The sequence below is a fragment of the Jatropha curcas genome, chromosome 3, assembly GCF_041381405.1.
Source record: "Jatropha curcas cultivar XTBG-Jc1 chromosome 3, XTBG_Jcur_1.0, whole genome shotgun sequence".
Lineage (NCBI taxonomy): Eukaryota > Viridiplantae > Streptophyta > Magnoliopsida > Malpighiales > Euphorbiaceae > Jatropha > Jatropha curcas.
This window is the reverse complement of record NC_143153.1, coordinates 20027532-20099620: the sequence shown is the minus strand read 5'-3', so window position 1 is coordinate 20099620 and position 72089 is coordinate 20027532. Positions and strand designations below refer to the sequence as shown.

The 72089-nt window shown below is 36.3% G+C and overlaps 3 protein-coding genes and 1 non-coding gene across 4 annotated transcripts in view; 2 read left to right on the top strand and 2 right to left on the bottom strand.

Moving 5' to 3' along the window:
• Window positions 1–41516: 41516 nt before the first annotated feature.
• On the top strand, window positions 41517–41623 carry LOC119370045 (small nucleolar RNA R71). Its single transcript, XR_005177624.2, has one exon. It is a non-coding gene; the product is annotated as a small nucleolar RNA R71 (small nucleolar RNA).
• Window positions 41624–44006: 2383 nt separating this feature from the next.
• Window positions 44007–53346, top strand: RGLG3 (Copine (Calcium-dependent phospholipid-binding protein) family). The gene is made up of 12 exons (XM_012224419.4): window positions 44007–44146; window positions 45303–45526; window positions 48834–48918; window positions 49016–49156; window positions 49258–49371; window positions 50878–50975; window positions 51056–51135; window positions 51224–51329; window positions 51998–52125; window positions 52212–52371; window positions 52457–52513; window positions 52975–53346. Exons 2-12 carry the CDS (start codon window positions 45317–45319, stop codon window positions 53056–53058), a joined length of 1263 nt encoding a protein of 420 aa, XP_012079809.1. The 5' UTR covers window positions 44007–44146; window positions 45303–45316; the 3' UTR covers window positions 53059–53346.
• A 15212-nt stretch (window positions 53347–68558) lies between these two features.
• On the bottom strand, window positions 68559–71817 carry LOC149497676 (uncharacterized). Its single transcript, XM_089719570.1, has 3 exons — window positions 70511–71817; window positions 69450–69521; window positions 68559–68716 (listed from the first exon to the last, which is right to left on the bottom strand). The coding sequence occupies exon 1, from the start codon at window positions 71759–71761 to the stop codon at window positions 71135–71137; it is 627 nt and encodes a 208-aa protein (XP_089575696.1). The 5' UTR covers window positions 71762–71817; the 3' UTR covers window positions 68559–68716; window positions 69450–69521; window positions 70511–71134.
• Window positions 71787–72089, bottom strand: part of LOC149497675 (uncharacterized) — a 3368-nt gene continuing 3065 nt past the window's right edge. Inside the window, exons 3-4 of the mRNA XM_089719250.1 lie at window positions 71838–71957; window positions 71787–71799 (exon numbers count right to left, since the gene is read on the bottom strand). Coding sequence (XP_089575376.1) covers window positions 71787–71799; window positions 71838–71957 — 133 coding nt within the window. The remainder of the gene's footprint in view (window positions 71800–71837; window positions 71958–72089) is intronic.

Here is a 72089-nt window from a genome sequence, read left to right as displayed (position 1 = left end):
TACATTCCAATCGCTGTCAAATTAGATTTCGACTGTACCAACAATGAAGCCGAGTATGAAGCTTGCATCAAGGGGTTAGAAGTGGCCCTGGAGAAAGAAATACAAATCCTTAGGGTTTTTGGAGATTCCAATCTGATAGTCTCTCAAGCTCTAAGAAAATGGAAAATTAAAGAAGAGCGTTTGGTTCCTTACCTACGACGCTTGGATGAATTGGCTCAGCAATTTGAGGATTTATCCTTCCACTACTTGCCGCGAGCCAAAAATCAGTTCGCAGATGCTCTGGCTACTTTAGCCTCCATGGTCAATGTAGAAGGAGACCGAGTCGTTCGACCTCTGACAGTGCGGCTACAGAAACAGCCAGCACATATCATGAATTTGGTCGATGACAAGCCCTGGTATTGGGATATACAGAATTATCTTCAGAATGAAGCCTACCCGGAGGGATCTACCAAAACTGATCAACGGACATTGAGACAACTAGCATCCGGATATTTCCTTACTGGGGGAATTCTGTACAAAAGAAGTTGGAATGGCCTGCACCTAAGGTGCGTTGATGAGGGAGAAGCTCAAACCATCATGGATTCCTTACATAATGGGGAATCTGGTCCACACATGCACGGGATAGCCTTGGCTCGAAAAATTGTGAACCTGGGTTATTACTGGTCAACCATGAATGCAGATTGCGTGAGGCACGCGCAGAAGTGCCACGAATGTCAAATTTTCGCTAAGCTGCAAAAGCAGCCTCCAGTCAATTTGAATCCTATCACCTCACCATGGCCTTTCGCAACTTGGGGCATAGATGTGATCGGAAAAATCCACCCGAAGGCTTCTAACGGTCATCAATTCATCCTGGTTGCTGTAGATTATTTCACTAAATGGATCGAAGCAGCCTCTTATTCGGCTTTAAATGCCAAGAAGGCAGCATAGTTTGTTCGTACTAACATCCTTTGTCGGTACGGAACACCATTCGAGATCATTACGGATAACGGGTCTCACTTTCAGAGCGAATTTTCTAATTTGTTGAAAGAAACGGCACCATAAATCCTCGCCCTATCGTCCACAAACGAATGGGGCTGTAGAAGCTGCAAATAAGGCTATAAAAGTCATTTTGCAGAAGACAGTTAAAAAGCATAAAGCTTGGCATGAACAGCTATCAAATGCCTTATGGGGATATAGGACTTCGATTAGAATGCCCACCGGAGCAACTCCGTATTCGTTGGTATACGGTATGGAAGCAGTATTGCCTATTGAGCTGGAAGTTCAGTCGGCAAGGATTATCCAGGAGAGCCAGATCAGCGAAGCAGATTGGGCGAAGAATTATCATTTGCAACTTTTGGGTATGGATGAAAAGCGGTTGCAAGCAATCCACCAAACTCAAGTCTACCAGAGAAGAATGGCACGGCATTTTAACAAGAAGGTCAAAGACCGAAAACTCGAAGAAGGTTGTTTGGTTCTGAAGAAAATTAGACAGCCAATTCAAGATCCACGTGGGAAGTTTCGTCCTCATTGGGCTGGCCCCTATGTGTTGAAGAAAGCATTGTCCGGCGGAGCCGTCATCTTGACTGATTTGGATGGTTTAGAATTTGCAAATCCATGCAATTTAGATCAATTAAAGAGATATTTTGTATAAGCATTGCATAATGTAAAACGAACTACATTAGACCTGATTCTCTTCGAAAAAAAAAAAAAAAAGAAATTATATATCGGAGATGTGTAGGCAGCCCTGTTTGGGCACGGTCTAAACATTAATAAAAATCATCATTTCATCGTTCTTTCTTCTTTGCTAATAATAAAAAAAAAATAATAAAAAATAAAAATAAAAAATAAAATAAAAAAAATAAAAAAAATAAAAAAAACCCGCTAAGTTGAAAACCCGAAAGGGCGGCTTAGGCAAAAATCGAGGCCCGCTAAGTTGAAAACCCGAAAAGGGCGGCTTAGGCAAAAATGGGTAGCTCGCTAAGTTGAAAATCCGAAAGGGCGGCTTAGGCAAAAATCAGAGCTTGAATAAATAAAGTTGGAAAATGCTTGGAAAGCTTAAAAGTCAAATGACATGCCCAATTGAAAGCAATAAAGTCAAACAGTCCAAAGTCAAGCAGAAAACTAAAGAGACCAAGAAAAATAAATAATAAAGTCCAAATCCAAAGGAACATACATCCAAAAATCCAATGCCAAAACACCAAAATCCACACCCAAAGTCCCAAGTAAAAGACAAAAGAGTTCAAACAAAGCCAAAACACCAAAAGTCCAAAAGCCTATTAGAGTCTAGGTACCCCGTCGCCTCCGTGGGGCAACGTCCTCTGAGTCATCCCCAGTTGCTGATCTCCCTCCAGCCTCGCCTGTCCGAGGAGCCAACATGATCTCCTCATCAGTCCTAATCCCATCACCAGCGTCAGCCTGAGTCCAACCCTCGAGTGCACTCAGCAATGCGTTCCTCCTTGGCTTTTCCACTGGCCAGACAACGGTCATGAACCAGGTCCGATATTCAGGAGAAGTATGAATACCAGTAGGATTAGGTAAGGGCCTAACCATGTGATGGTCTCTAACCCATGCCCTAAGAACGGCTCGGGTAACTCCCGGAGTGATGGCTGAATCAGCTAAAGAATCACCCATAATCGGAACAGTTTGATCTATCCCCATCTGCCTCAAAACGCGCGAAGCGCAGTACCAGGTACAATGTGTAAGGCCTAAAAGGTAAACCTGAGTATGACGAAAGCTAACCTGGATAAAGCGGATGATGTCATACCAGGGTACAAACCACTGCACCTCATTTGGACCCAATTCCATTAGCCATGAAGTCCATGCATCAGCAGACGGGTATGTGATCAGAATCCTCCGCATACGATACTGAGAAGGGTTGTAAGGCAAACGGGTAGGAGCAGCAACCACTTGAAGGTGGTCCTTCAACCAAACCTGAGTAATGGATCCTTTCTATTACAAAGGGATGAACCAAAAAAAAAAAAAAAAAAAAAAAAAAGATGAGAGGAAAATACCTGGAGTATAATCGGGGAAACTGTCCAGTCCTCGAAGCCTAGAGCAGCTCTGTCAAGGCTCCTGATGGTTTCTGCCAGCACAATGCCACCAATGCAACCCATGTCCTCCATCTGCCGAACCATAGGACAGAGTCGCAAGTCCCCGAAGCCTGGGTCCTTGTTAAACAAGAAACCAGCTAATAAGCAAAAAACCAAGGCCCGCATCCTCAGCCTCATCCGGTCTGGGTCATCTGAACGGACCTCTGAAAATTCATCAATCAGAGGCAGCAGAATTGCTTTCTGATCACCAACAATCATAGCCCTAGCTTGACGTCGACTGAACTGAAACAGGTTTTCAAACGACCGAACATACCCAATCTTGACTTCGTGCCTGACCAACGGGGCATTGGGATCGCACCCTATGATAGCACAAAATTCCTCAAAAAGAGGACACCTCTCCTCCATCATGGCTCCGAACCGGAACACATGGGACTCAGGATCCCAAAGTCTGATGCAGGCCCATAAAAAATTCCAGTCGATTACTACCCCCCTGAGAGTAACGATAGGAGAGAGACCATACCTCCCCAAATTGATCTTTTCAACTTTGGAGAGACTCCTAGTCCAGCTGTGCATGCTGTGATTGAAAGAAGGATTCATTCTTTAAAAGCAACAAGAACAAAAGGAGAAGAGAGAAAAGAAGGAATGAGTGAAGAAGCAACCAACAAAACAAGTTTTTATAGAAAAATGCGCCGAATGAAGACGGCAGCAGCCGCCACCAAATTGCCACCAAATAACGGCGGCAGCAGCCGCCGAATAATGGCGGCAACGGCCCCTACAAAATTCACATTCAGGCCAAAGTGGCCCGAAAAATCACAATCAGGTCAAAGTGGCCCGAAAAATCACAATCAGGCCCCAGAGGCCCGAAAAATCACATTCAGGCCCCAGAGGCCCGAAAATCACATTCAGGCCAAAGAGGCCCGAAAAATCACAATTCAGGCCACAGAGGCACGAAAAATCACATTCAGGCCCCAGAGGCCCGAAAAATCACATTCAGGCCCCAGAGGCCCGAAAATCACATTCAGGCCCCAGAGGCCCGAAAAATCACATTCAGGCCACAGAGGCCCGAAAATCACATTCAGGCCAAAGAGGCCCGAAAAATCACAATTCAGGCCACAGAGGCCCGAAAAATCACATTCAGACCCCAGAGGCCCGAAAAATCACATTCAGGCCCTAGAGGCCCAAAAAATCACATTCAGGCCACAGAGGCCCGAAAAATCACATTCAGGCCCCAGAGGCCCGAAAATCACATTCAGGCCCCAGAGGCCCGAAAACTCACATTCAGGCCAAAGAGGCCCGAAAAATCACAATTCAGGCCACAGAGGCCCGAAAAATCACATTCAGGCCCCAGAGGCCCGAAAAATCACATTCAGGCCCCAGAGGACCGAAAAATCACATTCAGGCCCAGAGGCCCGAAAATCACATTCAGGCCACAGAGGCCCGAAAAATCACATTCAGGCCACAAAGGCCCGAAAAATCACATTCGGCCGCAGAGGCCTGAAAATTCACAATTCGGCCTAAGGCCCGAAATTCAAAACTAGGCCTAGGGTCCGAAAATTCACAACTCAGACCAAGGCCCCACAATCCCAATTTGGCCCAAGGTCCGAGTTTTCGCCTTCAAAATTTGCTCCTTCAGACGGCCACTGGCTCTCATAAATCATTTTTATGATAGCCAGTGGGGGGCAACTGTGAATACCCAAATTTTGAGGCTCAGAAAGCCTGTTTTCCCGGACTGCAAACAGCCCGGCCGGACCGGAGGCTATTTCGGAAGTTCACCGAAAATATGTCAATATGGTATTTAAAACGTCCGAAATATCGCGAGGATCGCGGAACAGGTCCCGGAATATTTTTCGGAGGTCCGGAACTCCCAAAAAGGCCCCCGGAGCGAGGCACGGTGTCCACACCGGCCACGGCGGCGCCGGCCGCCGGGCACGGCGGCGCCTGCCGCAGGCCGCGGCGACTCCGGCCGCCGGGCACGGCGGCAGCAGCCGCCCAGCCTGGGCGACACCTGCCGCCCCACTTCCTGGGCGAGGCCTGCCGCCCAGCGCGGGCGAGCGCTGCCGCCCAGCGCGCGCGGGGCCTATCGCCCCGCGCGGGCGGGACCTGCCGTGCGTGCGGGCGGCACCTGCCGCCCGGGACCCGAAAATGGCCTATAAATAGACCATTTTCAGCCATTTTCTGGTACCCCGGTCTGTGTTGACGGACGAATCCTTCTCCCTCTCACGCTCCTTGCGTTTTCTTTACCGCTTTTTGCATTTAATTTAATTTTTATTGCATTTTTATTGTGATATTTGGACATTAAAATTAAACAAATTAAAATTAATTAATATTTCCTAAGCGAGGAGCTTAATCCGGAGTTAAGAAGCGGTCGTCGATTAAATCAGGTATGTAAACAAAACTCTGCCTATTTAATTTTAGCACTTCATGCATATTTCTCTTCTACTCTTAATAATTCTACAATTGCATAAATGCATCCACGTCATTATTTTTGGTAAATAAACTGCCTTAATTAATTTGATTAAGCTTAAATGCCCGGTTAATCAATAATCGTGGTATTAAAGTTTAAATCCGACAATATTGGCTAAAAGAGCCTAGTTAATTAATAACTACGGTTCAATTGCCTTATTTCGAACAAATCCGGCTTAAGTCCAATTAATCAATAATTGTGGCTAAAAGCCTTAATCAATCACGTTTCGACAATAAATTGTGATTAAGCTCGAACGCCCGATTAATCGATAATCGCGGCATTAAAGCCTAAATCGCACATTTTGGCAAACTAATTGCCTAAAACAACACATTTCGGCCAAAGGCCCAAAATCAACCATTTTAGCGACAAATCGCTTAAAATCAATCTTTTGGCAAAATGCCTTTAAAATCAACCATTTTCGGCTCAAAGCCGTAAAATCGACATTTTTGGCAAAATGCCTTAAAATGAACCAATTTTTGGCTAAATGCCTTAAAACCAACTTTTTTGGCGACGAACGCCTAATCGAATCAATCGATCTTTTGGCAAAATGCCTAAACAAAATGCACAAAGCATACACACACTCATGCACAAAGCATACACACTCATGCACAAAGCATACACAAACATGCACAAAGCATACACACTCATGCACAAAGCATACACAAACATGCACAAAGCATACACAAACATGCACGGAGCATACACACACACACTCATGCATTAAGCATACACCTTCAAAGCCCTTGAAGCAAGGCCTATCGAACTACGTTGACTTTGATCTTCCATTCAAACGGAAGTACGTAGGCACGTTCGGGATTTCACCCCGGGTGGCAAGTCAAAATCACTCAAACATTTCATTAATCCATCATTTACCTTGCAAAGCATTCATTCATCGGTTAGTTTATCGGCATGACATAGTCTCGGGATCCATCTCGGGTTCGTAGATTGTGCCTTAATCATTAGGATAATTAATCTAGTAACTAGGTTAATTAAAAATGGAGTCACTTAGGGTTTTTTCCTAGTTTACCCTTAAATAATTAAACAAGGTGGCGACTCACACACATCACGTGTATTTCTTCTCATTCATCATATGCATCACATGCTTATGACATTTGGGGAAGGGGTTCACATATTTATTATAAATTATATTGTCAAATTCGGTTTGTGGCCCGCCTTTAATCATAAGGCAAGAGCGGGTCTTTTATTTTAGTTGATATACATTATGGATGAATGATGGATGTGATGATTTATTTGTGAATGGATGCAATAGATGAACCTAATTGGGACGGTTAATTAATTTTCCACATAGGAACCCGGTTCGATTTATTTTGGGATGGGTTTAAGTAATTCGGCTTTTTCTAAAATAAAATCAGTTAGAAATTGTAGGTTTAAAGAGGCCGGTTTTTCTGGGCGTCGGCTTCCAACGAGCCGGCGTACCCAATTCCCTTACCTAGAACCTCATTGGTTCGTTCGACCATTTTTCCAAAATAAAAGGCCTTGAATAAAATGGGTTAAAATGGAGTCACTTTTATAAAATTAAAAAATGGAAACGGTCTCATTGCCGAAATAATGGGTGGCGACTAAAAATCATTTTGTAAGACCGATTTGTCGGCATTCGCATCCAAAAAAAGGGGGTTTTGTCACCACTTTTCCAAAATAAATATTTAAATGCACATCAAAACAAGATACCATTTCCTTTTTGATTTTCTTCGGGGGGGAAAACAGTCGGCTTCCAACAAGCCGACGTACCCAATTCCCTTATCCAGAATCGCACTCGGTGCATCTGACCAGTTCTCTAAATTGGACTTAAATAAAATTGGGTTTTAAATGAAGTCTCTTTTAAAATTGGAAACGGTCCCATTGCCGTAAAAATGGGTGGCGACTCAAAATGTTTTATAAAACTGATTTATCGGCATCGTATCCTAAAAATGTTTTGTCACCACTTGTTCAAACAAGAAAAAGATCATTTTCCAAATCAAAACAAAAAGCGAACGTTTTTTGGGTCGCTCGGGGCGGTGCGAAAACAAAAGTGCAAGATATACCAACAGTGTGTAATTATCCAGACGTATTTCCAGAAGAGTTACCAGGGTTACCACCAAGAAGGGAAGTGGAGTTTACCATAGATGTCTATCCTGGAGCAGCACCAGTATCAATTGCACCTTACAGAATGGCACCAGCAGAGCTAAAAGAGTTAAAGATTCAGCTGCAGGAGTTATTGGACAAAGGCTTTATCAGACCCAGTGTATCACCTTGGGGAGCACCAGTATTATTTGTAAAGAAGAAAGATGGATCACTCAGACTGTGCATGGACTATAGACAACTGAACAAGCTGACAATCAAGAATAAGTATCTATTGCCTCGAATCGATGATTTGTTTGATCAGTTAAAGGGTGCAGGCATGTTTTCTAAGATCGACCTCAGGTCAGAATACCATCAGTTGCGGATAAAGGAAGAAGATATCTCTAAGACTGCATTCAGGACCCGATATGGTCACTATGAATTTTTAGTAATGTCATTCGGTCTCACAAATGCACCGGCGGTCTTCATGGATCTCATGAACCGCGTGTTTCATTCATATCTGGATCAGTTCGTGGTGGTGTTTATAGACGACATTTTGGTATACTCCAGAGACAAGGTTGAACATGATAAACATTTGCGGATTGTACTTCAGACACTAAGGGATAAACAGCTGTATGCCAAGCTCAGTAAGTGCGAGTTCTGGCTGGAAGAAGTTTCTTTCTTAGGACATGTAGTGTCATCGGAGGGTATCAGAGTGGACCCTAAGAAGATTGAAGCTATTGTTGATTGGAGACCACCTAGGAATGCACAGAAGTCCGAAGTTTTCTGGGTTTAGCCAGCTATTACAGAAGGTTCGTAAAGGGATTCTCCATCATTGCATCACCTTTAACAAGATTATTGAAGAAAGCGATTGTCTTCCAATGGGATGATAGGTGTCAGCAGAGTTTTGACACTTTGAAGAACAAGTTGACTGAAGCACCAGTGTTGACCCAGCCAGTGTCAGGTAAAGACTTTGAGATTTACAGTGATGCCTCTCATACTGGGTTAGGATGTGTACTCATGCAAAACAGGAAAGTGGTAGCTTATGTCTCTAGATAGTTGAAGCCACATGAATTGAATTAGCCAACCCATGATTTAGAACTGGCAGCCATTGTTCTAGCGTTCAAAGTATGGCGGCATTATCTGTATGGTGAAAAGTGTTACATTTACACAGATCATCAGAGTTTAAGTATTTACCGACACAGAAAGACTTGAATTCAAAACAACAGAAGTAGATGCAGATTCTGGCTAATTATGATTATGTCATTAATTACCATCCAGACAAAGCTAATGTGGTAGCTGATGCCCTTAGCCGGAAATCATTGTCTGCTTTGAAAGCAATGAGAATTAGTATGGAGTTGCAATAGCAGGGAGTTATTCTAGCACAGATGCAAGTACAGCCATCTTGGGTTCCGGAAGTTGTAGAAGCACAGAAGAAACATACACAAATAGGACTATGGGTTAAACAAGTACAGGAAGACCATGGTGGGAAATTCAAATTGTATACCAGTGGAGTATTGTTCTATGAAGACAGAGTTGTTGTACCACAGACAGTGGAGATCAGACAGAAGATTTTGCATGAAGCTCATAACAGTCCATATACAATGCATCCAGGTAGTACCAAGATGTATCAGGATTTAAAGAAAGGCTATTGGTGGCCGGGCATGAAGAAAGACATCGGAAATGTTGTAATGAGATGTTTGACATGTCAACAAGTAAAAGCAGAACATCAACTGCCAGCTGGGTTGCTTCATCCAATAATAGTGCCAACATGGAAATGGGATTGTGAACCCCTACCCCGAATATCATAGGCATATGAATGCATATGATTAAGGACAGGAATGCACGTGAATGTATGAGTCGCCACCTTGTTTAATTATTTTAGGGTAAACTAGGAAAAACCCTAAGTGGCTCCAATTTTAATTAACCTAAGTCTAGGCTAATTATCCCAATGTTTAAGGCATGGTTTGCAAACCCGAGATGGATCCCGAGACTATGTCATGCTGATAAACTAACCAATGAATGAATGCTTTGCAAGGTAATGATGGATTAATGAAATGTTTAAGTGATTTTGACTTGCCACCCGGGGTGAAATCCCGAACGTGCCTACGTACTTCCGTTTGAATGGAAGATCAAAGTCAACGTAGTTCGATATGCCTTCTTTGAAGGGCTTTGAAGGTGTATGCTTAATGCATGAGTGTGTTTATGCTTCGTGCATGTTTGTTTATGCTTTGTGCATGAGTATGTATGCTTTGTGCATGAGTGTGTATGCTTTGTGCATTTTGTTTAGGCATTTTGCCAAAGATTGATTGATTTTTAGGCATGTTGCCAAAAATGTTGATTTTAATGGCTTTTAGCCAAAATGATTTTGATTTAGGCAATTGTTGCCAAAAATGTTGATTTTAGGCGATTTTCGCCAAAATGGTTGATTTTAAGGCCTTTGGCCAAAATGTGTTATTTTAGGCAATTAGTTTGCCAAAATGTGCGATTTAGGCTTTAATGCCACGATTATTAATTAATCGGGCGTTCGAGCTTAATCACAATTTATTGTCGAAACGTGATTGATTAAGGCTTTTAGCCACAATTATTGATTAATTGGACTTAAGCCGGATTTGTTGAAAATAAGGCAGTTGAACCGTAGTTATTAATTAACTAGGCTCTTTAGCCAAAATTGTCGGATTTAAGCTTATTACCACGATTATTAATTAACCGGGCATTTAGCTTAAATTCATTTACTTGAGGCAATTTGTTTGCCTAATGATGACATGAATGCATTTATGCAGTTGTAGAATTATTAGGAGTAGAAGAGAAGCATGCATGAAGTGCTAAAATTAAATAGGCAGAGTTTTGTTTACGTACCTCATTTAATCGGAAACCGCTTCTTAACTCCAGATTAAGCTCCTCGCTTGGGAAATATTAATTAATTTTAATTTGTTTGATTTTAGTGTCCAAATATCACAACAAAATATAATAAAAATTGAATTAAAATGCAAAAAAAACGGTAAAGAAATCGCAAGGAGCGTGGGAGGGAGAAAGATCGTCCGTCAACACAGACAGGGGTGTCAAAAATGAAGGGGGAGAGGCCATTTTATAGGCCAAAACGGGTCGCCGGCGGCAGGTGCCGCCGTGGTCGGCGACAGGTGCCGCCGGCGGTAGGTGCCGCGGTGCCGACGGCAGGGGCCGCCGGCGGTCCGGCGGCATGTGTCGCCGTTGCCGGCGGCAGGTGCCGCCGGTGCCGGTGGCAGGTGCCACGTTTACTTGGGCTTTTTCACTCCGGAGGAGTTTTCAGGAGTTTCGGGTCTCCGAAAAATATTCCGGGACCTGTTCCGTGATCGTTGCGACATTCCGGACGTTTTAAGTACCATATTGGCATACTTCGAGTAAATGTCCAAAATGGCCTTCAGTCCGGTCGGACAGTTTGCACAGTTGCTGTAGCAAAGTCAAAGTTACTGTAGAAAAGTCAAATTTACTGTAGAAGAGAAGCATGCATGAAGTGCTAAAATTAAATAGGCAGAGTCAAATTTACTGTAGCAAAGTCAAAACAAATGGCACGGTACTGTAGCAGGCGTGCTTTCCTCCATTTAAAGAGTTTCACATACCATGTTATTCCCCTGAGCCTCAAAATTTGAGTATTCACAGGGATCAGATCACGATGGATTTTGTTACTGGATTACCTCAGACGCAGCGGAAGCATGATGCAGTATGGGTAATTGTAGATAGATTAACTAAGTCCGCGCACTTTCTACCAGTCAGGATGGACTATTCTCTGGGCACGTTAGCAGAAATTTATGTTAGAGAAATAGTTCAACTACATGGAGTTCCATCATCCATTATCTCTGATCGTGATCCAAGGTTTACATCAAAGTTCTGGGGTAAACTGCAGGAAGCATTAGGAACGAAACTGCATTTCAGCATTGCATTTCATCCTCAGACAGATGGCCAATTCGAGAGAGTAATTCAAATCCTGGAAGATATGATGAGATCATGTGTTATAGAATTTGAAGGCAGTTGGGACAAATATGTAAATCTCATGGAATTTGCCTACAACAACAGCTATCAATCGAGCATCAAGATGGCACCATATGAAGCATTGTATGGTAGACGATGCAGGACACCTGTGTGTTGGACAAAACTTAGTGAGAAGAAGATTTTGGGTCCAGATTTGATTAGAGAAACAGAAGAGAGTGGAAATCATCAGAAAACGGCTGAAAGAAGCAAGTGATCGATAGAAGTCCTATGCTGATGTAAAGAGAAAGGACATTGAGTATTCGGTTGGTGATAAAGTATTTCTAAAAGTTTCACCATGGAAAAAGATCTTAAGGTTTGGACGAAAGGGTAAGCTTAGTCCTAGGTTCATTGGTCCATATGAGATTGTTGAACGTGTAGGACCATTAGCCTACCGCCTAGCATTACCTTCGACCTTAGATCGGATTCATATTGTCTTTCACGTATCAATGTTAAGGAAATACAGATCAGACCCATCACACGTGTTATCAGCAGAAGAGATTGAAATTCAACCTGATCTCACTTATGAAGAAGAACCAGTTCAGATCCTAGCCAGAGAAATTAAAGAATTGCGGAACAAGAAAATAGCATTGGTAAAAGTTCTTTGGAGGAATCATAAAACAGAAGAAGCAACTTGGGAATCTGAAGAAACCATGCGACAACAGTATCCGCAATTGTTCACAATAGGTAAACTTCGGGATAAAGTTTTTTATTTAGGAGGGGAGAACTGTGACATCCTACTGAGTCGAGTCATTGCATAGAGTCGAGTCGAGTCAGGCTGAACCAAAATTCGGTTCGAGCCATTAGAATCCAGAGTGTGGTAGTATTGGATTTACTATAATCATGGTAAGAAGTGGATTTATTTGCATAAAACAAAAGATCAAAGTATAAGGATTAGGACTTACTTGCACTAAAATATAAAGCTTGGGTATTAAGTTGTAACCTTTTGACAATTGAGGTACCATTTGATAATTTTTCACTCAATCAATGATATTTTGGGAGCCTACCCGTGATTTCCTTGTCACTTTCCCATTTTCATCTTTATCTTCATCTTCTTCATCTCCTTTCCTCTTCCACCTTCCATTCTCCATCAATTTTAATGGTAGTGAAGATTTTAATGGCAGTTAAGCCTTAACTTCAACTTCTATTCTATCCAAGTAAGTAAACCTTCTTGAATTTCATACTTGAATCATTTAGTGATATTTTTAGAGTCTTCATAAGAATTCTTATGTATAGGAGAAGTGAGCTCAAAGGTAGCAGAAAAAGGAAGCTAAGAAGAGCTTAAGCTTTTTGAGTGAGAGGACTGGAAATGGTGAGAAAGTATGGGAAGAAATGAATAAATGAAGTAAATATTGAGTTTATACTGAAACAGGTTTTGCTGGAAAAGTAACTAGTAACTTCACCATGATTTTGACCCTATTTAATGATGGAATTAGGAAGTTTCATAGAAGAGTTATTTGTTCCTCTATTTATTATCTTTCCATGGGTTTTTTAATCACCCAAATCGGAGTTGTAAATTGAGAGATATGACTAAAATAGTACACACTGTGCAGGCTGGAAAAATGACTCGCGGGCGTCCTCTTCATCAGAACTCCTCTCTCCTGAAATTAAATTCAGGCTTTTTGGGAGAAATTTTGAACTTTCAATTAATGAGGTTAGTCACATCTTTGGTTTCCCCACTGCAAATGCCCTTAATCAAATACCTTAAGATTTTATAAATCGCACCATATGGACCGATCTGACTGGAGAACATAACTATAATCCTAGGTTTTCAAAAGCATCAAAATTGAGAAACCCAACCTTGAAGTATATTCATCCTCTTCATCAGAACTCTCTTCTCAGAATCCCACAATACAAAATAAATCCCCTATCTTTTCCACCAACTTCATTTGTATCATGACATCTAATTCTAGCCTACTGCCCTTTCCTCCTCCCACACTTTCATAGACTGGTCTAGCATGGTTCCAAACTTTCAAATAAGATGTAATTCGGGTCACAAAACACCCTATCATAATGGCTCCTTTATCTATACGTGCAACTCTAGCCCATCGCAGCCATAACCAATAGCCAACATTCAGAAAAATCCCTTGATCGATCACCTATAGAAAATATAATTCATTTCGACTCAACACCCCATCACTCTCACTTCGCCCAAATATAGTGTTGGCTAAGAATTTATGAATATACTTCAAGGTTGGGTTTCTCAATTTTGATGCTTTTGAAAACCTAGGATTATAGTTATGTTCTCCAGTCAGATTGGTCCATATGGTGCGATCTATAAAATCTTGAGGTATTTGATTAAGGGCATTTGTAGTGGGGAAACCAAAGATGTGACTAACCTCATTAATTGAAAGTTCAAAATTTCTCCTAAAAAGCCTAAATTTAATTTTGCTAGGAAATTCAATAGGCAACAGACGAATAAGAGTAGAATATGAACTCAAAAACTCTAAAGTCATAGGTGCATAAACAAGGTCTTTCATGGCAATAAATTATTCCTACCCAATATGCTTAAGGGGTTCTAAAACAACATCTCTTAGCCCCACTTGTGCTAACGCAGATTCATCAATAAAATGATTAGGCAAAATAGGGTGAAGAGAGAGTTTATGGTACCTTTCTTGTTGTTCTGGTGAGCCGATCTCAAATAGAGGAGGGACCGGAGTTGTAGGAGGAGGAACGGGTGGAGGAGGAACGGTTGAAGAATGGGTGATTGGTCGATTTCTTGCGGCCACTGAAGATGCAGGTCTGCTGCGTTTATACCGTGGAGGCATGGTAAAGGAAGGAGAAAAGAAAAGAAGAAATCTGGTTTGCTAAGCTTTGAGTTTGAGAGAAAAAGAGAGAAAAAGAGAGAAAAAGATGAAGAAGGAGAGGAGCGGCTAGGGCATGCTAAGAAGAAAAGAGAGGAGATGCAATTGTGGTTAGGGTGTGCACTTTAAATAGAGGGAGGTGCGCAGCAACCGAAAAGGCACGTTCTAAATACGCAGATTTGGAATATGGCACGGGCGTGCCACTCAACACAGTCAGGGCGTGCTCGCTGCTGAGTCTTTAAGGTGGTGGCGGGCACGGGCATGCTGACTAGCACGGTTGGGACATTCTAGCCTCTAACCTGCAAGAGAAAAATTTGTCTTACCTAGCACGGGCATGCTGAGGAGCACGGCTGGGGCGTGCTAACCTCTAACTTACAAGAGCAAAATTTTGCTATCCTGGCATGGGCGTGCGGATTGGCACGGCAAGGACGTCCGAGCCTCTGACCTTCAAGAGAAAAATTTCATCTTACCTAGCACAGGCGTGCTGAGGAGCACGCCTGTGCTAAGGAGCACGGCTAGGGCATGCTAGCCTCTGACTTGTAAGACAATAGTACAAACTATGCAGGCTGGAAACCAACAGCTGGGCAGACTGGCAGTTGCTACTTGAGCTCAATATTTGACTACCTTACCAACGTAATTCAAAGATGTGATAGAAGAAAAAGTTGTACCTTAATGTGTTAGCTAACAATAGAATTTAGAATTACTGCAATTGGACTTCTGAATATAGAGTTATGCTAGAATTTGTGAAACATGTGCAGGCTGCCCTGTCATATTTCAAGGCTACATTAGAAATGTTGTTGGCATGCATATGTAGCTTCATGCAACCTAAGATTTACTACTGAATTTGAACCTTCTGAGTTGAGTTAAATTAACAGCAATAAATTCCTTAAACTGACCAGTAGAAATTAAGTTATCTAATGATTGGTACAAGTTGCCTCACGGGTGCATCAATTAGATTTCCATGCAAATTATCAATTGTGTGCATTTACTTCGATTTATCTATGATATCCTCTTAAATCATGAAAGAATGAGACAGCATACAGGTAAACAACATGGGTTATGAATTTGATGAAGAATTGAATCTGCTTTTGTTTTGTATTCTTGAAATACCGATAATATGCTCCATTGAGGTTAGGCAGAAACCATGTAGACAAGACTATGTCGCGACATAGGATAGCAGATCTGCGCCCCATATAGTTTGTTACTCCGGCTACAGGCCGTTGAGTGGATATGATTATATATGGGACATATCAGCCCAGCCATCCAGTATTCATCCAGTTTCATACAGTATTCATACAATTCTTCTTATCTCTTCGGTTTCACTGTAACCTTATGGAGCCATACAGTTCGGAGATTATATTATTTCTCACTTATATGATGTAAAAATTTCATAAGTCATACAGCATAATGAACAGTAAGTAAACTACTGAAAAGCTAATGAAATATGTGCTTATATGTTTATTTATACATTGATATCATGAAAGTATAATGATATGTGTGCTTGCATGTTTATTTATAAGTTGAGATATCCACTGAGCTTTATTTGCTCAGCGAGTTACTTGTTTAACTCATAGGTTTTGGAACTGGACCGTAGAGAATCATCTTACAATTGCTGCAGTTCATCTTTGGAAGACCCAGTCTTCAGGGTAGCTACTCAATTTGATATTTTGGTTTTGTCTATACTTATCATGGCATGTACAGGGCATATAGTTGGGCCCATTTCATTTTGGAAACAAGTTTAATGTCTTGTAACTATTAAGTACATATCTATATATAAAAATAATGTAAAAAGCAATAGCCTGACATCATTTTCAGCATACATAATGATATTAGCATGAAAGGACATAGGTTCAACCAGATTGTAGCATCTCGGCTCGGTTCAGTCGAGTTAACGGGTGGACCGGGAAGGGATGTTACACTCTCTCATTGAACGAATCTTTTTCTCTCAAAACTTGCTCTACCCCCATTTTCTTTTCATCTCTACACTTAACGTCCTCATATTTAAAGAAGGAAAGAATTTTTACAGTTTCATTTGAAAAACAGTTCTGAGTTCTAATCGATCTTCTAATCTGATAAAACTGTTTTTCCTGTGCTTATATAGGCGTTTCTTTCTGTCTATTTAGATTGTGTAATCTATAGTAGACAGGCTCTTTATTTGTTAAACTTTTGTGTGTAATAGCTTAGGTTAGAAGCTATTGAGATAGAGGTTATCAAGCGACCTTCTCCATGTGTGGGATAGTAATGTCTTGAGTTGAGTTTTCTGTACTCTGCCAAAAACAGAAAGGGTTGAGGTTAACTAGAACCTTTGGAAAATCTAGTGGGACAAAAGGGTAGATCTAGGTGTTGATCTATTTGCCTTGTACTGTTGGTTTGTCTCTTACCCTTGAAAAGAGATAACATAGTTGAGGATCTCAAGATGCGTCTTGGGGAGTGGATGTAGGCGAGTTAGTGTCGAACCACTATAAATCTCTGTGTTGATCTTTTCTAATTTCTGAAGTTTGCTTGATACTGTCTTTATTTCACTTCTGTTCAATTTTAGAAACGCTAAAACTGTTAATGATTCAGATGTTCTAAAACGGCAATAAGCTTTATCTTTTCTAAACTTTAGAACTCTGGTGTTCTAATAAAGTGAATATACCATGTTCTAACTGTTGTTTTATTCACAGTATATTTCACTGTTTGGCTTTCTTATTAATGTTCTAAACTTTATGAGGATATTCTAATCCTAATAGCTTTCCATCATAAAGTCATTCTGGTATTTGATTAAAGCTCTGTGAAGAAGTTCTGAATTTAATAACACAAGCTTTATATGATTTCTCAAACTTTATGAGGAAGTTTCAATTCCTATAACTTTCCTTCATAAAGAAGTTCTGATAGTGTATAAGTCAGTGAGAAGCTGTTCTAATCAATAGCTGCACTTCGCACAGACTTTCTATCTTTTATAATTAGAACATTATGAGGATATTCTAATCCATATTCTATTCTCACAAAGTTCTGTGTGTTTTCCGCTGTGCTTAGAATTCTAATTCTTGTTTAGAATTTCTAAAATTTATTTCAGTTTTTAGAAAACCCAATTCACCCCCCCTCTTGGGTTGTGCCATATATATTCGGGACCCACAATCTGGTATCAGCGCCTTGGCTCTTGACTTACCGAAGCTTAACCGCTTGAGAGATAAGATCCCATGGCAACCCCACTTCCTCTTTCTACTTTAGAAGGACAATCTGTTTCTAGACCTCCTTTGTTCAATGGCTCTAATTACTCTTACTGGAAAACTAGAATGGAAAATTTTATGAAATCAGTTGATATAAATTGTTGGAGAAATGTTATAACTGGTCCTCGTATTCCCATGAAAACTATAGGAGATGAGCTAGTTAGAAAAACTGAAGAAGAATATACCGATGCTGACTGGAATGATATTGTTGTAAATGCAAAAGCCATTAATATTCTTCATTGTGCTTTAGATGCAACTGAATATAACAAAGTGTCTGGATGCAAATCTGCAACAGAGGTATGGGAAAAACTTAAAGTCACCTATGAGGGTACAGACAGGGTAAAAGAATCCAGAATAAATATCCTTTGGAGAGAATATGAAATGTTTAGTATGAAAGAAGGAGAAACTATTGCAGAACTAAATTCTAGATTTACCATTATATTTAATCCTTTAAGAACTCTCAGAAAGGAAATTTCAGAAGATGAGCTTGTTAAGAAAATCCTTAGAATTCTACCTAGAAAATGGGATTCTATAGAACTGTCATGAATTACAAAGAGACTCTGGTCACTTATGATTATCTTTTAGGAGCTCTAGTTTCAAAAGAAATGAAATCTTCTTTAACAACAGAAGATAAGAAAAAGAAAGGACTGGCTTTAAGGGTAGATTCTAGTGAAGAAAGTTCTTCTGATCTTGATAGTGATGATTTAGCACTTGTTCCTAAAAGATTTAAAAAGTTCTATAGAAAGGGTGGAAGGCCACACAAAAAAGTTCAACAAAAAGAATGTTCCATCCAAAAATAGTAACTTGCCTAAGAAAGAACCTTCTGAAGTGGTTTGTTATGAATGCAACAAACCTGGACATATCAGGCCTAATTGTCCTAAACTGAAAAAGAAGTCAATGAAAGAGAAGCTGAAGCAGGCTTTTATAGCTGCATGGAGTGATTCAGACAATTCTAATTCTGAAAGCCACGATGATCAAGAGGAGATTGCTAATATATGTTTAATGGCTACTATTGATTCTGACACCAAAGAAATCAGCACTTTGACTTCAACACAGAAAGCTGGAATCAACGAAACAAATGCAACGATCCATGAGAATGATGAAAGCACTATAAGTTTTTCTGAACCCGAATCAGAAAGTGATCTTCTAAATACTTATAATAATCTTTGCAATGAGTTTGAAAAACTTGTTAGAAAGCATAAAGTTCTGAAGAAAGATTTCAGAAAATTAAAATCTGAAAGTAATCATTTAAAAGATGCTTTTTATCAAGAAGTTACATGCAAAGACCTTATTATAGAAATCAAAGATCTTAAAAGTTGCAATAATCGATTTTCTGAAAATCTGACACATCTTGAAGAAAAATGCAAAAATCTGAATTCTGAAAATGAATCTTTGAAAACTAAGATTAGAATTCTAAAGTCAATTTCAGAATCATTTTCTAAAGAGAAAATAAGTTCTAATAGCATTTCTAAACTGAATCATGTTTCTAATCAGAAAAATGTTGTTTCTAATGTTGTGACTTTAGAACATCAAAGTTCCAACAAAAAGAAGAATCATAGTACACCTGTTACTACTAACCCTCCAGGACCCAATATGAGTTGGGTACCTAAATCTTCTTGATCTTTTCAGGTGTGCCTAAGGAGCAAGCTGAAAACAGAGATGTGGTACATGGACAGCGCTTGCTCTAGGCATATGACTGGTGACAAAAAGAAGTTCACCAGATTAGAAAAGAAAAAGGGAGGTACGGTAAGCTTTGGAGACAAAGCAAAAGGTAAAATCGTTGGTATTGGTGTGGTAGGTTCTAATCCTTCAATAGAAGATGTATTCTTAGTAGAAGGATTACATTATAACTTGTTAAGTGTGAGTCAGATTTGTGATAAAAATAGAAGAGTGATCTTTGAACCTTCTCATTGTGAAGTTCAGAACATGCATGATAATAAAACCTTATTTGTTGGAAAAAGGTTTGGAAATATATACCTAGTAGATCTCTCTGATATGCATAACTAGGATATATGTTTAGTTTCTATTGATAATTCTAGTCGGTTATGGCATAGAAGACTCGGACATGCAAGCATGCACCTTATTTCTAAACTGTCTAAGAAGGATTTGGTTCGTGGTTTGCCAAAGTTGAAATTTGAAAAAGATCACATTTGTGATGCTTGTCAAATGGGCAAACAAACCAGAACTTCTTTTAAATCTAAGGACATGGTTTCTACTTCTAGACCTTTAGAATTACTGCACCTTGATTTATTTGGTCCAATTACTTCTTATAGTCTTGGAGGAAAATTCTATGCATTTGTTATTGTAGATGATTACTCAAGATTCACCTGGACACTCTTCCTTAGAAATAAGGATGAGTCATATGACATGTTTGTTCATTTGTGCAAGAGAGTACAGAATGAGAAAGGCTACAACATCACGGCAATTAGAAGTGATCATGGAGGAGAATTCGAAAATCAGAAATTCAATGCTTTCTGCAACGAGACAGGAATCTTCCATAACTTCTCAGCACCTAGAATGCCTCAAAAAAATGGAGTGGTGGAACGCAAGAATAGAACACTTCAAGAGATGGCCAGAACCATGCAAAGTGATTCTAAACTACCAAAGTATTTCTGGGTAGAAGCAGTCAACACTGCCTGTTATATTCTAAACAGGGCTTTAGTAAGATCTAAACTTAAAAAGACTCCATATGAGCTATACAAAGGTAGAAAACCGAATATCGGTTATTTTCATATCTTTGGGTACAAATGCTTTATTCTAGATAACAAGAAAAATCATCTTGCTAAATTTGATGCAAAATCTTATGAAGGGATTTTTCTGGGATATTCTAATAATAGTAAAGCATATAGAGTATTTAATAAAAAGACTCTAGTTGTAGAAGAATTAATACATGTTGTGTTTGAAGAAACTGACTCTACTTCTAGAACATTAGAAAGTGATGATGTTGTAGATTCTAATCCTGAGAAGCAGAATGAGCAATCAGAACAACTAGAACAGCCAGAAAGCGATCAGAACATCAATAATCAAGCTGAACCAGAATTAGAACATGAAGATCAGAACATAGTTGAAAGTCAAATGCTAGAAAAAGAAAATGAAGATTCTCAATTGCCAAAAGAATGGCGATTTCATAAGTATCATCCCCAAGAAGACATAATGGACAATCCATCAGAAAGGATGATGACTAGAGCTCAACTTAGAAGATATTTTGGTAATGTTGCTTTCGTTTCTCAATTAGAACCTAAAAATTTAGAAGATGCTCAAAATGATGAAAGTTGGATTCTTGCCATGCAAGAAGAGCTAAATCAATTTGAGATAAACCAAGTTTGGAAACTTGTTTCTAGACCTAAAAACCATTCTGTTATTGGAACAAAATGGGTGTTTAGAAATAAGCTTCATGAACAAGGTAATGTTGTAAGAAATAAAGCAAGGTTAGTGGCTCAAGGGTACAACCAAGAAGAAGGCATCGATTTTGATGAAACCTTTGCTCCGATTGCTAGACTTGAGGCCATTAGAATGCTTTGTGCATTTGCATGCTTGAAAAACTTCATGTTGTATCAGATGGATGTGAAAAGTGCTTTTCTAAATGGTTTTCTAAATGAAGAGGTGTATGTAGAAAAACCTCCGGGCTTTGAGATTTTTGATAAACCTAATCATGTTTACAAACTTACTAAAGCTCTTTATGGTTTAAAGCAAGCTCCTAGAGCTTGGTATGAAAGATTGAGTAAGTTTTTCTTAGAAAATGGTTTTTCAAGAGGAAAGGTTGATACAACACTATTTATCAAAAATAAAGCACATGATATTCTAGTTGTACAAATCTATGTTGATGACATAATCTTTGGTTCTACTAACGATCTTCTTTGCAAGGAATTTTCTAAGATTATGCAGGGTGAGTTCAAAATGAGTATGATGGGAGAATTAAACTTCTTCCTTGGACTTCAAATCAAACAATGTGAGAATGGAATTTTTATTAATCAAGAAAAGTACACTAGAGAGTTGTTGAAACGATTCAAAATGGAAAATGCCAAGGTATGTAGTACACCAATGAGTCCATCGTCAAAATTAGAAAAAGATGAAAAAGGCAAGGACGTGGATATCAAGCGGTTTAGAAGTATGATTGGTTCTTTGCTATCTAACGGCAAGCAGACCAGACATACACTTTAGTGTTTGTCTATGTGCTAGATTTCAATCGTGTCCCAAAGAATCTCATTTAATTACTGTAAAAAGAATACTAAGATATCTTTGTGGAACTTCTAATCTGGGTCTGTGGTATTCTAAAGATGATACATTTGATCTTGTTGGGTATAGTGATTCTGATTTTGCAGGAAGCAGAATAGATAGAAAAAGCACGTCTGGGACTTGCCAATTTCTGGGTAGCGCCCTTGTATCATGGTTTAGCAAGAAACAGACATCGGTTGCTCTTTCTACTGCAGAAGCAGAATATGTTGCTGCTGGAAGTTGTGTTGCACAAGTTCTATGGATCAAACAACAGTTGGCAGACTATGGACTGAAATTAGAAACAGTGCCTATCAAATGTGACAACATAAGCGCCATCAATTTATCCAAGAATCCAGTTCAACATTCCCAAGCATATAGAACTCAGACATCACTTCATACGTGATCATGTACAAAAAGGTGATATCGTGATTGAGTTCATTCCCACAGAAAAGCAATTGGCAGATATTTTTACAAAACCTTTGAATGAAAGTCAATTCTGTGCAATTAGAAGAGAGCTTGGTATGTTAGCTCTAAACCGTAACTTTAGAACTCTGTAAGTATGTTCTAAACTGCTTTCTAATTTCGAGATTAGAAGATTTGCTATATTCTAATTTTGATTCTATGTGAAAACTGATTTTTGTCTAAAAACGCACATTTTCTTTTATGACTTTCTAAAGTCATTATCAGAATCTTGCTTTAGACTAAAATAGTTATTTTATTGTATTTGTCTTTATTGTGTTTTCGTGTCTTTAGTGCTTTGGCAGTTTTAGGGTTTATTTTTTTTTTTTTTTTTTTGTTTTGTTTTGTTTTATCTTCTTTATTTATTTTGTTTCTTTTGTCTTATTTGTAGTTTTGAATTCCATTTAAAAACTGTTCTTTATTTCTTTCTTCCGCCACTTAAGCGTCTCTATTTTGTGTTAACTGCTTAGCGTAGTCTTTATCTTCTCATTGCAAAACTGAAACCCTAAGTTGCTTTTGAGTTTCGAAAACCACAACAATGGCCGAATCCAGTTCAAACTCCTCTTCAGACTCTCTTACCGAGCAAGAGCTTCAACTTCTGAAGAAGCTCTCAAAGAAATACAAACAGAAGGAGTCGAAGGAGAAAAAGGCTGAAGAGAAAACCAAGAAAAGAAAAGTCAAAACAGGTACTTCACAAAAATAGGGAGCGAAAACTCATGACAAAGGTAAGTCGGTTCTCTCAACTTACCCTCTTATGCGCTCCTATGTGATTGATTGGAAATTTTTTGGTGGTGATGAGTTTAACTTTAAGGAACTTTTTGAGTTCCAAGGCTGGATGAACTTTCTGTCTTTAAATGTGCTATGTTATGAGAACCTAGTTAAGGAATTCTATGGCTCGTTGAAAGTAAATGGGACAGAATCGATTTCTGTCAAACTTCAGGGTGAGACCAGGGAAATTTCGTATGATGATTTTGGGAGAATTTTTAATGTACCTAATGCTGGGTCCAGAGTAACCAAAATCAAAGACGTATCTAGGGTTAGTGATTACAAGAAGGAAGACTTTGTGAAAAAGATAATGAAAAAGGTGTCTGCAGACAAACAGGGATCAATAGAATGCTCCAACTTGACAGAGAGCATGAAATGGTTGTACAAGCTTATTGTACATTATATCTATCGTAAGAGCGCTTCACTGACGTATGTGAATCAAGTAGAACTATGCATTATGTGGCATATAGTTGAGAAGAAACCTCTCAATCTATGTCACATTGTGTTTGACAAACTGCAGAACAATCCCAAAAAGCTACCCTATGGTATGATTCTCACTCCTGTGTTTGAGTTTCTGAATGTTGATCTAGATAAGCATGTTGGTCAATCTATTTCCAAGCTAGATAGCGGATCCTTGAAAATGAAGGATGAGGAAGCAGGTGAAGAAAAAGGGAAAGAAGAGAAGACAGATGAAGGAAAAGAAAAGGAAGAAGAGAAGGAAGAGAAAAAGAAGGAAGAAAAGAAAGTAAAAAGGGAAACTGGAAAATCAAAAGAAAAAGTAATGAAGGAAAAAGAGAGTAAAGAAGAAGTTGAGAAGAAGAGAAAAGAAAAGGGGAAAGGAAAGTTAGATGAAATAGAGGTAGAAGATAAGAAATCAGAAGAGAAAGTGAAAGAAGAGGGAAAGAAAACCAAAGAAAAGACAGAAGAAGAAGAAACACAAGAAGAAGAAGAAGAGAGAAAAGAGGAATCTGAAAAGGAAAGTGTCACAGAGAAAGAAGAATTAAAAGAAGAAGAAACAGAAAAAGAGAAAGAACATGAAGAGCCAGAAAAAGGGAAAAAAGCTGAGGAAGGCAGCGATGCTGAAACAGAGAAAATAGAAATCAGTGATGAGGAAAAGACTACTGAGGATAAGACAGAGCAAGAGTCTGAGTTATTATCGGCTCAAAGGAGTAGGGAAGCTATGCTGAAAAGAATAGAGGAAGAGCTAATAGAAGAACACAACAAGGAAATTGATGAGGCAATACAGCAATGTCAAACTATTATTGAACAAAATCAATCACTCATCAAAACCTTGGAGAAAATGAAGGATGTGAACATGAGGAAGTTAGCTACCCTACGTTCCCTCCTCAGAGAAGCCAAAGAATGTGAAGCATACTGCTGGCAAGCACAGAACACATGGAAGAAAGCCTCCACTGCATCCATCTTCTAAAAGGCCAGAGAGTTCTTCTGAAACTACTCCAGCTCAACCTTTAAGGAGTTCTAAAAGACTTAGAACTGGTCCTAAGCCTCTTTGATCTGTCTCTTATATATCTTGAACATTTTTTTTTTTTTTTTTTTTGCTTTATCTTCGTAGGATTATATTTTGTGGAACTGTTTATTTTTTTTATTATTATTTTTGCTGTGACTATGTCTAACCCTTTTTATATGATGACAAAAAGGGGGAGAACAGGTAGTTTGATGGTACTTGGTGACAGATATTTTGGTGGTACTTGGCAACCACAAAGACTTTTATGGACCATTTTTATATCTGTGTGTTTATTGTTTACTAATATGGTCTATTTTTGGTGAGCTATATTTTCTAAAGCTGTGTGTTTTTTTGAACTAAGATTCTTATTCTAAACGACTGTTTTGCAGGTTGGACGTAAGATCTTTCGCTCTATTTTTATCAACTTCTATTCTATTTTATTGCTCTGACCATATGTTCTAAATATTAGAACTTAGTATATCTTGTTTATCTTTGCTAGTTCTAATACTTGTGCTCTGATTGTTAGAACTTAGAATATCTTGTCTATTCTTTTGCAAGTTCTAAAATCATTTTCTAAAAAGACTCCCTAGTTCTAATTTTCACAAAAATGTTTTACTGCATCTATTCAGGGGGAGCAAACTACATTTTCTAAATTGCTTCATATTAAAAATCTTTTGGCATGTTTAGAACTTATATGCATAAAATTTAGGGGGAGCACATGTTTTTATGTTTGCTAAATTTATTGGTTTTATCATCATCAAAAAGGGGGAGATTGTTGGCTCAAGGGTCAATATTTAATCTCGGATTTTGATGATTAATACAAAACGAATAAATTTAAAATTATGTTATGTGTGCTAATTTTTGCTTTATGCAGAATTTCTTTGGAAAGAAATCATACAAGGCAAGTCCTACATTGAATGTGAAGATTTCGAAGATCCTAGTAATCTAGGTATTTAGGAAATTCTGTAGGATAGAGAGAAAGTCCATATATGAGCACAAAAATCTTTTTCTCTCTCAAAATATTTTTGGAAAATTAATTTTCTTCAAACTATCTATTTTCGAAAATATCCCTTCAAATCGAAAAGATTTATTTTCCTAAAACTAAAGAGATTTCTTTTCTTAATGTTTTTGGTAATACAAATCTCTCTATTTCCGAAAATATATTTTTAAAAGATCTAATTAGTTTCTTACCTAAAAACGAAAAGGAATATCCTTCGGTTTTAGTAAGAACATCTTTTCCGCAAATAATTCTTTCCAAATATTGCTGTCGAAAATCTCTTATTTAAAGGAAATCAAAACCGTGTTTTATTCTCTTACCAAAAGGGATGAAGTAATCTTTTGGTAACAAAGATTTTCGCATCGTTTAAAAAGGAAAGAAAATATTCTGATTTCAAAATAAAATCTCTTTCCAAAAGGTGACAGCTTCTTTGTTTCCTATGTAAAGGAACATTCACGCCTTATTCATTTGGTGAAGTAAGAGTATTTGTTTTAAGAGCACTCTCTCTCATTGAACGAATCTTTTTCTCTCAAAACTTGCTCTACCCCCATTTTCTTTTCATCTCTACACTTAACGTCCTCATATTTAAAGAAGAAAAGAATTTTTACAGTTTCATTTGAAAAACAGTTCTGAGTTCTAATCGATCTTCTAATCTGATAAAACTGTTTTTCCTGTGCTTATATAGGCGTTTCTTTCTGTCTATTTAGATTGTGTAATCTATAGTAGACAGGCTCTTTATTTGTTAAACTTTTGTGTGTAATAGCTTAGGTTAGAAGCTATTGAGATAGAGGTTATCAAGTGACCTTCTCCATGTGTGGGATAGTAATGTCTTGAGTTGAGTTTTCTGTACTCTGCCAAAAATAGAAAGGGTTGAGGTTAACTAGAACCTTTGGAAAATCTAGTGGGACAAAAGGGTAGATCTAGGTGTTGATCTATTTGCCTTGTACTGTTGGTTTGTCTCTTACCCTTGAAAAGAGATAACATAGTTGAGGATCTCAAGATGCGTCTTGGGGAGTGGATGTAGGTGAGTTAGTGCCGAACCACTATAAATCTCTGTGTTGATCTTTTCTAATTTCTGAAGTTTGCTTGATACTGTCTTTATTTCACTTCTGTTCAATTTTAGAAACGCTAAAACTGTTAATGATTCAGATGTTCTAAAACGGCAATAAGCTTTATCTTTTCTAAACTTTAGAACTCTGGTGTTCTAATAAAGTGAATATACCATGTTCTAACTGTTGTTCTATTCACAGTATATTTCACTGTTTGGCTTTCTTATTAATGTTCTAAACTTTATGAGGATGTTCTAATCCTGATAGCTTTCCATCATAAAGTCATTCTGGTATTTGATTAAGGCTCTGTGAAGAAGTTCTGAATTTAATAACTGCCCTTCACACAAGCTTTATATGATTTCTCAAACTTTATGAGGAAGTTTCAATTCCTATAACTTTCCTTCATAAAGAAGTTCTGATAGTGTATAAGTCAGTGAGAAGCTATTCTAATCAATAGTTGCACTTCGCACAGACTTTCTATCTTTTATAATTAGAACATTGTGAGGATATTCTAATCCATATTCTATTCTCACAAAGTTCTGTGTGTTTTCCGCTGTGCTTAGAATTCTAATTCTTGTTTAGAATTTCTAAAATTTATTTCAGTTTTTAGAAAACCCAATTCACCCCCCCTCTTGGGTTGTGCCATATATATTCGGGACCCACAGGATATTGTTTAATGGCATCTCATGTCTCCTGAAGATATTACCTAACCTTTGACAACGATCACAAAGACGAACAAAGTTAAAAGCATCCTTAAATAAGTTGGCCAATTCAAACCACTTTCTAAAATACGTGTTGTCGTCTTGCTTGGTCCAAAGTGTCCTCTACATTCCATTGAATGATAGAATCGAAGGACATTTTCCATTTCCTCTTCCGGTATACATCGTCAAAAAAGCTGGTCACTACAATATTTGAACAAAAAAGGCTCCTCCCAATAGTAATATTTAAGATCATGAAAAAATTTTTTCTTTTGTTAATAAGAAAGATTGGGAGGAGTAATCTTGCAAGCAAGGTAGTTAACTATATCAACATACCATGGAGCTTGTGCTAAGCTAGAAGAAGAAGATGTTCATGGGGGAATTCTTCATTGATTTGCAATTCTGCTTGCTCTTCTTCCCCCGACTCAAGCCTAGATCAATGATCCGCTACAAGGTTCTCGGTTCCTTTTTTATCACGAATCTCTAAATCAAATTCTTGTAAAAGAATAACCCAACGAATTAATCTAGGCTTTGCATCTTTCTTTTCTAATAAATACTTAATAGCAGAGTGATCAACGTACACTATTGTTTTAGCTCCAATCAAATAAGCCCTAAATTTATCAAAAGCAAAAACAATAGCTAGAAGTTCTTTTTCAGTGGTGGCATAATTCAATTGCGCATCATTCAATATGCGAATAGCATAATAAATGACATGCAATTTATTTTCCTTTCTTTGCCCAAGAACAGCTCCAATAGCATGATCACTAGCATCACACATAAGTTCAAAGGGAAGACTCTAATCTGGTGTAGCAATGATAGGTGCTGAAGTAAACTCTTTCTTTAACCTGTTAAAAGCATTCAAACACTCTTTGTCAAAATCAAAAGGAACATCTTTAACTAATAAATTACAAAGAGGTTTTGTGATTTTGGAGAAATCTTTGATAAATCTCCTATAAAATCCTGCATGGCCAAGAAAGCTTCTTACTCATTTTACTGAATTTGGAGGAGGTAGCTTTTCAATTACCTCTATCTTGGCTTTATCCACTTCAAGCCCTTTTTGTGAGATTTTATGCCCTAAAACAATATCTTCACTAACCATAAAATGACATTTTTCCCAATTCAAAACAAGGTTAGTGTCCTCACATCGCTGCATTACTAAGAGAGGTTATAAAGACAACAATCAAAAGAAGAACCAAAAATAGAAACATCATCCATAAATATTTCAATGAACTTCTCATCCATGTTAGAAAATATAGACATCATGCATCTTTGAAAAGTTGCAGGAGCATTGCACAACCCAAAAGGCATTCTCCTATAAGCGAAAGTACCATAAGGACAAGTGAAAGTGGTTTTCTCTTGATCCTCAGGAGCAATAGGTATTTGGAAATACCCTGAATAACCATCTAAAAAGCAATAATAGGGATAACCTGCAAGTCTTTCAAGCATATTTGATCAATAAAAGGTAAAGGGAAGTGATCTTTACGTGTTGCTTTGTTCAATTTCCTATAATCAATACACACACGCCAACCTATGACAATTCTAGTGGAAATTAACTCATTATTTTTGTTTGAAATAACTGTCATACCTCCTTTCTTTGGGACAACTTGAACAGGACTTACCCAACTGCTATCGAAAATTGGATAGATAATGCCAGCATCCGAAAGTTTTATGATCTCTGCTTTGACTACTTCTTTTATGTTTGGGTTTAATCTTCTTTGATGCTCGATTGAAGGTTTGTAGTCTTCTTCCATCAAGATCTTGTACATGCACACACTTGGATTTATTCCCTGCAAAGCTCAAATTGACCATCCTAGGGCTTTCTTATGTTTTCGTAGGACCTACAACAACCTCTCCTTTTGATCAAGTGTTAAGTGAGAAGAAATAATAACGGGAAAAGAATTATTCTCTCTTAAGAATGCATGTTTTAAATGAGATGGAAGTTGTTTCAGTTCTTACTTTGGTGATTCACTTTCTTTTTCATCTATGATGCTTGGATTACTGTGAACCCCTCCCCAAAACATCAAAGCATACAAATGCATGTGACTAAGGAAGAAATGCACATGATGTGTGTGAGTCGCCACCTTGTTTAATTATTTTAGGGTAAACTAGGAAAAAACCCTAAGTGACTCCAATTTTAATTAACCTAATTATTAGATTAATTATCCCAATGTTTTAGGCATAGTCTTCGAACCCGAGGTGGATCTCGAGACTATGTCATGCGGATAAACTAACCAATGCATGAATGCTTTGCAAGATAATTGGACCAATGAAAATGTTTATGTGATTTCGACTTGCCACCCGGGGTTAAATCCCGGACGTGCCTACGTACTTCCGTTTGAATGGAAGATCAAAGTCAACGTAGTTCGATAGGCCTTCTTTGAAGGGCTTTGAATGGGTATGCTTTATGCATGAGTGTGTGTATGCTTCGTGCATTTTGTTTAGGCATTTTGCCAAAGAGTTGATTTTTAGGCATTTGTTGCCGAAAATGTTGATTTTAATGGCTTTTAGCCAAAAAGATTGATTTAGGCAACTTCGTTGCCGAAAATTGATTGGTTGGGCGTTTGTTGCCGAAAATGTTGATTGGGCAATTTTATTGCCAAAAAATTGATTGATTTAAGGCTTTTAGCCAAAAAGATTGATTTAGGCAATTTGATTGCCAGAATGATTGATTTTAGGCGATTGTCGCCAAAATGATTGATTTTAAGGCTTTAAGGCCAAAAGAGTGATTTAGGCAATTTGATTGCCAAAATGATTGATTTTAGGCGATTGTCGCCAAAATGATTGATTTTAAGGCTTTAAAGCCAAAAAGAGTGATTTAGGCAATTTGATTGCCAAAATGATTGATTTTAGGCGATTGTCGCCAAACTGATTGATTTTAAGACTTTAAAGCCAAAAAGAGTGATTGGTTTTAGAGCATTTTACCAAGGCTTTTGATTTAAGCGATTTGTCGCTAAAAAAGTGGTTAATCTAATTTATAGGCAATTTGTTTGCCAAAAATTGATTGAACCGTGGGCAATTTGTTGCCAAAATGTGATTGATTAAGGCTTTTTAGCCATAATTATTGATTAATTGGACTTAAGCCAGACTGTTCGAAATAAAGGCAATTAACCGTAGTTATTAATTAACTAGGTCTTTTTAGCCGATATTGTCGGATTTCAGCATGAATACCACGATTATTAATTAACCGGGCATTCAGCCTAAATTTATTTAATTGAGGCAGTTTATTTGCCTAATTACGATGTGAATGCATTTATGCAGTTATAGAATTATTAGGAGTAGAAGAGAAGCATGCATGAAGTTGCTAAAATTAAATAGGCAGAGTTTAGTTTATGTACCTGATTTAATCGACCGCCACTTCTTAACTCCAGGTTAAGCTCCTCGTTAAGGGAATTTTAATTAATTTAATTTTAGTGACCAAGTATCACAACAAGAAAGCAATAAAACTAAAATTAAAATGCAAGAAAGCAGTAAAGAATCGCAAGGAGCGTGGGGGAGAAGGAGCGTCCGTCAACACAGACTGAGTGAGGAAAACAGAAGGCCCGGAGGCTATTTTTATAGGCAAAACGGACTGTTTCGGCGGCTGGGCCGCCTGATCCCGGCAGCTGGGCCGCCGGTGCCCGGCGCCGTAGCTTGACGGCTGGGTCGCCGTAGCTTGGCGGCCTGGGCCGCCGGATCCCGGCGGCTGGACCGCCTGATCACGGCGGCTGGGCCGCCGGTGGCCGGCGACTCGGCCGCTGGTGCCCAGCAGCTGGGCCGCCTGATCCCGGCGGCTGGGTCGTCGGAGCTTGGCGGCCTAGGCCGCCTGATCCCGGCGGCTGGACCGCCTGAGCCCGGTGGCTGGGCCGCCAGAGCTTGGCGGCCTGGGCCGCCTGATCCCGGCGGCTGGACCGCCGCCGCCGGTGAGGGCCGCCGCAGCCACTGTCGCCTGCCGCCGCCACAGCGACCGGAGCACTTTATAGGTTTACGTTCCGGAGGCTTTTCCAGGAGTTTCGGACCTCCAAAAAATATTCCGGGACCAGTTTCGCGATCCTCGCGACGTCCCGGACATTTTAAGTACCATATTGGCATACCTCCGGTAAATTTCCAAAATGGCCTTCGGTCCGGCCGGACTGTTTGCAGTCAGGGAAAACTGGCTCTTTGAGCCTCAAAATTTGAGTATTCACAGTTACCCCCCACTGGCTATCATAAAAATGATTTATGAGAGCCAGTGGCTGTCTGAATGAGCAAATTTTGAGGGTGGGCAGAGGAGGAAACCCCTGCCGTTGGTTTTTTTTCTTTGAAATGAAATGATCGAATGCATGGATTTATGTTTGCAAACATCATGCATGGATTTATGTTTGCAACTTAAAGATGTTTTTGCCTCTTAATGAAGGCTTGAAAAGAGGTTTTGCCTCTTAATGAGGGCTTGAAAAGAGATTTTCCCTCTTAGAGGACTTGGAAAGATGTTTTACCTCTTAATGAGGGCTTGAAAAGAGATGTTTTGCCTCTTAATGAGGGCTTGAAAAGAGATTTTGCCTCTTAGGGGACTTGAAAAGATGTTTTGCCTCTTAGAGGACTTGAAAAGATGTTTTGCCTCTTAATGAGGGCTTGAAAAGATGTTTTGCCTCTTAGAGGACTTAAAAAGATGTTTGTTTTATCTTTGTTTTTTTTCTTTGAGAACCAAGGGTCCACCTAAAGTCGAAATGATCAAATGGCTTGGTTTTGGATAAAAAATAGTTGGTTATTGGTTGGGGGTTTCACCCTAGGTTTTATGGAAGAAAAAGGTTAACCATTAACCGGGTTCTACCCTGGGTTTTTGTAAAAGAGGTTGACGCTGGTTGGGTTCCACCTTGGGTTGTGTATGTTTTTTCTTAGCACTTGCCCCTGAATCCGACTTGGAGGATTTTGCCCCCCTGCTTGAGAGAATTGATGCCCTTATTAGCTGAAATAGAATTTCTTCTTAATGAAAGACTAAAAATTCCGTGATTACTTCTGTGATGGGAGAATGGTGAAGGTTCTTATCACTTCTTGCCCCCAGAATGGTGCTGACCATGGAACACTTCAAAACATTGGTGTTGTACTTGTCCAATCAATTGAGGAATCAAAGAGAACAAAGCCACTTCTATGACTCGAGGAAACGGACAATGTGGATGACATCGCTCGTCTGAAAGGATCGAAGAAACGATGGTCCGAGTGGAGACGAGGTATTAAAGAATTACCTCTCAACGATTATGTTTGACATTTTTTTAGGGTTGTTTTGGAAACCCCGGGGATTAAATTGACTTTTTCCTCTCTCTCTTTTTTTTGAGGAATGACTCAAAGAGTGATGCTTTCAAAACGAACTTTTGAGAATGACTCAATTTTTTGTGACTCGTTGTGGAATGACCACTGGTGATGGAGACTTCATTTTAGAGACTCATTGGAGACTCGATTTAGAGACTCAAATTTTTCTTGTAGTGAATTTTGACTCGAAAGAACTCAGTGATTTCTGGAAAAAATGATTTATATACTCGCAAGGAGACCTTTGAAAGGGATTTTTTCCAAGGACATACTTTGCTGTTTATCCTACAAAAATGGACTCTCTAAAAGAAATCATGAAAGCACTTTTTTTTTTTTTTTACCTTAACTTTTGCCTAGTAGCCGCCCTTTCGGTTTTTGACTCTAGTAGGCTCTTTGCCCTAACTTTTGCCTAGACCGCCCTTTCGGGTTTTCAGCCTAGCGGGCTCAATTCTTGCCTAAAACCGCCCTTTCGGGTTTTCAACTCCAGCTTTTATTTTTCTTTTCTTCTCTTTTTTATTTTTTTATTTCTCTTTTTTTTATATATTGGCAAAGAGAAAATGTTATTTATGATGCAAACTTATGTTTGTGACCGCGCCTTTGTGGCTGCCTACGTATCTCCAAGAACTCTTCGGGAGATGGGGAGAATCAGGTCTTTCATAGTTCCTTCCGAGATGCGAACTTCGTGCGCGGCTGGTGCGGAATTCATCTCCGTCTTGATGTTAGTGTGGAATTCCTTTCCGTCTTGGTGCGAAATTTATTTCCGACTTGCTGTTGGGGCAAAATTCAATTTCGCCTTAATGCTGATTGTGGAATTCATTTTCGATTTGATTTCTTCGGGATTCCTTCCCGACTTGATATTAATACAGAATTCATTTCTGACTTGATTTCTTCGCGGGATTCCTTCCCGGCTTGATGTCTTTACGGGATTCATCCCGACTGGATGTCTTTGCGGGATTCTTTCCCGACTCGATGTTGATGCAGAATTCATTTCTGGCTTGATTTCTTCGCGGGATTTCTTCCCGACTTGATGTCCTTGCGGGATTCCTTCCCGACTGGATGTCTTTGCGGGATTCTTTCCCGACTTGATGTTGATGCAGAATTCATTTCTGGCTTGATTTCTTCACGGGATTCCCTCCCGGCTTGATGTCTTTACGGGATTCATTCCCGACTTTGATGTCTTTGCGGGATTCTTTCCCGAATTGATGATGATGCAGACTTCATTTCTGACTTGATTTTTTTCGCGGGATTCCTTCCCGGCTTGATGTCTTTGCGGGATTCCTTCCCGACTTGATGTCTTTGCGGGATTCCTTCCCGATTTTGATGATGTTGAATCAACTTATTGACTCGAGCTCGTATGATAGTGATGACCCTAGGCGAATCTGACTTTGTTGTTGTAGTGGTTTTACCACTGGTTGACTGAAATATGACTTGTATTCATCACAAAGAGTTTTGAATACCCACATTGTGGTGGTAACTTGAGTGGCTTGAGTGTTGAAGAAGCTTTTATGCTTTGAGTTTGTGGCTTTGCCATGTTTGAATTCTTGAGGTTAATTTGATTCCTTTTCTTGAACTTTATCTTCCTCTGAACTTGAAACTTATTTCCTCAATGGTTCTCCTCTCCATAAGGAATTTTGAGGAGACTCTTCCTTTTCCTTGTTTTGAGAAATGATCCTTGTTTATAAGGACACATGTACTTGTGCCATGCTTGGCGCTTGATTTTTAAGGTGTTTGTTGTCATCCAATTCGTGGAAATGACTGCTTCTTTTAACTCGCTTTTTCAAAATGTGAGCAGCCTATTGGTCTTTGTCCTTATGGCTGAAATGATTTGTCGTCTACCCTTGATGGGCTTGAATTTAACGGAGAGCTTGCAGTTGTCCCATTTTTTACAACTTGATTTCCTGTAGCTTTGTCCTTGATTTCTTTCTTTTGTGCAGAAGTTCCTTTTGACCCATTTTTTTCTTTTGCTTGTTTGCTTCCTTTTGACCAGGGGTTCCTTTTGGCCCGTTTTCCTTTTGCTTGCTTAGAAGCAGCCTCTCCATAAAGAATTTCGAGGCAACTTGATTCTGAGATGACTTAAGTAGTGTATGGATAGCATTGCGACTTCGTGCAGACCCAACCCAATTCCAAACATAACTTCTTTATTCTGTCACTTTTAAGCTCAAAATTTAGACACCTCTCTGTCGGAGCATCTTCCATTCCTGGGTTTTCGGAGAAACCATTCTGGCCCTAATCCCTTCAATCGGCTTTGCCTCGGTACTGTTTGAAGTCTTGCGTACCCTTTGCTGGATCCTTTCCATGATTACCCTTCAAAACTTCCCCTTTGATGGTGCTTCTTAGGATGCCCCCAGTTTTGATTGATGCAGAGCAAATGAATGCATTTTTCTTTGCCAATTTTTATTATCTTTTTTTTTATCATCATTTTTTATTATTTTTTTTCGATTTTTTTTTTTTTTTGTGCTTTCACAAGAAAGGATAGGGAAAGAGTATAAACAATGATTGGAACGTAAACTGATCCCTTTTCATTGATAAGACAATATTTGTGTACAAAAGACACTTAGATTTATAAATGAAAACTTGAATGGAAATGAAGATGAAAAGAAAAGAAAATAGACCCTAAAAGATAGACTCTAGGTGGACTGTGACGGACTAGGATTGGATTGACTGTAGTGACTTTGTCCTTCTCGATGCTTAAATCGATCAGACAGGTTGTTGTTGGTCTTGAACAATTCCTTTGTTCTTTTGGAGATTTGATCTCAACCTTCTCAGACACAAACTTCATTCATTTCTAAGGAAAGTTCGAAAGGATCGAACGATTCTTGTTCAACAATTTTTTTTTTTTTGCATTAATCCCATGGTTAGGCAAGGGATTGGTTGATGTTCAGCTTGTTCTTGGGGATGATGGACCCATTGTCAATCAGGTCTTGTGGGCGGTTTTTCAAAGTCCAGCATGATTTTGCTTCTTGTATGAGTCTTCTTTGAGTTGACCCAACTGGATTAAGTCTTCCACCTTAGTTGCAGTCGCAATGAGCGATTGGAACATAGGCAAGTGCTGTGTTTGAAGTTGTGACCGGTAGACAGACAGTAAATTCTTGATTATTATGTCAACTTGTTCCTGTTCAGAGGGTCGGTTGATCATTTGAGCAGCTTTGGCTCTCCACCTCGAAAGGAACGAGGAGAAGGGCTCATTGTTCTTTTGTTTAGTGGTTTCCAGCTCCCTCCGGGTAACATCCACTTCGATATTATAATGGTACTGCGTGTTGAAAGCATTGCATATGTCCTCCCAATTCTTCATTTTGGAACGATCCAAGCTTACAAACCATCTTAATGCAGCACCAGTCAAAGATTGCTGAAACAACTGAGCAAGGAGCTCGCTGTTCAGGCCAAACGGGTTGAGGGCACCCACATACATTTTCAGATGCGTTGTGGGACAAGTGGTTCCGTCAAACTTGTCCATGTTAGGCATCTTGAATTTTGTAGGTAATCTTGCTTCGGGGAACAAGGACAAGGAGTCCATGTCCACCATTTCCTTGTGTGTTTTAAGGGGCAGTGATTGACCTTTCCAAGAGTTCCAATTTTTCTCTCATTTTCTGAGCTTCCAGCTCAGAAGTAGTTCTGGAGGGCATGTCATCCAGGTTTAGGGTAGGGTTTGTCGGTTCAGTAGCAGGTCCTTGATTGGAGGTAACAGGTCCACTTCCCCCAGCTGAAGCCCCATTTCCATTGCCATTACCCAATTCAGCTATCAGGGCAGCCCTTTGGGCAGCCAATGCCTTATTCATTCTGGCCTCCATTCTGGCCTTGAGTTGTTCAATGAGGTTTTGGATGTCAGACAGTGATGCCATGGGTGCAATCGGGGTTGCTGGACTTGTGGGTGAGAGCTCAGTTGGTGTTTCGGGTACAGGTGGTCTTTGGAGGGGTACCTGTGAAAGGACATAGTCAAAACGATTAGACTATCCTATATAAGGTGTTTTCATAGGGTATGTGAGATAGTGTGAGGTAGGGTATTTAGGGCTGGATACCTCGACTTTTTCGAAAGGCACCTAGTTCTCAAAAAAAATTTTTTTGGGCCTTAAGGGCCAAAATGTGAATTTTTGGTCCTTAGGGGCCAAAATGGGAATTTTCGGGCCTTAGGGGCCAGAATGTGAATTTTTGGGCCTCTGTGGCCAAATTGTGAATTTTCGGGCCTTTGGGGCCAAAATGTGAATTTTAGGGCCTCTGTGGCCAAATTGGAAATCTTCGGGCCTTAGGGGCCAAATTGTGAATTTTTGGGCCTCTGTGGCCAAATTGGAAATTTTCGGGCCTTAGGGGCCAAATTGTGAACTTTTGGGCCTCTGTGGCCAAATTGTGAATTTTAGGGCCTCTGTGGCCAAATTGGAAATCTTCGGGCCTTAGGGGCCAAATTGTGAATTTTTGGGCCTCTGTGGCCAAATTGGAAATTTTCGGGCCTTAGGGGCCAAATTGTGAACTTTTGGGCCTCTGTGGCCAAATTGGAAATTTTCGGGCCTTAGGGGCCAAAAATGGGAGTTTTTGGGCCTTTGTGGCCAAATTGGGAATTGTTTTGGGCCTTTGGCCAAATTGAGGATTTTTTGGGCCTTAGTGGCCAAATGTGAATTTTTGGGCCTCTGTGGCCAAATGTGAATTTTTGGGCCTTAGGGGCCAAAAATGTAATTTTTCAGGTCTCAGGGGTCAAAATGTGATTTTCCAGTTTTTGAAATGGAATGTTCTTTTTAATGAGATGATATGTCATGAATGCGCACAACATCACGTCATACTTCGTTTAATGATATGATTCGTATCATTGGGTGCATACAGTCCTAAAGGATAGGTTCTATAGGCTATGCAACAAATAGAGAATTGGCTTATAAGGGACCCTTGAACCTTGAGTATGGATATACCTAACCACATGTGAAACAAAGAGTTTCGCGTGGGTCAAACAGTACGCATACTCATGGGCCACCCCCAAAAGGATTAGGAGTGGTTTGCGGTAACAGGGAGGACGCTTTGGCTGTCCGTCGACATAATCAAAAAGACCTGCCGATCAGCGCTACTTGCTATCCAGACTCAGAAGTTTGAACGGAGAGAGAAGAAATTCATTTGAAATTCATTTTTTTATGCAATGGAGAAAAAGATTCTCAATCGTGCAAATAAATCAACAAATTTAAATGTTTTAATCAAATTTGTCAATTAAGTTCAAATCTCCTCCTCAAGCATTCTTAAAGAAAGAACACTTGATTCGTGCTAGGGTACCCTGCAAAACAAAGCATAGTAAAATAAAACCCTAAAGAAGGGCCGGTTAGTTTACACAGCAATTGTAGTCCACTTCATGTAAAATGATTATACGACTTTCCCCAGCGGAGTCGCCAAACTGTGAACCCCTCCCCAAAACATCAAAGCATACAAATGCATGTGACTAAGGAAGAAATGCACATGATGTGTGTGAGTCGCCACCTTGTTTAATTATTTTAGGGTAAACTAGGAAAAAACCCTAAGTGACTCCAATTTTAATTAACCTAATTATTAGATTAATTATCCCAATGTTTAAGGCATGGTCTTCGAACCCGAGGTGGATCTCGAGACTATGTCATGCGGATAAACTAACCAATGCATGAATGCTTTGCAAGATAATTGGACCAATGAAAATGTTTATGTGATTTCGACTTGCCACCCGGGGTTAAATCCCGGACGTGCCTACGTACTTCCGTTTGAATGGAAGATCAAAGTCAACGTAGTTCGATAGGCCTTCTTTGAAGGGTTTTGAATGGGTATGCTTTATGCATGAGTGTGTGTATGCTTCGTGCATTTTGTTTAGGCATTTTGCCAAAGAGTTGATTTTTAGGCATTTGTTGCCGAAAATGTTGATTTTAATGGCTTTTAGCCAAAAAGATTGATTTAGGCAATTTCGTTGCCGAAAATTGATTGGTTGGGCGTTTGTTGCCGAAAATGTTGATTGGGCAATTTTATTGCCAAAAAATTGATTGATTTAAGGCTTTTAGCTAAAAAGATTGATTTAGGCAATTTGATTGCCAGAATGATTGATTTTAGGCGATTGTCGCCAAAATGATTGATTTTAAGGCTTTAAGGCCAAAAGAGTGATTTAGGCAATTTGATTGCCAAAATGATTGATTTTAGGCGATTGTCGCCAAAATGATTGATTTTAAGGCTTTAAAGCCAAAAAGAGTGATTTAGGCAATTTGATTGCCAAAATGATTGATTTTAGGCGATTGTCGCCAAACTGATTGATTTTAAGGCTTTAAAGCCAAAAAGAGTGATTGATTTTAGAGCATTTTGCCAAGGCTTTTGATTTAAGCGATTTGTCGCTAAAAAAGTGGTTAATCTAATTTATAGGCAATTTGTTTGCCAAAAATTGATTGAACCGTGGGCAATTTGTTGCCAAAATGTGATTGATTAAGGCTTTTTAGCCACAATTATTGATTAATTGGACTTAAGCCGGACTGTTCGAAATAAAAGCAATTAATCGTAGTTATTAATTAACTAGGTCTTTTTAGCCGATATTGTCGGATTTCGGCATGAATACCACGATTAATAATTAACCGGGCATTCAGCCTAAATTTATTTAATTGAGGCAGTTTATTTGCCTAATTACGATGTGAATGCATTTATACAGTTATAGAATTATTAGGAGTAGAAGAGAAGCATGCATGAAGTTGCTAAAATTAAATAGGCAGAGTTTAGTTTATGTACCTGATTTAATCGACGGCCACTTCTTAACTCCAGGTTAAGCTCCTCGTTAAGAGAATTTTAATTAATTTAATTTTAGTGACCAAGTATCACAACAAGAAAGCAATAAAACTAAAATTAAAATGCAAAAAAGCAGTAAAGAATCGCAAGGAGCGTAAGGGAGAATGAGCGTCCGTCAACACAGACTGAGTGAGGAAAACAGAAGGCCCGGAGGCTATTTTTATAGGCAAAACGGATTGTTTCGGCGGCCCGGGCCGCCGGTGGCCCGCAGCTGGGCCGCCTGATCCCGGCAGCTGGGCCGCCGGTGCCTGGCGCCGTAGCTTGGCGGCTGGGTCGCTATAGCTTGGCGACTTGGGCCGCCTGATCCCGGCGGCTGGGCCGCCGGTGGCCGGCGACTCGGCTGCCGATGCCCGGCGGCTGGGTCGCCGGAGCTTGGCGGCCTGGGCCGCCTGATCCCGGCGGCTGGACCGCCACCGCCGGTGAGGACCGCTGCAGCCGCTGTCGCCGGCGGCTGCCGCCGCCGTGAAGGGGGGTCGCCGCCGCCACAGCGGCCGGAGCACTTTATAGGTTTACGTTCCGGAGGCTTTTCCAGGAGTTTCGGACCTCCAAAAAATATTCCGGGACCAGTTTCGCGATCCTCGCGACGTCCCGGACGTTTTAAGTACCATATTGGCATACCTCCGGTAAATTTCCAAAATGGCCTTCGGTCCAGCCGGACTGTTTGCAGTCAGGGAAAACTAGCTCTTTGAGCCTCAAAATTTGAGTATTCACAATTATTAATGTCATTTTTATCTTTAATATGAAAAGCGTCCTTAACACATTCATCAACAACATCAATCCTAAAATAGCCATTATAATTCATGGGAAGTTTACAAGATTTAAGAGCATAAAAAACAACCTCCTTTTGACCTACCCGTAAGGTTAGTTTACCTTCATACACATCAATCAATGCTCTTACAGTTGCAAGAAAAGGCCTTCCAAGGATTAAGGGTCCTTCTATATCTTCATCAATGTCAAGAATAACAAAATCAACAGGAAAGATAAATTTACCTACCTTGATGAGCACATCTTCTATAATTCCTCTTGGATATTGGATTGATCGGTCTGCCAACTGTAGAGACATCCTTGTTGGTTTTAGCTCTCCTATCCCTAGCATCTTAAAAACTTTATAAAACATAAGATTAATTCTAGCACCTAAATTTGCTAATGCTTTTTCAAAATCAAGATTTCCAATATTACAAGGGATAGAAAAACTTCCTGGATCTTTTAATTTTGGAGGTAATTTATTTTGAATGATTGCACGACACTCCTCTGTCAACATTATCATCCTTTGATCATCAATCTTTCTTTTCTTGCTCAGGATCTCTTTTAGGAATTTTGCATAGCTGGGCATTTGAGCAAGGGCTTCAGCAAAAGGTATGTTGATTTGAAGCTTTTTGAAGACATTAAGAAATTTGAGGAAACTCTTGTCATCTTGTGTTTTCTTTAGCCTTTGTGGGAGAGGAACAAGTGGAACATAGGGTTTTACTTCCTCTTTATCTTCTAGGTCAATGATGGGGATTTTTTTTTCTGCTCTTCCTTCTCTTTCTCCATCCTGGGTGGATCCTCCAACTGTTTGCCACGCCTCAAGGTGATAGCTTGTACCTGTTCTTTAGGATTTTTTTTCAGTGTTACTAGGCAACGTAACTTGGGGTCGGGAGGCCATCATATTTGCAAACTACCCTAGTTGAATCTCCAAGTTCCTTATCGCAGCTTGTTTGTTTTTTCTCGGGCTTCGTTCATAAAGTCCGTGTGCGATTTAGAGAGGGCAGTAAGGAGATCATCATGAGACTTTTTCTCTTAAGGTAGAAAACCTGGTGGTGCGTTCAAGGCATTGTTTGGATTCCCATACGAAAGATTCGAGTGAGTCCTCAACCTGTTATCGTAAGAGTTAGAGTATGGGTAATTCTTCCTTCCTTGATTCATCACATAGTTCACTTCCTCCAAAGTTTGTGGATTTAAAGAGTCTAACATGCATTATCCAATCTCATGTTGTCCATTACACCTGTCGCAAGCTTGCACAATAGAATTAACCGAGTTAGTAGTCAATAAGTCCAACTTTTTTACCATATTGTCTACCTTGGCATTGAGTGCAGTGATGGCATCAATCTCATAAACTCCTGCAGTCTTTTTCTTTTCGGAGTTGCTTTGATAATGGCTATTGCTTACCATCTCCTCTATCAAGTCATATGCCTCTTCAATTTCTTTTCTTTCAAAACATCCACCTGCAGCTGCATCTAGAGTAATCTTAATGTTAGGAGATAATGCATAATAAAAAGTTTGTATCTGCAACCACTTAGGCAGGCTGTGGTGTGAGCACTTTCTCAATAAGTCCTTGAATCTCTCCCAAGCTTCGTACAAACTCTCTTGATCATGGTGGACAAAGGTCATTATCTCATTGCGCAGTTTTGTGGTCTTTGAAGATAGAAAGAATTTTGCTAAAAATTTATGGGCTAATTCCTCCCACATTGTAAAACTTCCAGCAGGGCATGATTGTAACCAGGATCGTGCTTTGTCCCTAAGAGTGAAAGGAAAGAGTCTTAATTTTATGGCATCCTCAGAAACTCCATTTTGTTTAAAAGTATCGCAAATCTCTAAGAAATTTGTGATATGGGCATTAGGATCTTTACTAGGTAAACCTCCATATTGAATTGAGGTGAAAAGCATTTGGATAATTGTAGGTTTAATTTCAAAATTGTTAGCTTCCACCCTAAATCTAGTGATACTCGAAGTTGTTCCATTGAGAGAAGGTGTTGTGTAATCTCGCAAGATGCGTACATGAGGTTGAAGTCTGTCCTGAGGGTTAACTTCATCGTCCATGTTTGCTTGCTGTTCTGGTTTACTCTCACGTGCTCTTCTAGTAGCGTTGTTCCTACGATAAGTCTTTTCGATTTCTAGATCAAAAGATCAAGGGTTCAGTCCTACCTGATCTTCTTTGCATAAACACCTGAAAAAAAATCTTCTAAAAAAATTAAATAAAAATAAAAATGAATGTCTAAATTAATAATAGGGTAATTAGTATTGATATTAGTAACGCCAATCCCCGGCAATGGAGCCAAAACCTTAACAGTGGTTTTCGTAAGTGTATGAAATCGCAACAAGTAATATAGAATGAGAAGAGTATCGTATCCATAAGGATTGTATACCAAGTTACAAAATTATGTTAACCTATTATTATTTAAACGACGACTTAGGAAAATTATTTTTAAGAAACTAAATTCGACAAATAAAGATAATAAAAAGAAATCAAGCAAGACAATTTTTTTATTAAAGAATCAAGGATTTAAAGCTACTAGGGATTTTGACTTCACTTAATTTTTTCCAATTTATTTTATTAGTTTGTTAATCAATTTTCATTGTTCAAGTAGGGAAAACAATCCTAAAATCACTAACAAGCTCTCCCGATGTATTGTTAGCTATTTTAACCCGGTGTAATCACTTATCTTCCAATAGTGCAATCAAACATGAATTAAATCATTAAGTTTTATGGTTTGTTTTGTGAATTTATAACCTAAGGTCATTAACTTAAGAAAACCCCTCATGAGTTAAACCATATAGCTTCTGCATCAAGTTGTTATTCTCATGTAATTTATTACCTTGTTTTCATATCAAAGACACTTCTCTCGATAATGATTAATGAATTAAATCAATCCAGGTGAGAAACTCTGCCTGAAAGCATTAAGTTTAATAATAAATTATACTTTGAACAAAGAAAAACAAATCTAATATTATAAATTGGAAAATAAATTAAGCTACATCAAATCATTAGTATGAGAGTTTAGTTCGACATAGTAATTAAATAAAACTCAATAATACTTGATAAAAATTCCATAATCAATCGGAATAATGAAAGAATAAAACGAGATTAAGAGTTTAGAGACTAGTCAACAATTAATTCTGGATGGCTTCCTTGAATCTTGGCATAAATCTTGAACACTTGAAGTCTTGGAGAGAGAGAGAAAAACAATAGAACAAAAATTATCAAAACTGGAGATTTCTTCTACAATGAATGGGTTCTTTCTTTATATAGACTTTCTGAGAAAAAATCCGACTTCGTTTAGGAAATAAAGTCCTCATTAAGTGAGAAATCTTTTTGGAAATAGGAAACTGTTTGAGAAATCTTTTTGGAAATAGGAAACTGTTTAGACTTTGAATTTCTTCTCAATTATGATTCTTCCATGCGCCTAAATAGGATTAGAACTTGATTTGTACATCAAGAAAGTATCTTAGGCGGGCTCATGTAAGTGATAGGGACTAGCTGGTATTCTCAATTCAAAATAGCACTTGATTAGCAGCATGGGCCCGAGTGTTTTGCTTTATTTTGTTCTTTTCTGTGTCAAAACTATAACTTCCTTTAAGATCAAGTGAATTATAATTCAAGGAAACTTTACATAAAAATATACATAAAAATAAAATAAAAACTAAATAAAATAATTAAAACTATATTAAAAATACTATAAAAATAACACCATCAATCTCTTATTTTTGTGCATAACCCTCAAAATATGAGAATGTTACCGAACTTGCACAACAGTAAACATAAAACGATAAACAAAAGCGAAATAGTGCAAAAGTTAGAAATTTAAATGTGCACGCAATGGAAATCCAACTCAAACATCCATCGGTCAATTAAAGTGACTTTATAAAGACTTTATTAGTTTCTGTCAAACGTAATTAAAGTGACTTTATGCATTTTCCAAGTTTGGCTTTTCAAACTCAATCAGTTTAAATATATTCGAATCCGAGTTCGATTCGGTTTGATAAGTTTGACCATTTTCGTCCACCCCGATTAATAAAGACTTTTTTTCCGCCCTTGGTTTATTTGCATTTCTTGCCAAAGTCTTTTTTAAAAGACAAAAAGACGACCATAAAAGCTGTATAATCCTCAAAGGATCCAGCTTTGCCATTTCTCTCTGAAGATTCTGTATACAGGTATATGCTTTCTGTCTTTATTTCTGGTCTCACTCTCTATTTCTGAAATTGTTTACCATGTAGATTTTAGGACTTCGATAGGTTTTTGTTCTTGGAGTTTTCGTTTATAGTATAGATGGTGTTGTTGGTGAATATTTGAGGAGAAACACATGGATTTAGTTTGTCTTCTCTGTATCTTTCTGAAATTTAAGTGTATCTGATGTAAAGTTTGGTTTCTTAAGGGACAGTTTATTTATTTCTATTTTCTTCTCTCTTTCCTCTGTTTTCTGCTACTATTATATTTTGTATGAAATCTAACAACTTAGGACGAAGAAAAGAAAGCAGCTTGCAGCTGGGGAAATTAAATTTCCATTCAAAAGCTGTTCTGGGTGCATAGCGTCTGAAAATTGGTTCCAATTTTTAGTTGAATTTTAGACTATGCCTGATAAGCCAATGGAATTTCATGTAGCGTAATCAAATGCATCTCTAGTATAAATTTACATTAAAATGTATATTTAATTTTATTACATCACGTTACTTTCCATTATGGAAGGTAGCATTAGTGTATAGAAAAATTTTTATCTAAACCTTTTGGTCTCAAATGGAGGATTAGCAGCGAACAAAATCCAGTTGGAGCACTATCTTGTCGAGAAATTGTACAGTTTTTTGGGGATCAATTCCAAGCTCACCCTATTTCATTAATTAATAATAATAATAATTTTTTTTCATGAAATCAATTATATAAGTATTCCTTCCATTCCATATTAAGTGTCTATTTAGGAAAAAAAGAAAAAAAAATTCCAACCTAAATGCCCTTTGATGAAATCAAAATAACATTATACAACTATTTCCAAATATACCCTTATTGCCATGAGTTAATGCAATTAATTTTTTATCTTTTTTCAGAAGAACATTTTAGTAAAATATTAGCCGTATTAATGATTTCACATCATTTCTTTAATCCTAGTGTAATTCTCTAAATGGACACTTAATATGGAATGGAGGGACTATTAATTTTGTGTACCATGCTAATTTTGGTTTTAGTATGTGCTTATATCACAATCTGTGCTTATTGCAGTAGGAATTCCTGCTGACAATGTTATTTTGTAACGTAATGGCATTAGATGAAGTTAAGATGCTGCAGAAACTAACTAGAATACATTTTTTTATCGTGTAGAATTTCTTAAAAGTATGGGGAATTCAGATTCAAGTTTTGATGATTCTCATGATGATATTTCACAACCCACTTCTTATACGGGAAGTCCAGTGGATTATAATTATCAGCAGCACTATCAGTATATACAGCAAAATCAGCATATACAGCAAAATCGGCATATACAGCAAAATCAGCATAGACAGCAATCAACATACATAGCTGACAATTTCAACTCCCTAGACCAGGTATTATTATATATGATCCTTACATACAGAGCCTTTTTTTTTCTCTTTTGTTAAGAAAAGAGAACAAGCTATTTGTTAAGAAACTTGCTGGCACAGTAGTTTCTGTCAAGAACAAGTAGCACAACATGACTGGAGCAACAGTGAAACTGGAAAGTAATTTGAGAGAACTGAAAAATGACAATGTGAAACAGCTTATAAATAGAAATAAACAAAAAAACCGGTTGTCAGTCCTTTTTTTTTTTTTTTTTTTTTTAAATATTAGAATTGTAAATTCTGATTTTCTATTTTAGTCTGATGGTTATTGATTTGTGAGTTCCTTCGGTCTTATTGTTTTGGTGACAAATTCGAATAATTATGGTTTTCATTGGAGATCTTGGCTGGCCCAATAAAATTTGAATATATTCCATTTGCTTAGCTTGTTTCGGAGCTTTCCAATTAGTATTACTTGGTATTGCTATCCTATTGAGATTTCTTCAAAGCAAGAATGTAATACAGATGCCTTTAGTGTAACTAGCCCTATACTTTGCATCTTATTAACATTAGATTTTACAGTGATGAGGTAGCTTCATTGCTTTTCACCAGTAAGTTGAAGTAGGAACCAGAAAAAAAAAAAAAAAAAAAAATGAGGAATCAGATTAGCTAGGAGAAGGTTTGACAGACTCAGATAAGAGAAGAGGGACAAAAAGTTTTACATTTTTAACATAGAAGCTTATTCATTCATTCGTAAAATTCTTATTCAACCCTGGGATTATTAATTTTGAAATTCTATTTAGGGCTTTTTCCCCTTTTTCTTATTTGAGAATAATTTGGTATCTAGTGCTTGTATCTAGAATAAGGTTAAAAAGATTTAACTCTCTTTTCCTCCCAAATTCCTTATCAGTGAATTAAAAGCTGGAAATGTCTTATGAAAATATTTACAGAATCAGTTTTCTCACCCCATAGAAGGGATAATCCTTCAATTCATTACCAATGATGTTATGCTAACGTCTTTATCAAAATTTATACGGGCTTGTTTTGCAAAATTCTTGGATATTTTAAGTAATTTATTTCAAAATTTGACTACCATAGATTTTGTGTAATGTTATATTATGTGAAGCTACTTGGATGTTTAATAAATAGTGTGATTGGTTTGTGGAGAAGGAAAGAGGGAGTTCAGAATGATGATACAGGGCAGAAGCTCTTGGTATAGCCAGTCTCTATAAAGGCAGTGGCAAATTGTTTTGGGATGCTGGACTTTCAAAGTTCTCATTGCTATATATGAATAATCTGGAAAGAATATTATGGTTGGATTGTTGTCCTTAAGGACTTTGGAGTGATATGGCTTTATAATAATGTTGGCAATTATTCTTGAGGAAATATGTCAATTATTGTTTATGAACCCATAGGGTGACCCATAACAGTTACTGTTGATGTCAACCTGCATCTTTTCTTAAGTATTTAAGAAGCAAGAGTTTTATTTTTCTCCTTGGGTGGCCAGATGGCAGGGCAAAGAATCACAGTATATGGTGATCTGGTTGGCACTGCGGTCATTTTACTGTGCATAGTATTATGTGTATTTTTACAATAACATTTTCTAAAGCTAATGCATTTAGTTTTACATTGAACATTCTAGATTAAAAAACATGCAAGTCTGTACTTGCAGAAGCCCTTGAATGTCTTGGGGTGGGCTTTTATGTTCTAAATTTGCAGCCCTAGACTTTCATTTCTCATGACTTTCCTCAAGTTGGGATTGATAACCAATTGTTTCCAACTTACTAAAAATGTCTCCAACTGGATGCTTTTAGTAAATATATCACCTAACTGATGTGTCTTCTTTTCACCAAGCATCTAATGAAGTGGTTGTATATTCTATGCATTTAGATCTTTCATGGAAACCTAATATTATGTTTCTGTAGAAGCTCGATTAAAAAAACTTGTGGGTTTGTTGCACCAGAATCCCATCTATTGTATGTTGAAATATAGCTTTGAAGAAACTCACACAGATATGCATACAGCTGTTTCTGTAACTGGACCTTCACAAACTCAGCACAAACAAAACTGGTTCTGTAATTTGAACCTTCAAATAGCTATATTTCATTGATTACTTGAGGCTTATAGAGTTAACTACAAGTTATAAAGTACAAAAAACAGATTGTAGCCTTACGTTCACCATATTTCTCTTCAGCCCATAACTAACCTATGCTTAGTTGACTACACAAGCTAAACCCATACTTTTACCTAACACTAGTAGACTTTTTGTAACAGCAAACTCGCAACAGAAAATATAAAATACAAATTTCTCTCCAAAAGTATAGTCAAAAAGTATCTAAGCAGATTAATTAAAAGTTATCTAAGAAAATTCTCAATTTTCAACATTGTAGACTAGATGACCCCATCATCTAAAACGTCGTATGAGTCATGACTCGGTGTTCCAGTTTAGTACGTGATCTTGCCATATCATTTTCATTTTTATAATTCACAAATATCCCCAATGTGCTAATATTTTTTCTTATATGTAAAAAGTTATCCTATATTTGTTATATGGATGATTGTATTGCCACAACCCATAAGATACAACTGTGCTACCAACCTTACCCTCATAATTAATTGTTGAAAAATGAAACCCTTTGCCAGAAGTTATCATCAAAACCAATTCACTCTTCCCGCTCTATAAGCTTTCTGCATCTATAATATCACTATAGAAAATCTAGAAAATCAAATTCTTGTGATTTTATGTGATTTGATCATGAAATTATTACCTTATTCACTTCTGCAATTTATCACAAACCGCCACCATGTTCATCTCATGTCAACATAATGATTTTTTAAAATCAATAATATCTGCATTGATTTCACTTTAGATGGATGCCTTGAGGAAGAGATAATGGTCAATTTAGATGATTTCAGTTTTGATAAGATCTCCATATCAACATAATAATTTTCTCTCATTTTCTAAGCTGTGGCAATAACTCACCCTTGTTATACTATGGTCACATCATTTCCCAGTTTATGCTATCTTCCCTTAGTGCATATCACTGTTCAAAAGTTGCTATATTATTTGATAATGCAACATTTCTTTGATTGCATTATATTCACTATGCTAATAACATATTTTTCACTAGCCTACAAAAGCATGAAAAAAAAAATATATATATTAAAAACAACTCTGATGAAAGGTGGACATTTCAACTGATGGCAGGTGGTATTTGCAAATTTCATTTGTTCCAGTCATGTCAATATGGATGTAGTCTTACTTTGCACAATTATTATGATATTATCTACAACTAATGGAAGGTACTCAATAAGAACATATTTGATGTATCACCAGGTTATTTCTGCACTAAGAGATGCTGGTCTTGAATCATCAAATTTAATACTTGGTATTGACTTCACAAAGAGTAATGACTGGACAGGTGATTCTTCTTTCTGTATAAGATGAAAATAGTTTGTAATTTTATGTATTTTTGCAATTGATAAGTACAACAAAAATTTTCATTCCATTAATTATAGGCAGGCATTCTTTTCACCGGAGAAGCCTCCATGCTATTGGCAGCACTCTAAACCCTTATGAACAAGCGATCTCTATCATTGGTCGGACTTTGTCACCCTTCGACGAAGATAATTTGATACCATGTTTTGGATTTGGAGATGGTTAGCAACAACTTATAGCTTCAATTTTTTTTTTTTTAATATTTGTAGTGAATTTTCCTGAATTGATTATCTGACTTTATTATTCTTTCCATATTTGGTAGCATCAACACATGATAAATATGTATTCAGCTTTTATCCTGATCATCGTCCATGCCATGGTTTCGAGGAAGCTCTTAGCCGATATAGAGAGATTGTTCCACACCTAAAGTTGTCAGGTTCTTGACAATCTTCTCCTGCCTTTTTTATTTATTTCCAAAATGTGACTTGCATTCTTTTTTTTCCTGAAAATTTATAGGCTGAGGAGATTATCTTATCTTTTCATATTGTTGATTCTTCTACTTTTAGTCCGTTTAGATGTGACTTTGTACGTATCAATAATTGGGGATGAATAATTCCTTGAATATGAGAAGTGCATGTATGCATGTACTCTTGAATGAGATCATGGAAGAAATCTGCACATATACATTGTTATAATGTTTGCAGAAAAATGTTGGAGTTCGCTTTAAAGATAGGTGTGGATGGGCATGGCCATTGGTTTGGTTTGAACTGAAACCAAACTAGATTTTGGTGGAAACCGGTCTAGAACCAGTGGTTTTGAAAATTCAACCAGAACCAGCTGTTCACTAGCCGATTATGGTTCATGTTGCTGCAGAGAGAAAAAAATGGAACTGGCTTGGAACCAGTGTTTTAGTTCAGTACATGTGCAAAAAAAGTTTTTAACTAATTTTAGGCTTTGGCTGAATTCAAGGCTATTTGTTTTAATGCTCAACCACTTTATTTTTAATTTAAATTCAAGCCCAAATTAAAAAAAAATGTAATTTTCTATATTTAATGAATTAATTGAAATTTGTAAACTTAGCAATTACAATCTATTTTTAATTGAATATTTATATATATTTTTTTTAATTTGTAATGTTAATATTTTTTTTTTCTTATCAAATTTTAGTAACAGTTTATTTAGTGAATCAAATTTATAAAGTTTAGAATTACTATTTACTTGAAATTAATTTGATTATTTCTATTTATTTGCGAAGTTGATGATATTTTCCCTTGTATGAGTATTTTAAAAATTATTGGAAATAAAATTGATAAATATTTTTTTAATTCCTTTTTTTTTTTTTGGGGGGGGGGGGGGGTTGGGGTGGAATACGTATGGCATTGGAATTGAATTCCAATTAATTTTTTTTTGAAAGAAAAAATACATTTAACACTAGGATCATGCCAAAACTGCGGTGAAACCAGAACCCACGGTTCAAGGGCCTGTTCAGATTCATGTTTTGAAAAAATTTGAACCAAAGGTGTGGATGAGCAAAGAAATCCTGACAATTCCATTCTTTGAAGAACCAAAAATTCATAATTTCTTAACACCTCATTTATATTAAGAATAATGTTTGAGCTAGATACATTATCAATTTTTATTTTCCATTTCGTTTTCTTTTGAATCTTTGGCCCTGTGTTTTGCAACATAATTTCTTACACAATCACTTTCTTAATTCAGTAAGTTGAATGGTTATTGATCTGATCCATAATTCTTACAATAATCTTTTTGTGGGAACTTTAGAACTGAGATTATATATGTTGCAGTGGATTCTTTTATATGCATGACAAGTGGCAAGTGCGTGTTAGTCATATACTGTTACCTGCCAACTTGAGCTTTCCGTAAAAGACCTCAATTAGTGCAGAGAATTGATAATGAGAATTTCACATATCCATATCTGTAGGTCCAACTTCTTTTGCCCCCATTATTGATGCAGCAATTGACATTGTGGAGAACTGCAATGGACAATATCATGTCCTTGTCATCATTGCAGATGGCCAGGTCCTTAAATTCCTCTTGTTGGTCAAACTCATTTCAGCTTCATCTATTTGATGGTTGCTGAATTATTCAATATTTTATAGGTTACTAGGAGTCCTGATGTTCCACCTGGGAGTTACAGTCCACAGGAGCAAGCAACTGTGAACTCCATTGTTGCTGCCAGGTAAAAAAAATGTCATTCATAATCTCAAAGTATAATTGTGATTTTCTCTTTTTCTTGCTGTCTTGATTCCTTGAAATTTATTAAACAGCCAATATCCTCTCTCAATTATTTTGGTTGGAGTTGGGGATGGACCATGGGATGCGATGCAACAATTTGATGATAACATTCCTCAACGTGCATTTGATAACTTCCAGGTATTTCAGACAACATTCCATAACTTTTGTGCATAACTAGATTCAAAATATAATTAAAAATTAAGAAAAAAGTAAAAGAAAAAGAACACAAAAGATAAAAGATCTAAAAATCTTTATATTACTTTCCAAATTTGAAATTATCATTTTATTCTTGAATTTAGTAGTAACAAACTGGCTGTATTATTGAGTCTGGATCAGAGCTGTTAACAGGCGTGCGACCTGCCTGGCCCAAGTTGGTTCTGGGGTTGAACAGGCAGTTCATTAATCAACCCCAGACTGGCCTGGTAGGAATGTGATGCACTCCTTAGTGGGATGAGCTTAAGAATGTAGATTACAATTGACGTAGTTACTATTATTATTTTTATTTTGTAAACATTGACATCCACATTGATTAGGGAAATATGACAGGAGAAAGGGCCTCTAATAATTCTGATTGGAATGACATTTGTTGAGATTGAGTGGATTGAAATAAAAAGTGTCTGGACATGAATATTTTTGCATCATGGTTATATCCAATACATTTGAAAGTAGCATTTTAAATAATTAGTTTCTAATAAGGCATCCTTTGTAAAGCAGTCTCTAATTCTGATATTTGAAAATGGATTGTTTTCCATTATTAAATAAAATCAATTTCACAAATTCTGATAACTTTATTTGTTCCACTTCAGTTTGTCAACTTCACAAAAATCATGTCTGAGAACACTGAAGCATCAAAGAAAGAAACAGCTTTTGCACTTGCGGCGCTTATGGAAATTCCATTCCAGTACAGAGCTACTCAAAGGCTTCATTATCTGAAGTAAATCAGAGGCTGCATTTTCCACTTAATATCTAATATTTTATCAATTCAGAGAGTATGAACATTAAACCATTTTACTCGTGCAGTGGAGAATCAGGAAGTGGTGGTCCAGAGTCAAGGCACCTTCCTCGTACAAGGCCACTTCCGCCTCCTCGGGAAGTGATTGATCATGATAATGCAGTTAAGTCAATCCCAATCACAAAAAATTTTGAAGCAGCTGAATCAAAAGCTCCAGTAGAACAACCAGTATTATTCTTTCCCCTAAATCCTCTACTTTGGTTCCATATTGAAATTATCCGGAGTTTTGAGATAACTAGTTCTGTTATTGAAGGTGTGCCCTATTTGCTTGACAAACCCAAAAGACCTGGCCTTTGGATGCGGTCATACGGTACGTGCTCTTAAATGATACTTCATTCATGTATCAATCTGAAAATGCATTGGATTGAATTAGTCAAATGCAATTTCATACCATAGCCTCGGCAATACACGGATACTTTGATGTGTAAACTCATTCTCTTGGAATCATTACAAAGAGTTATGCCAAACTTTCAACAGAAATATGTAGTTATACTGAATCAATGAAATCGGAATCTGGATCACATATTGGGAATCTGTCTTTCTCTCCTTCCTTGAGTATGAAAAGTTGACCAAAGTTGTGGAAATTATTTCATAAGCGACTGACAATAGAATTTTCTTCACGAAACAATGTGATCTTATTTGGCCTTTGTTCCTTATAATGGCAATTGTGACAAAAGTGATACATAGCTTTACACTACTTTTTGATACAATATGCACTGATCTTTCTCTAATTAGTATTATGATTTTGTTCTTTCAAACTTTGTACTGAAGACATGCAGGGATTGCGGTGTAACCATTTCAAGTTGTCCGTTGTGCCGGGAACCTATAACAACACGCCTGAGGCTATTTACTTGAGCAGTAAAGGATGTTTCCTGGATGTTGATTGTAGAAAAATAAAGATAAGGGATTCATGACAAGCTGACATTATTTCATGAAGCCATGTAATGTTTCAAGTTCATTATATCTAGTAAGGGTAGAGTCCCTTGTATCATATTTTATTTTATTTTATTTTATTTTATTTTGTTTGCAAAATGGCTTTCAGGCATAACTTGTATAGAATGGCGATAGTAAGTATATTACACAAGTTGTACAATGATATTCATTAAATTTTGCTATAAACATCAAGGTTAATCTTGTGTTGGAGAGAGTCTGGTGGTTTATTTAGAAAAAGAGTTGAGACCTCTCCTCCAACGAACTTTTCCCTTTTTCTATTTGTTTGAGAATTTTATTTTATTTTTTAATATAATTTTATGATTTTAAACAAGAAAAATATGTTTGATTGTGCTAATTTAAAAATGATAATTTTTGTTACCTTAGCAAACAAAAACGACATTTGCTCACTCTTTTGGCTATAACTTTTCCTGTAAAAATAACTTTAACATAAAGTTTTTACCACTGAAAATTAGGCAGAAGTAGAGCTAAAATCAAGATTGAAATGGGTCCAGAACCATGAGCACAAACTCACAGCATACTAAAAACACTGAAAAAGTGACTTTTCTTCATTATTTTGATGATATACTAAGCTACAGATTGAATATTTTGGTGATTCAAGTTAGATTAAAACTTAGACATCTAAAACTTTCCAATGGTATATGACAGACAAAACTCAGAATTGAAATGAACCTCTAATCGCATGAATAAAGGCAAAACAAGACTGGAAATCAGCAAAAATGCACCCAGCCGCCCTGGTTGGCTATTTTATTTATCTTTTTTTTTTTCAAAATTAATTCTTTTTTTTTTTTTCTATATTTCGGATGATATTTTTATTTGTGGATAAGACTTGTTTAAATCCGGTCTATTGATTTATTTATGAACCAAATCAAATCTTATTTTTCTAATAAGCAAGCCAAATTTTGAATTATGTGATAACATATGAAAATTTTATCACTTTATTGTAATAAATAAAATAATAAACAAATACAGCACTCTGCTTGAGCAGGAATGGTATCATCATATCCTAATTAATCCTCTTGGCAGTACATATTTCTAGTGACATGACGTTTAGACACAATAATTCTGCCAGGGGAAAATCAAAGATCATCATCGGCCAAGTTCAACCATTTTTGGACTCTGGAACAAACATGCATGAAATCTTTTTTAGCTGTAAAAACAATTAAAAAAAAATGCAATGAAGATTTATAAAAAATATTGCACGTGAGTTTTTTTTTTTTTTTCTTGTAATATCAAGACCTATGCTAATTATCAATTAGATTAATTTTTTCACTTTTTATAAAAATATAAAAGATGGAGAAGTGTAAGATTTAATGTGCTTCAACCACTAGATCAAACTATCTTGAATAGTGAATGCTACCATTATTGTGTAACGTATAATATTATTTAAGTCTCTTTCAGAAAAAGGAAAAACTGAGTAAAAAATGTATTAATTAATATATTAATCTTCTTAGTGTGAACTTAAAAATAGTAATATCATAGAGTGGTTAGATCAATAGAGGTTCAAAATATAAAGTTGCTATTATCAGGAGAATTTTATCAGAGTACCATTTCCAGCTCGAGCATGAACACCACATATCGCAAATCAAAATAAAAAAGTAATTTCATTACCTTTAATCTAAGAACTCTTCGAGTTGAAGATTTGGACCCGATTTGGTGCTCGATCAACAAGGCATGCTTTGATAGGTAGACCCGTTTCCCTTTTCTTTTAAATGCTTTGTTAGATTAGATGATTAAATTATTCATGTTTAGGTTTAGTTAAATGCCTAATTAGGTTAGTTTAGATGTAATGCCTAATTAGATTAGTTTAGATTTAATTAAATGCTTAGTTACGTTAATTAGGCGCTTAATTAGATTAAATGTGTAATTAGGTTAGCTTCGAGGTAATTAAATTCAGGCTTATTTTCACCCCGTGTCCCTCAAGTTAGGAGTGTATCACTTTACAGTACCTTATCTTAATTTTGTCACCTAAAACTGACTGAATTTATATTTTTGTACGCTAAAGGGTCTTCTATTTATTTCGTTCAAAAACACACTGGAAAATGACATGGCACGCTAAAGTGTAAAAAAAATGATAAATTAATGCCAAATCAGCATGGGTCCCACTCATTGCTATTTTCACCTACCTCTCTACCCGTCTCTCTCTCTTTCTCTCTCTCTGCTTTCTACGACTGCCGCTCCAACTAAAAAGTCTAAAAACACCAGCCACAACGTCAAATTCACGGTGAAATCTAAAAAAGTAAACAAGTTTTTGGGTTTTGATTTTAAGGGTTTTGTTCGATCCCATGGCAAGAGATGAAACATAATTACTGAATCTGTCATCAAATCCAACAACTGTAACCTTCAACAACGGTAATTTGTGGACAAAAGAAAGAAATGTTTTTTTTTTTTTTAGTTTTTAAAATAAGGTGAAATTCAAAAATTAAAGATTTATTAAATAAAGATAGAGAAAGATAAAAGAGAGACTTGTTGAAGCATCAAAGGTGAGAGAAACTCTCTATCTTTCTGGGTATTACTTTTTGCAGGTTTTTTTTCTTTCTTTTTTTTTTTCCTTCAAATTTATTGATCTTTTTTTTTTTTTTTTTTTTTTTTTTTATCTTTTCATTTGTTTCGTGTAGTTTCTTTCGATTTTTTTTTAATCATAGCATATAAACAATATTCTTCCTTGTTTCTTGGTGTTCTTTGTTTGGTTGCCTGGAAATGGTGGGAGAGCCTTAAAAAATTTATGTAAAAGTGGGAATTTATTTTCGGAAATTTGTTTCATAAATAGTTTCTTCTTTGGTTAATGGTTGGAGATAACGCAGAGATTGGCGGTTAAGGCGGATAGAAAAGTAGGGAGAGAAAAGAGAGGTGAAGGGGGTAAGTGAAGATAGCAATTAGTGGGACCCACACTGATTAATTTATCATTTTTTTACACTTCAGCGTGCCATGTCATTTTTCCAGTGTGTTTTTGAACACAAATAGATAAAAGCCTTTTAGTGTTACAAAAATGTAAGTTCGGTCAGTTTTAAGCGACAAAATTAATGTATCAATAAAGTGATACACTCCTAAATTGAGGGACATTGAGTGAAAATAAATTCATGATTTCTTAGATTAAATTAATTAGATTCATTATTAGGATTAAATAAAAGCCTAATTAGGGTAGGATTTAATTAATTACATGATTAACTTAAATTTAATTAAGATTACATGTTCGATTAACTTAGGTTTTATTAAATGATTATTCAACTTAGGACAATGCATTAGGTACAACAGTTATGCCTCAGCATTTTGAGAATGATCCTACAAATTCTTATTTCTACTTCTTTATTACGATTGCCTTCAATATGAGACTCTAAGCTTTTGAATGTGACGCAGAATGGTTACGTGAATGAGAATAACAATTATACTCCGTTAGGAGTTTTGATCAATAACGTTTGATTTGACGAATAAATTAAAGAACTAAACTCTTAAAAAAGTTTATTAAATAAGAATAATGATCAAAGAATATTAATATGCTCATCGTAACAAAATAACCTATTTATAGGTTTAGGCTAAAAACATAAAACCCTAAAAAAATAACACAATAGTCGTAATTGGAAAAAACCCTAGTGAGGTTAGCAGCAGGGGCGCGCCCTGGACTTCCAGAACACAGGCGTGCCTGGAGTGACACAGGCGTGCCTATGTTCGAATCAAAATTGGACCTATCGGCACGGGCGTGTTTGACATGACACAGCCATGTCCTGGACTTCTAGAGACGAGCACGGGCGTGCAGGAGATGGCATGGTCGTGCCCCTTTTTCTTGGATATGCAGCAATGCAAGTCTTCCATATATTGAAGTGCTAGTTGCTCCGCATCAAAATGATAATGAATATGACTTATATGCTTGAAATAGATGAATATTAAGGATTGCTTATTGTCTTGTGTGTTGTGAAGATTGCATGTTGCTTTGCACCTATTCTGCACATCGCTTCATCACTAAAGCCAGATGCTCATTTTGAATCAAAGGCGACTAAAGCCAAATATTTTTTCAAACATGGCAAGTAAATTCAAAACAATTTTCCTCTCATTTTGGTGACTAAAGTGAAAAACATTTCTCTTTTTAAAACTTGGCAACTAAAGGAAAAATAAAATTTTTTCCTTTAAAATGGTGATTAAGGTCTCTTTTTCACAAAACTTGGCGATTAAAGCCATATTTTCATAAACATGATGACCAAAGCCATCTTTCAACCAAATTAGTGACTATTTTTTCTTTCAAATAGTGACTAAAGCCACTTTTTCAATCAAATTGGCGATTAACATCACTTTTTCACAAACTTGGCGACCAAAGCAACATTTTCACAAACATGGCGACCAAAGCCATTTTTCAACCAAATTGGTGATTAAAGCCACTTTTTAATCAAATTGGCGACTAAAACCATTTTTTCAATCACATGACACTATTTCTTTCAGAATAGTGACTAAAGCCAAAAAATTGACAAAAATATATTTTTCCATAATTAGTCAACTCTTATTTCACAATGGAAAAGACTGCTTGGTTCTGATTCCTATTCAATAAATAAGTAGGTGAACTCAATTACTGAACTCGAGTTGCGAACCAAAAATCCACAAAACCTGATCTTTTGTCCCTTTTCTCTTGCTTTGTTCGGACTTGCTTGTTTTATGAGCTTGATTGGGAGACATATAATTTTTCTAAAATGTTCATAAGGGGTTAGAGGTAATATTCCTTACTTTGATGTTTGTTCGCTTTTATGCTTTTTCCATGCATAAATATACTTCCATACAAGCACATAATTTGATAATGAAACATGGTAAAAATTTATATAACATTAGTTATTTTAATTACGTGTTTAACCCAAATAAACTTTAGTAAGTATAGAAGTCGTCTAAGAGAAATGTGTCGAATGTTGGGCTTGAAAGCCATATTGGGCTCATCGGCAATAATAATCATGCGCCAAATACTGGGATATCTCAATATAACCAAAAATCTCGTATGATTGAAGTACTGCTAGACAATGTATTAGGCATGTCGTACACTTATTCTACAAGTATAATCGTTTAATAATCCAAATGATCATTTGATACATCATAAGAATATATCCATAAAATATGCAAAGTCCTTTTCCGAAGCATTTACCATTATTTAAGTTTTTTAATCACTTAACATAGCATCATTCAGACATTATTTTAATCACATTTATAAATTTTTTCGCATTTATAATTATGAATTTTTCACACTTGGTAATGAATTCATGAATCATTAATTCAAGTGTTTTCCTTTCTTAAAGATAGATTATGGGCTAGAATAAATAATTAGAACAACAGATTACTTTCGAGGGCTAGAGAAATTTTTTGAAATCTGTTGCTCAATCCCTTCCGATTTATGCTATGAGTGTTTTTCAGCTTTCGCTAGCAACTTGTGATGAACTTCAAAAGATTATGCATGCTTATTAGTGGGGTAGTAAAAGGGATAGAGGGAAAAAAATTCATTGGATGTCTTAGGATAGAATGAGCCATATTAAGAGAAATGGAGGAATGAGATTTAAGGACTTGCATTGTTTTAATGTTTCTATGTTAGCTAAACAAGAGTGAAGGTTACAAACTGACACTAGCACTCCTCTTCATAGGATTTACAAAGCCAAATGTTTTCCAGATGGGAATTTATTATCTGCTATTTCGGGTTCTAACCCTAGCATTACATGGAAGAGTATATTGTTTGCTAAAAATATATTGAAACAAGGTGTGCGATGGAGAATAGGAAATGGTGAACAGGTTATGGTTCGTTTGGACCATTGGATACCTAAGACTGATTCTTTTAAAGTTGATGATGGTTTTCAATTTACAGATCAAAATATGAGAGCTTGCAATCTATTTGTTGAAGGTAGGAGAGAATGGGATGTTGGTAAAATAATAGAGTTATTGCTAGTGACAGATATTAGAGCCATATTGTCTATATCTTTGGTTTTGCAAAATGTTGATGATAGGTGGGTATGGCATTATGAGAAAGGGCTTATTTAGGGTTAAATCTTGTAATTTTTTATGCCAAAGGTTATTAGGAAGGGAGAATGATCATAATTTTGGTGGTTTTTGGCATAAGCTATGGCACTTGGATGTTCCACCGAAAATTAGAAATTTTATTTGGAGTATTTATAAATATATTTTACCAACTAAAACTAGACTTTTTGCAAAAAGTGTTAATGTGGATATGTTGTGTGTGTTTTTGTGATAATATATTTTATTCATTAATGGTTGTTGCTCAATAAGAATAAGGTTTATATTATGATAATAGGTTACCATATTACATACAATTTACAAGAGGGTTAAAAGATGAAGCACAACCACAATCAAGGACAAAAAAGGAAAAAAAAAAGTTAGAATAATAAGTAATTTTACTCCTGAAAAAGACAAAAAAAGAAGAAAACAATTCTTCACAGTTAGCACAAGCTTTTCTGCTGACTACCAACCAAATAACTTTGTAGAGCCAAAAAAACAGGAAAAGGAGAAAAACAGAGAATAAATAAACTTTGTGGTGAACTATCTTTATTTTAAAATCCTACATGAAAATGATGTAGTTTTGACTTACACATTTTACATTAAAACCCCGTTGTTTTGAAGGTGACGAGTTAATTATTGATAACAATATTAATATTATCATATAATAAAGTGATAATGTAATAAATAAGAATAATTAATTTAGTAAAATGATAATTCAGATAGGATATAACTTCACAATAAAATAATAATATTATTATTTTAATCTAAGAAGAAAAAAATTAAATAAATAATTTATGGTGATTGACTTGAATTATAATTATATATAGTTTTTTAATCACATTATACACTTTATATGTATAGTTCATTAATAAATTATTTAATTAAATAAATATCAATATAATAAAATCATTTGATAAAGATTAATTAGTATGCAGTATTGATTGATAAAATTAAAAGAACTGGCTAGATTTGATAAAAACCTTAAAGTTTAGGCTTTTTTTAATATATATGGATATATGACTTGACATTGACGTTGGATGTTGTAGGGCCCACTTATGAGAGATAACTGTCACATTAGCATGAAATTGATGGATCACAAACTGAGGCTAGAATTGATACAGAAAATTAAGTACGCGGTATTGATTGATAAAATTAAAAGAACTAGCTATAATTAATAAAAATGTCAAAGTTCAGGTTTTTTTTGTCACTAGGCCTTTTCTATCACAATGTGTAAATTTGATGATTTTTTTTTTTTATGATTTTGCATGGTGATGTTATTTTGATCTCTGTTCCGTAAACTCTAATTTTGTCATGTTTTATCGTGTTTGATTAAAACCTTGCTATTTTAGAGTTTTTAAGGTTCATAGTGGTTGTTTTAGGAGATGGGTTAATTGGTTTCTTAACTGCATTTCAGGATGGCTCTACCTTAATATTATTAATTCTTCGTGATGTATAAAAAAAGAGCTGCGACTTTCTCAAATGTTGAGACCGATAGGTACTCTTATCTTGACTTGGTGAAAGGTGTTCACAAACACTTTAAAATTGAAGCTAATTTTATAAAGATAAGTTATGGAGAAAATACAAAGGTTTTGTGTGATTATAATATGATGATGATGTTTGAGAGGTTCAAACACTCATCCGAGGTTGAAATTTTAGAACAGCATGAAACATGGTTCCTTTAGCTACCTAGGACCCATATTAGGGCAGAAATTATTTGGAAGATGTTGGGATTCTTAATTAAGTTCAGGAGGTGAATATAGAGCACAATGCGGTAATGTGAATGTAGAGCATTAAGTAGTTCTGTTAATAATAGGGGTAATGTCAATGATGATGTAGGGTTTAATGATAATGTTAATGGAATCAATAAAACAAATGAGGGTCATAGGAATGAAACAAATACTACAAATGTGAATGATAATGGTAGGGGAAATGTTATAAATGTGAATGATAATGGTAATGTGAGTGAGGGTAATATGAATGAACTTAAGGCAAGAGGTAATGCTATAAATTTGAATGTGGGTGGAAAGGGTAATAAGATGTGTATATCTGGAGTAGGCTTGGCCATATTACGGTTCCGGTTCCCGGAACCGTCGGTTCGAACCGGCCCGGAACCGTAACCGGAACCGGCACGAACCGGAACCGGAACCGGAAAAATCCGGTTCGGTTCCAGTTTCAGGAAATGAGGAACCAGAACCGGCGGTTCCAGAGAACCGGTCGGAACCAGACTGGAACCGCCGGTTCTCCGGCCGGTTAGAACTGCTGGTTCGAACCGGTTCGAACCGGCAGTTCTAGCCGTTGTAACTGTCAGATTTTTGCAGTTTTTTTTTTTAAATTTGTTGTGAAATTCTTAATTACCCCTCCCAACAGCCATAAACGGCTATATAACGGCTAGTTTTAAGGGTATTTTTGAAAAAATGAATTTTTGGATTTATTATAAATACCTCATTTTATTTACAAATTCATTACAAAAAAATCTCAACTCTCTCTACTTACTCTCTCTACAATATATCAAAAGAATTTTTGGATTTATTATAAATACCTCATTTTATTTACAAATTCATTACAAAAAAATCTCAACTCTCTCTACTTACTCTCTCTACAATATACTACACTCTCTACTTACTCTCTCTACAATATACTACACTTTACTCTATATTATTCATTTATTCTTCTCTACTCTACAATCTCTCTTATTAAGTAATTATTCTCACTAATTTTTTTTATTCAATTTTCCAAATTATATTTTATTATCATATAATGGCAAGTGGAGGAAACTCAAATTCGGGTAAGGGCAAGGGAAAAATTGGAGAATCATCTATCCCTACAAACGACATCTATGATATGATTCCCGACCAATTTAATTATGAAGGTTTTCCAAATGAAAATTTGGATATTCCAACTCAAGAATCCGAATTTAATGAGCAATTTCAAGAAAATGAAGAGCAAGAGCAAGAGCAACGAGCAAAAATTGTTACAAGAGCAAGACAAAGTTTCAACATATTCTCCATTCATTTCACAAAAAAATTCAAAGGTGAGAAAATGTACGATGTAATTTGCAATTATTGTGGAAAATCTTATAAATTTAAACAAGCGGGCGGCTATGAATCATTTTGGAAGCATTTGGAGGCAAAACATCCAACAAAAATAGGAGTTGATCAGTCTCAACAACAAATTTCCGGGTACGCTTCTAACATTTCTTTATTTAAATATTCTGATAAAATACAAAAAGAAGAATTAGCAAAAATGATTTCTAAGGAACATTTATCTTTTAGTTTTGGTGAAAAAGTAGGTTTTAATAATTATTGTCAAAAAGCTTTAAATCTTTGTGCTAAAAGAGTACCAAGAAATACTGTAAAACGAACAATTATTTCTTTATATAATAAAGGAAAAAAAGAGTTAGAGCTTTTATTTTCTCAATTGAAAATTCGTGTTTCAATTTGTTGTGATGTTTGGAGTGATCATTGGCAAATGCATTCTTATATGGGTATTACATGTCATTGGATTGATGATGATTAGAAAATTCAAAAAAGAATTATTGGTTTTCATGTTTTTGATGATAAACATACTGCAACTAATATTTATAAAGTAATTATTTCAATTTTAGATGAATATAAGTTGACAAAAAAAATTTTTTCAATTTCATTTGATATCTGCAAATACTAGATCAATTATTGAACTTAAAAAAATTTGTGAACCAAATATTGGTGGTAAATTTTTTCATATAAGATGTGCATGCCATGTTTTAAATTTATGTGTACAAGATGGTTTAAAAATTCTTGATTCTTTTATTTCTCCAATTAAAAAAGTTATTTCATATTTATGGACACATCCCCAAGTGATGAAAAGTTGGGCTAAAATTTATAAAGAAAATAATAAAAGACCAAAACGTTTTCCAAGGGATGTCCCAACTCGTTGGAATTCAACATATGAATTACTAAACGAGTCTTTTTCTTATAAAGAATTATTATGCTTTTTTGTTACTAATAATATTGAGGATATTAATTTATATCCACAAAATTGGGAGATTTGTGTAAAAATTTTAGATATTTTAAAAATTTTTAATGATGCTACCTATAAATTTAGTAGGGTTTATTATCCCACATCTAATTTATTTTTACCTATGTGTATTAATATTGTTACTGCACTCCAAGAATTTGAAAATGATGATTTATTAAAAGATTGTATTTTTTCAATGAAAAAAAAATGGTTATCTTATTTTAAAAATATACCACCTCTTTATCTTGTTGCTATTGTATTTGATCCTAGATGTAGAATGGATATTTTATGTGATTATTTGATTATTTATTATAATGTATTAAATCTTAATGTAGAAGATAATGTTAATATAAATGTAGTAATGCATGAAGTTAAACAAAATATTATGCAATTATATAATGAATTTGTTCAAGTTTCTAGTTCATCTACTTCTATTTCTACTTCTTCTCAATCTAATATTCCACAATTTTCAACACAAAGGGTAAGTGGTGTTGGTGTTGCTCAACAAGTTTTATTGCAAAGAAAAAAAAGAACAAGGGAATCCAGTTCTATTTCTGAATTTGATAATTATCTAACAACTTCTTTTGAGTTTGGTGATAATTATGTAGATGCAGATTTTCCAATTTTAGATTGGTGGAGTCGTCACGCAAATACTTTTCCAATTCTTTCTTTACTTGCAAAACAAATTTTAGCAGCTCCGGTCTCCACTGTTGCGGTTGAACAAGCTTTTAGTCAAGGAGGTAACATACTTGATGAAACACGATCTCGTATGACACCCGATTCATTAGAAGCACAAGCGTGCGTGGATGATTGGACCAAAGCCGAACTAAGAGTCCAAGAAAATCCAAAAGAAAATGAAGATTTATTTGATTTATAAGATGGCTCCTCAACGGGAACATCAACCGGTGGTGCAAATAGCGATTAAGATAAAAGGGGTGAAATTGATATAAGGTAAGTAAGAACTACGTGGGCTTTGATTCCTCTAAACCCCAAGAGGATACGTAGGCAACTTAATTTTTTTTTTAAACAAAAAAAAATTAAGTTCAAGCCCTTTTTTTTTTAAATTATGTTCAAACTTAAAAAAAAAAAAAAATTCAGTTCAAATTTTTTTTTTAAAAAAAATCATTATGTTCAACACTCAACAATTCAAGTCTTTAAAAAAATAAATTTAATTGAAGTATTTTTTAATTTTTTAGGTGTATTTTTTAATTTTTTATGTTCAAATAATTTTTTTTAAACCGGTCTTCAAAATTTAAAATTTTTTAGGTGTATTTTTTAATTTTTTATGTTCAAATAATTTTTTTTTTAACCGGTCTTCATATTTTAAAATTTTTTAACTGTATTTTTTAATTTTTTATGTTCACATAATTTTTTTTTTAAACCGGTATTCAAAATTTAAAATTTAAAATTATGCGATTCGCCGGAAAACCAATCGGAACCGTCGGTTTTATAATCGGATCGGAACCGGAACCGGACGGTTCCAAACCGGAACCGGAACCAGACCATTTCGGTTCGGTTCCGGTTCCAGCTTTTCTGGAACCGGAACCTCTGGTTCCGGAACCGTGGCCATGTCTAATCTGGAGCTCATATATAGGATGAAATAATAGGAGAAGATAAATATCTTGGTAGGGGCAATTTGGGTAGGAGAGGCAGGGGTAGAATAAAGGTTAGAGGCAGTGGCATATCCATTGAAAGGGGCAACCAGAGTGGCATAAATGGAAGACAAAGAAGTACCACATCACAAGTAAAGGGCAAAGAAACAATGAAAACTGAAAAGTTATGAGCATTTTGGAATCCAAGACCCTTTTTGGGAACTGATTATAGTTTTTCATGGACTATAATGATTTTGTGATTTTGCATATTTTGGATATTGTATTGGTTGTTAGAAGTAATTTTTTATTGTTATGAGGAGATACAAGATATGCTTTTTTTAAGTAGAGATTGCACCGATGTATTTGAGATACTGATATCCTTTTTTTATGAGTGTCATTATATATGAACAGAAAATGGAGAATGAATTTATCATTTTTTGTTGTTACAATGTTGTGCAATATATGCTTTGTTATTGAGAAAATGAGCTTCGATTTGAACCATTACTGTCCTTTTTTATGTAAACAATCCTATTATTTGTTTAAGCTTCTTTATGTAAACAGATGAAATATTTGAGGAACAAGAAAACTTATTCCTTATTACTACAAGTTAACTTTGTGTGTACCTTTTTCTCCATTGTCATTTATATGCACAATGCAAAGTAATTACTGCACCCAAGTGCAACCATTGCATTTCATATATAATTTAGTTTTAGATACAATAGATTAATCTATCCAAATTATAACCCCAAACATTTTAGAGCTAAAGCTAACAAAACACAGCAAAATCACCCAAAATCAATATAAACTACTGCAAAATTGACTAACTCAGAGACACAATACCAAAGATATACCATCTTTCCAAGCAAACATAACCATCATGAAATTAATCATTATCAAGCATACAACAATTAATATCTTCTACTGCCTAACAATGGAATTGATTCCATTCAGCTGCTCCAATATTCGTCCACTTTTCTCCTTTTAGATGAACAAAGACATCTATCAAATTGCGCAAATCTTTGAGAAGTCCTTTAGTTCATCTTTGGACTCTCCTGAATAATTTGTGCACTAGCTTTTTCTGTAGGCTTGCACCGTGCAAGAAAGGATCTGAATTGGTTGTTGTGACAATAATAATATAGCCAATTATTGTTCTTCAAAGGTATCAGAAATTGGTATCCCAGCTTGATTCCCACAGTTGCACATCGTATTTAGGACTCTATCTTCCATGGTTAAACTATCATTTGCGCTAGTTGAAGTCATTCCCTCTCTACTAGACATACAATGCCAAAAACCCTAGTCTCTATTTTATTCAAGGCGATTCGAAGTCCTTTGAAATTTGTCTTCTTATTTTAGTATACACAATGCTAAAAGGTTATTTTTTATGTACAAAACTTTATTCTCTCTCATCTAACTAGGTCACTTTAGGTTTAATTAATAGGAAAAATGAATGTTTTTGGACAGAAGGGCAACTTGGTTTAACAGATGTAATATACAGGGAATTTTAGTGTACTTTTAAAAATATTAGGGTATAATTTTGGCAAAACACATGGATAAATTCTAATTTTCCCTATTATATTATATATGAAAAAAAATTAAGTTAATTAAATTTAAATTGTTATAAAAAATTTAAATTCATTGATAAGTAATTTTATTTTTATGAAAATTGGTTGTCAAACTAATGTTTTATTATTATAAATATATCATTTCCTTACCAAGTTATTTAATTATTAAATCTTTATTTTATTATTTCATAAAATATTATTTTTTTCTATTTTGTGAATGCTCTTAGATTTTTTTTTTTTAAATGGACTGAAATAACATTTTGGGCTATATAGCAGGAGTATTCCTCCCCTTTGAATAACATTCACCAAAATAGTAATAACCTTTATGGTGGAGAGGACTCGAACTTGAGACCTCTCACTCTCTATATCTACAAAAAGTATAAAGACCAATAAGACCACATTTGATTATCAATGCTCTTAGATATTTTATAATATAAATTGTTCATAATACTGTAATTTATAATTAAAAAAATATATATCTATTTATATATTCTATATTTATATCTATATATCTACCAATCTATTATCTATCTATATATTTATATAATCTTGAAGCAAAAAAAGAAAAAGTTCAAAACGCTATCTACGTTCAACATTTCTATTTTCTTTTTTTACAGAATCTTAAATTTTTCTTTTAAATTTCATTTTATTTTATTCTGATTTCATTGAACCTTAATATTCATATTTAAAAGATAACATTTAAAATAGATTTTAATTAAATCAATATATACTGACACTCTAAAACACAAAGATAAGCTAACTTTCTTCTTTTTCTTCTCTCCTTGAAATTGACATTTGGTAGGTGATTTCCTCCTTTTGCCCTACTTTGCACTATTCTGATTTTCTACATTTTGGCATCTTTGTGTGTTTTTTCTGAGGTTTAATTATTTCTCAAATGTGGTTACTGTGATATGTGATTATTTTTATTTGGTTGCTGAATTTCTGGTTTGGGTGTCATGACTTGTGGGCCATTTTCTTTTTATAATTCAATTTATGTTGATTTTTCTTTACTATTCTTTGGTTGTTGGTTTTTCTTTATTAAGTATGGGTGATAAGCCAAAGGCTGTCGTTGGTGATGAGATAAAGGTCGTAGTGATGCGTCCCACAGCACCCGCGGAGTACATCCTAGGCTAGTGTATAAGGCTGGGTTCAGTCCTTCCTCTACAAGCTAGCTTTTGGGGCAAAGTTAGGGGGTCCAATCCCTTACCATTTGGTATCAGAGCTCTGGCTCCATAGGGTCGATGTCTCATGGGGTTCGTCAGTGTCATGGCCCTTGACATGGCTGAATATTGTCCGCTTTGGGCCCTTCCGTACAAGGTCACCCTCACGGTTTTGTTCTTGGGGGAAATTGGAAACTTCCCAGGAGGTCACCCATCCTAGGATTTCCGTTAAGCGAGCACGCTTAACCCTGGAGTTCTTCCAACTCTCCAGCCATTTCACCACCAAAACGCGTCCTACCATTCAAGGCACCACCCCTCTTATGTATAGGACCACCCCCTCGTACTTAACTGATGTGGGATTTGCCTAAGGTGTGCTGGCCTTGCCACATACACCCCCCCTTGGGGACTCAGCGTCCTCGCTGAGGTTTGCCCCACCACCGGCCAGAGGAACGAGGGTCGGCTCTGATACCAATTGTCATGGCTGAATATTGTCCGCTTTGGGCCCTTCCGTACGAGGTCACCCTCACGGTTTTGTTCTTGGGGGAAATGGGAAACTTCCCAGGAGGTCACCCATCCTAGGATTTCCGTTAAGCGAGCACGCTTAACCCTGGAGTTCTTCCAACTCTCCAGCCATTTCACCACCAAAACGCGTCCTACCATTCAAGGCACCACCCCTCTTATGTATAGGACCACCCCCTCGTACTTAACTGATGTGGGATTTGCCTAAGGTGTGCTGGCCTTGCCACATAAAATAAACATGTCACACCTTACCCTACTGTAAGACATGGCATGTCGCCCGTAATATAATTAATAAGCACTTAATTCTTATAAATGCTTACTAAGTATACTACAAGGGACTTAATCCTTTTAATTCCTTCATTTTTATATCTTGTAGCAAAATAATTTAGTTATTAAATATATATAACTTCTTTTGGTAGATATTAATTTCAATATAATTTCTTAAACATATTATAAAAAAAAAACATAAAATAAAATGGTTCCATAATCCATAAGTCCATGGATGATTTAATTACATATTGGAGTCCTGTTCAAATCTTAGATACATAATAGAAATTAATTACTTTAATAGACTATAAATTTTCAAATTCATACAATCATAATTTACATGAATCTGCTCAAATATACATAAATGATCTGTTAATGTTTAATACATCATACATATTCCAAAAGAAGTCAAATATACAATAGCTACATTAGTAGCATACTATCTACATCAAATAAAAATGATCCTCTCTTGGTTCTTTTTCCTTTCCTTTACCTGCGATAGTACAAAAGCAACTATCGCTAAGCATATAGCTTAGTGGTGTACTAATAAAAATAATAAGGAATGACAATTCATAAATCCACCATGGTAAAGAAAATAAGAAACAAAATAAATCAATACCATTTAAATCATCAATTCATAATATAGTCTTTACAGCTTTTATAGAGTCAATTCTGAGGGCCATCAGTGTCTAATGTGCACATCTAGACCTGCTATCTACAACCTCAATCTGTGATATGATTTCAACAGAAGAGGGAGCAATCTACAACCTCAACATGGAGCGAGAATTTCATATCAATCATATATCATCTAGTGATGATATCCATGTTCAATCGATCGTAATATCAACTTCAACAAATGAAATGATATTCGGGGTAATAACCATATCTATATCAGCTGTAAGACTTTTAAACCATTCCATTTATGTACTAATATCAAAATCACAATGGACAATATTTCATTTCACAACCACTGCTAAAAACATTCAATCACGGCCACCCCTCATACTACAGATATCAATTGGCCAACGTCCTCCTCTTTCATAGTATAAGAATCATAAAATTCATTTACAAATATCATTCGGTCGTATGCTTTCAAAATAATCTTTTTCCTCTTTAAAAACTTATGAATATAATTATAATTCATAAAGCAAATCCATTGAAAATATTTTGCAAAATCAATTTCATTTTGTTTAAATAAAAGTAGGAAAGGAATAATATACACTAACCTGAACTAGATGGCTCCCCTAGCCCTTTTCCTCTAGTAATCACCCTCTCCTCAACTCCCTTTCTCTCAGCAGCTGTAGCATGATATTAATACTCACATTAAGATCATACTACACAATGTACACACATGCACTTCTATAAGAATGTAAATTAAGCATTAGAATGTAGTCTCATGCTTTTTCTTTCATTTTCACTATACTTGTCCAAGTGTTATATGATCTGAGTTTAAGCATGAAACACTTCATATCCAACACTTAACCACATCCTAGACACAAAATACTAACAATGAAAACAATAGAAGTGAATAGCATGCTAAATTCGTTCAAGGTTTATGAAATGCAGAATGTCAGCATTTGAGTAGCTGGCATTGCGTTGACTATATCTTGAATTCCCCATATTCAATTGCCCTGAAATTTTGACAGCATGTTCCAAACATCTTAGGGTACTGTTCTGGAAAATTTCATAATTTTTAAAGCTCATTTGAATTTTTAAATGACATAATTATAGAATCTGAAGTTCAGTTTTTCTCATGCTGAACAGCCTGCAGTGATTTACTTATAACTCCATTTCCTTTTATCCAATGGCCTTTAAATTTTAACACGACCTACCCAACATCTCAGCCTATCTCCATATCAAATTTCATAAATTTTGGAGTTCATTTGCTTAGTCAAATAGGTCAATTACAGAAGCTGAATGTCAGGCAGCATAACTGTAACATGTCCAACAATGATAAGTTTATTTAAGTATTCTCAACTCACTTCCAGCACAAATTCATGCAATCCAACTCTTCTATTACTGAAATAACATCATAATATAAGATATAGCAGAGTCCATAGTTCATAGAATATCAAAACCAAACTCAAAATCATCCATCTTGGTGACTTATGCAACTTAGACTTTGAATTCATGCATAACTACTTTCAATCATCTTAAATCACCTTAAATCACTTCTCATCTCTTCATCTTCACCAAATCAGATTACACAAACAAGCACCTCACTTCAAAGTTCATGGAATTCAAAAAGTAATCCATAGAAATGAAGGAGGAAGTGAAAATAACTAACCTTTTCTTAAGAATTACTTGAAAATTCTTTGATTTTCACCTTCTTTTTGCTTGGTTTTGACTCAAAACCCTCCTCCTCTCTTCTTGAACGGTTTGGCCTGCAACAATGAGTGAAGTGTCGTGGTTCTTTCCTCTTCTTCAATAAAATTATATAATAAACTTTATTAAAAATTCCTTCCATGTCCTTTAAATGCAAATTGCACTATAATCCTCCCTTTTGTTTTCCCTTCATCCTTTGGCACTCTAATCTTTTTAATCATTTTACTTTAGTCCTATTAGGTATAAACCAAGTGTATTTAATATTCTAAACTCCACTTGGTAAAAATCGTACGGAAATTACCGTTTTTCAGGCTTTTCAGGTAAAATCGTGCTTTACCGAGAAGTCATTCATCTTTCAACTCATTTTTGATTTCCTTTAAGCTTTCACATGGATTTGTAAAGATCAATTAATGTTTCATTTAATTAATATTAATATCCTCAATCTATAGTGTTTCCCATTATTTTAAGTTTTCCTTTTATTCGGATAACCGAATTCATCGAAAAAGCTAAAATAGAAAGAACTACAAAATTGAGGATATTACAACTCTTCCCTCCTTAAAGAAATTTCGTCTCGAAATTTTACCTGTTATAGATCTCTGAATAATTGTGGATGTTGTCTTCTCATATCTTCTTCATGTTCCCAAGTAGCCTCTTCTCTGGAGTGGCTTCGCCATAACACCTTAACTAGGGGAATCTGTTTATTCCGAAGTTGCTTAATTTCCTTAGCTAGGATAGCCACTGGTTCTTCATCATATGTGACGTCTCGATTAACTTCAATTGATTCTAAAGGCAATATATGTGAAGGGTCCGATCTATATCGCCGAAGCGTAGAAACATGGAAAACATTATGAATCTTATCGAGGTCTGGTGGTAAGGCTAACCTATATGCCAATGGACCAATCCTCTCAAGTATTTCATAAGGTCCTATGAAACGAGGACTTAATTTTCCCTTTCTACCAAATCTCATAACACGCTTCCAAGGGGAAACCTTAAGGAATACTTTATCACCCACCTTATACTCTATATCTCTTCTCTTTAGATCCACATATGACTTTTGTCGATCTGTCGCCGCCTTCAATCTTTCTTTAATTACTTTGATCTTTTCTTCTGTTTGTTGAATAATTTCAGGACCTAGTAATTGCCTTTCACCAACTTCATCCCAACATAGAGGTGTCCTACATTTTCTACCATATAAAGCTTCATATGGAGGCATTCCGATACTGGTCTGGTAACTGTTATTATAAGCAAATTCTATCAAAGGCAAATAGTTATCCCAACTACTTTCAAACTCAAGAACACAAGCTCGAAGCATATCCTCCAATATTTGAATAATCCTCTCAGATTGACCATCTGTCTGAGGATGGAATGCAGTACTAAAATTCAATCTAGTGCCCAGGGCTTTCTGTAAACTAGCCCAAAATCTAGATGTGAATCTTGGATCTCTATCAGAAACAATGGATACTGGCACTCCATGTAGTCTAACTATTTCACCAATATACATTTCTGCCAACTTCTCTAAACTATAGTCTGATCTTACAGGT

Excerpts from the sequence above, each read along its gene's own strand:
- RGLG3 (XM_012224419.4), top strand. The coding sequence starts at position 45,317 with ATGGGGAATTCAGATTCAAGTTTTGATGATTCTCATGATGATATTTCA. Across the intron at positions 51,136-51,223 it reads AACTCCATTGTTGCTGCCAG|CCAATATCCTCTCTCAATTA; the intron begins GTAAAAAAAATG and ends TTTATTAAACAG. Across the intron at positions 52,372-52,456 it reads AAGCTCCAGTAGAACAACCA|GTGTGCCCTATTTGCTTGAC; the intron begins GTATTATTCTTT and ends CTGTTATTGAAG.
- LOC149497676 (XM_089719570.1), bottom strand. The coding sequence starts at position 71,761 with ATGCCTCCATATGAAGCTTTATATGGTAGAAAATGTAGGACACCTCTA.